The sequence below is a fragment of the Rhinopithecus roxellana genome, chromosome 5, assembly GCF_007565055.1.
Source record: "Rhinopithecus roxellana isolate Shanxi Qingling chromosome 5, ASM756505v1, whole genome shotgun sequence".
Taxonomy (NCBI): Eukaryota; Metazoa; Chordata; class Mammalia; order Primates; family Cercopithecidae; genus Rhinopithecus; species Rhinopithecus roxellana.
Window position 1 is genome coordinate 67,827,353 of NC_044553.1, and position 60,971 is coordinate 67,888,323.

The 60,971-nt window shown below is 50.0% G+C and overlaps 3 protein-coding genes and 1 pseudogene across 6 annotated transcripts; 1 reads left to right on the forward strand and 3 right to left on the reverse strand.

Annotated features, from left to right (window-relative positions):
- Nucleotides 1–5,281: 5,281 nt before the first annotated feature.
- Nucleotides 5,282–23,297, reverse strand: KNSTRN (kinetochore localized astrin (SPAG5) binding protein). 4 transcript variants are annotated; one of them, XM_030931782.1, is made up of 10 exons: nucleotides 23,028–23,297; nucleotides 22,752–22,846; nucleotides 19,592–19,724; nucleotides 18,871–18,918; nucleotides 16,343–16,448; nucleotides 16,022–16,115; nucleotides 14,399–14,454; nucleotides 13,607–13,681; nucleotides 11,241–11,249; nucleotides 5,282–5,629 (listed from the first exon to the last, which is right to left on the reverse strand). In XM_030931782.1, exons 1-10 carry the CDS (start codon nucleotides 23,234–23,236, stop codon nucleotides 5,603–5,605), a joined length of 852 nt encoding a protein of 283 aa, XP_030787642.1. In that variant the 5' UTR covers nucleotides 23,237–23,297; the 3' UTR covers nucleotides 5,282–5,602. The 4 variants fall into 4 exon arrangements, with proteins under 4 accessions (XP_030787642.1, XP_030787643.1, XP_030787641.1 ...); XM_030931781.1 differs by having other exon boundaries at nucleotides 5,284–5,629; nucleotides 11,125–11,249; XM_030931783.1 differs by lacking the exon at nucleotides 11,241–11,249.
- A 2,689-nt stretch (nucleotides 23,298–25,986) lies between these two features.
- LOC104659665 lies at nucleotides 25,987–26,372 on the forward strand (annotated as a pseudogene).
- Nucleotides 26,373–35,233: 8,861 nt separating this feature from the next.
- Nucleotides 35,234–47,994, reverse strand: DISP2 (dispatched RND transporter family member 2). Its single transcript, XM_030931613.1, has 8 exons — nucleotides 47,876–47,994; nucleotides 42,367–42,696; nucleotides 42,068–42,097; nucleotides 41,778–41,901; nucleotides 41,352–41,467; nucleotides 41,035–41,162; nucleotides 40,582–40,679; nucleotides 35,234–39,232 (listed from the first exon to the last, which is right to left on the reverse strand). The coding sequence occupies exons 1-8, from the start codon at nucleotides 47,992–47,994 to the stop codon at nucleotides 35,972–35,974; spliced, it is 4,206 nt and encodes a 1,401-aa protein (XP_030787473.1). The 3' UTR covers nucleotides 35,234–35,971.
- Nucleotides 47,995–49,868: 1,874 nt separating this feature from the next.
- PHGR1 (proline, histidine and glycine rich 1) lies at nucleotides 49,869–55,566 on the reverse strand. Its single transcript, XM_030931126.1, has 4 exons — nucleotides 55,542–55,566; nucleotides 52,995–53,042; nucleotides 51,928–51,935; nucleotides 49,869–50,226 (listed from the first exon to the last, which is right to left on the reverse strand). Exon 4 carries the CDS (start codon nucleotides 50,202–50,204, stop codon nucleotides 49,923–49,925), a length of 282 nt encoding a protein of 93 aa, XP_030786986.1. The 5' UTR covers nucleotides 50,205–50,226; nucleotides 51,928–51,935; nucleotides 52,995–53,042; nucleotides 55,542–55,566; the 3' UTR covers nucleotides 49,869–49,922.
- Between the last annotated feature and the right edge of the window lie 5,405 nt (nucleotides 55,567–60,971).

The window sequence follows — 60,971 nt, forward strand, 5'->3', positions numbered from 1 at the left end:
AATCCCAGCACTTTGGGAGGCTGAGGTAGGTGGGTCACCTGAGGTCAGGAGTTCGAATCCAGCCTAACATGGAGAAACCCCATCTCTACTAAAAATACAAAATTAGCCAGGTGTGGTGGCCGGTGTCTGTAATCCTAGCTACTCAGGAGGTTGAGGCAGGAGAATCGCTTGAACCCAGGAGGCGGAGGTTGTGGTGAGCCGAGATCACGCCATTGCACTCCAGCCTGGGCAACAAGAACAAAGCTCTGTCTCAAATTTTAAAAAAAGGAAAAATATTATTTTCCAAGTGTTGCTGCTAGTAATACCTATTACATAGTGTTTTTGTATCCAATTATCTTGCTAAATTCACTTATTCTAATAACTTATAACAGATTCTTTTAGATTTTTAAAAAGATTTCCTATGTATACAGTCACATCATTTGCAAATGAGTTATGCTTCTTCCTTTACATATCTATATACTGTATTTTTTTCTGTATGCTGTACATCTCTATTTTCTTTATTTTCTTGCCTAATTGGACTGTCTAAAATCTCCAGTACAATGTAAAGCCGACTGGTGAAAGCATACATCCTTGTCTTATTCCCACCCTCAAGGGGAAAGTGATTCAACACTGCATTACCAAGTATAGTATTAGCTGTAGTTTATTTATGGATATCCGTTATTAGATTAAGGCAGTTCTCTATCTCCTTTGCTGAGAGTTTTTATAATAAAAAGATGAATTGTATCAAATGCTTTTTCTGCATCTATTGATGTGTTCGTTTTTATCATTTATTCTGTTAATGTGTCTACTTACATTGATTGAATTTGAACTCTTCATTAAATAAAATTCACAGGAGCCCATTGGTTTGAACTGAACTCCTGCACTAGGCCCAGCACACCAAATCATAATGGAGCCACTCATGCTGAATGTCCATGCCACCAAGCTGAAACTAAGACCTTTAACTGACCTTCTAAAAAATGGGGAGATAACTTCAGATCAGTGGTGTGAAAAAATAAAAATAAAAAATCACGAGAAGTAATAGCCAAATCCTGAAACAGGCCAGGTTTAACGGCATGATATGGAAGTCGTCTCTGCTTTGCTCTTTACAAGAAAAGTAACTGGAATCTGAAATAGTCAATTAAGATCTTTAAATTTGTTGTAATTTTGGTTTTTGATGCTTTCATAACCAGGATATATCTCACTTGGTCATTAAATAAAAAAACTTTTTTCTCTCACACACTTAACACAGAATATTTCTGTGAGAAGATGTGGGGAAGTTTTTCCCCACACACCAAAGTATTCTCCAGCAGACACCAACTGGGTGTTCTGTAATTCATTTCAATTCTTGCCTGTAATCCCAGCACTTTGGGAGGCCAAGGTGGACAGATCACCTGAGGTCGTGAGTTCGATACCAGCCTGGCCAACATAGCGAAACCATGTCTCTATTAAAAATACAAAAATTAGCCGGGCATGGTGGCGCAGCCTGTAATCCCAGCTACTTGGGAGGCTAAGGTAAGAGAATCGCTTGAACATGGGAGGCAGAGATTGCAGTGAGCCAAAATGGTGTCATTGCACTCCAGCCTGGGAAACAGCAAACTCCATCTCAAAAAGAAAAAACCAAAACCAAAATAATTTCAATTCTTTATCTACTTGGAGTTAGACTCAAACCCTACAGGTTAAGGCTCAATCCCACAAGACTGGGCCCCACTTCAGATGCCAGTCACAGGTAGATTGTCACCTATATTCTGATTAACAAACCAGAAAACAAGATTCCCACGCCCCCTGCTTGGATTCGATTAATTGGCTATGGTGGCTCACAGAACTCAGGGAAACACTTAAGTTGACTGGCATACTATAAAGGATATTACAAAGGGTACACATGAACAGCCAGATGGAAGAAATGCACAGGGCAACGTATGGGGAAAGGAGTGCAGAGCGTCCATGCCCTCTGTGTTCCACCCAGAAGCTCATCAAATTGTGTTCAAGGGTATCTTTGTAAAAAAAAAAAAATTTAAATAGAACCTCACAGCCAGGCGTGGTGGCTCACACCTGTAAAGACCTAGAATAGCAAACAAAATTTTGAAGACGTTAGAGACTTACACTACCAGAAACAGATATTTTATAAAGATAAATATATGTGTATATATATTAATATACTGTGGTATTAGTGCTAGAAATCAATGGAACAGAATAGAGAGTACAGAAATAGACCCACACATAGAGTTGCTTGATTTATAATGAACTCTCCATTACAATTCAGTAGGGGAAGAATGGTCTTTTTTGGCTCATGCCTGTAATCCCAGCACTTTGGAAGGCAGAGGTGGACGGATCACGAGGTCAGGAGTTCGAGACCAGCCTGGCCAACATGGTGAAACCCTGTCTCTATTAAAGATACAAAACATTAGCCAGACATGGTGGTGCATGCCCGTAATCCCAGCTACTCGGGAGGCTGGGGCAGGAGAATTATTTGAACCTAGGAAGTGGAGGTTGCAGTTAGCCAAGACTGCGCCACTGCACTCCAGCCTGGGCGACAGGGCAAGACTCTGTCTCAAAAAAAAAAAAAAAAAAAAAGGTGGCCGGGCACGGTGGCTCATGCCTGTAATCCCAGCATTTTGGGAGGCAGAGGTGGGCGGATTCTGAGGTCAGGAGATAGAGAGGATCATCCTGGCTAACATGGTGAAACCCTGTCTCTACTAAAAGTACAAAAAGAAATTAGCGAGGCGTGGTGGTAGGCACCTGTAGTCCCAGCTACTCGGGAGGCTGAGGCAGGAGAATGGTGTTAATCCGGGAGGCGGAGCTTTCAGTGAGCCGAGATTGCGCAACTGCACTCCAGCCTGGGCGACAGAGTTAGACTCCGATTTCATATTATACAAAAGATTAGAGGTAGATAATAGACCTTAATATGCTGTTTCCCAGGTAATATGAAAAGCAAACAATATGCAAAGTAAACAGTAAAGCTTTGCGCAACAAAATAAGGTAAAATTGAACAAATCAAAGTATAAAGTAAAAACATAAAATACTGCATGTTCTCTCCTATAAGTGGGAGTTGAGTACATTGAGCACACACAGACACAAAGAAGGGAACAACAGACACTGGGGCCTAATTGAGGGTGGAGGGTGGGTGGAGGGTGAGGATCAGAAAACTACCTATCCGGCTCCACGCTCGTCACCTGGGTGACACACAATTTACCTATGTAACAAACCTGCGCATGTACCCCTGAACATAAAAGTTGAAAAAACAAAATAAAAACATGTTCATACAGGCCAGGTGTGGTATATAATTACTCACATCCATAATTCCAGCACTTCAGAAGGCCAAGGTGGGCGGATCACCTAAGGTCAGGAGTTTGAGACCAGCGTAGTCAACTTGACGAGAGCTCAGTTTTGCAAAAATACAAAAACTAGCCAGGCAAGATAGTGTGTACCTGTATTCCCAGCTACTCAGGAGGCTGAGGCAGAAGAATCGCTTGAACCTGGGAGGCAAAGTGACAGTGAACCAAGATTGCAACACTGCACTCTAGCCTGGGTCACAGAGCAAGACTGTCTTAAAAAACAAACAAAAAGAACCAAAAAAACAAACACGTTCATATGGTTTTTTTTTTTTTTTTTTTTTTTTTTTTTGAGACAGAGTCTCGCTCTGTCGCCCAGGCTGGAGTGAAGTGGCCAGATCTCAGCTCACTGCAAGCTCCGCCTCCCGGGTTCACGCCATTCTCCTGCCTCAGCCTCCTGAGTAGCTGGGACTACAGGCACCCGCCACCTCGCCCGGCTAGTTTTTTGTATTTTTTAGTAGAGACATGGTTTCACTGTGTTAGCCAGGATGGTCTCGATCTCCTGACCTCATGATCCGCCCGTCTGGGCCGCCCAAAGTGCTGGGATTACAGGCTTGAGCCACCGCGCCCAGCCCGCATTGTTATAAATAAATGGGAGGGAGAAGGAAGAAATCCTCCTTACAGAAGAATTCCAAACAATATGGACAGGTAGATAGTTCTCACACCCCTTGAGAGTGGGCTGCAATTAGTGATGACTTCTAAAGAGAGTATGGAAAGAGTAAAATAGTAACTTTACGGTGGAGAAACCGGGGTAACACTGCCTTAACCAAGCAATCAAGGTTAATATTACTAGCAACAAGTCAAGTTGATACTATCTACCTATAATATTGTGTCTGGAGTTGGTTGCTTCTGGTGGGTTCTTGTTCTCTCTGACTTTAAGAATGAAGCTGCAGACCTTCGCGGTGAGTATTATAGCTCTTAAAGCTGGCATGGACCCAAAGAGTGAGCAGCAGCAAGATTTATTGTGAAGAGCAAAAGAACAAAGCTTCCGCAACCGGGAAAGGTAACCCAGCGGGTTGACACTGCTGCCTGGGGAGGGTGTGGCGGGTCGCCAGCTTTTATTGCCTTATTTGCCCCCCGCCGAGGTCCTGCTGATTGGTCCATTTTACAGAGTGATGATTGGCCCATTTTAGAAGGTGCTGATTGGTGCATTTTACAAACCTCTACCTAGCCAGAGAGTGCTCACTGGTGCATTTTTACAGAGCACTGATTGGTGCATTTTACAAACCCCTAGCTAGCTACAGAGTGCTGATTGGTATTTTTTTTTTTGTTTTGTTTTTGTTTGTTTGTTTTGAGACGGTGTCTTGCTCTGTTGCCCAGGCTGGAATGCAGTGGCAGCAATCTCCACTCACTGCAAGCTCCACCTCCCAGGTTCCCGCCATTCTCCTGCCTCAGCCTCCTGAGTGGCTGGGACTACAGGCGCCCGCCACCACGCCTTGCTAATTTTTTGTATTTTTAGTAGAGACGGGGTTTCACCTTGTCAGCCAGGATGGTCTGGATCTCCTGACCTCGTGATCCGCCCACGTCAGCCTCCCAAAGTGCTAGGATTACAGGTGTGAGCCACCGTGCCCGGCCTGACTGGTGCGTTTTAAAATTCTCTTGTAAGACAGAAAAGTTCGCGGAGTCCCCACTTGACCCAGAAGTCCAGCTGGCTTCACCTCTCAATCTGATGTGCTGAGTACACTTTACTTATGTGGTATTCTTCCCTAAAAAACATAACCACAGTCTAATCATCAAAAAAAAACAAACAAATCCAAATTGAGGGATATTCTACAAAATATCTGACTGCTACTCCTTGAAACTGTCAAGGTCATGAAAAACAGAAAAAGACTGAGAAACTGTCATTGACCAGGGGAGACTAAGGAGACATAATAACTAATGACAAAATACAATATGGCATCCTGAATGTGATCCTAGAACACAAAAACTACATTAGTAGACAAACCAATGAAATCCAAATAAAGCCCAGAGTTTAGTTAATATTGATTTACTGATGCTGGTTTCTTAGTTTTGACAAATGTGCCATGGTATTGTAAGATGTTAACATTAGCGGAAGCTGGGGAAGGGGTATATGGGAACTCTCTGGACTATCTTTGCAACTTTTCCGTAAATCTAAAATTATTCCCAAATATATACATTATTATTATCTTTTGATACAGGGCCTCACTCTGTAGCCTAGGTTGGAGTGCAGTTGAGGTAGATCAGGTAGCATGGTCACAGCCTCACTTAAAGGGGAACAAGATACTTGCCAAACAGACAGATAGAGGGAACAGCTGGATGCTGCACAACCCGCATCAGGAACTCGTGGTCAGAACATCCTGCTGCAAGGAGGAAAAAGAGCAAAAGGGGATAAATCCTCCAGCTTGCACAGGCACAGAAACCCTTGGTCAGTGTCTTTAGGCTGACCTATACTCATTTTAACAGTAAAAACACTCCCTGGGGTGGAGAATTACTCTCAAATTCTTTTGTGCACCAACGTCAAGAACTTGAGTCAGCCCACCAACAACACCGTGGAGCTATCACAGCTCACTGCAGCCTCCTTCTCCCTGGCTCAAGCGATCCCCTCACCTAAGCCTCCAGAGTAGCTGGGACTACAGGTGTGCACCATCGCGTCTGGCTATTTAAAAAATTTTTTGGTAGAGAAGAGGTCTTGCTATGTTGCCCAGGCTGGTCTTGAACTCCTGAGCTCAAGTACTTCTCCAGCCCCAGTCTTCCAAAGTGCTGGGTTTACAGGTATGAGCCACTGGGTCTGGCTAAAATATGTATTTCGAAAAAGACTGACTAAACCTCCAACTCTCATACATTGTTGTGGTGGTATAAACGGTACAGGTATTTTGGAAAACTGAGTTGCTTACCCTATGACTCAGCAGTTCTATTCTTGGGTCTCTACCCCAGAGAAACCAGTGTAGTTTTATTAATAGCCTAAAACCAGAAACAAATGTCCACTAGCCAGAGAATACTGATACGTTCAACCACACAAATTATAGAGACAGGTTGAGCTAAAGAAACCAAACACAAGAGTACACACTTGGCTGCATGCGGTGGCTCAAACCTGTAATCCCAGCACTCTGGGAGGCCAGGAGTTCAAGATCAGCCTGGGCAACACAGTGAGAGCCCCCCATCTCTACAAAAATTTTAAAAATTAGCCAGGTGTGGTGGCATTCACCTGTAGTACTAGCTACTCAGTCGGCTGAGCCCAGAAATTCGAGGTTACAGTGAGCTATTATTGTGCCTCTGAACTCCAGCCTGGGCAACAGAGCAAGATGCTGTCTTTTTTTTTTTTTGAGTCAGGAGTATCACCGTGTCACCCAGGCTGGTCAAGAACTTCTGGTCTAAAGCTGTCTCTTTAAAAAAAAAGAAAAAGAAAAAGGGAGCTGGGCTTGGTGGCTCATGCCTGTAATCCCAGCACTTTGGGAGGCCGAGGCAGGCGGATCACATGAGCTGAGGTGTTTGAGACCAGCCTGGGTAACATGGCAAGACCTTATCTCTACAAAAAATATACAAAAATTAGCTGGGTTTGGTGGTGTGCCCCTGTAGTCCCAGCTACTTGGGGAGCTGAGGTAGGAGGATCACTTGAGCCCAGGAGGTCATGGCTGCAGTGAGCCAAGATGCCACCACTGCACTCCAGCCTGGATGACAGAGACCCTCTCTCTCTCAAAAAAAGTGTATACTGTGAGTCCATTTATATGAAATTCTTAGAAAGACAATACTAATGGATGGTGATTTTGTAGAGTAGTACTCACTTCCACAACAGCGACAGTAACTTATGGACCTGTACACTTAAGGTTAGTGAACTTTAAGCCTCAAATTAAAAAAAAATCTGGTAAAAGTTTGCCATTTCAACAATTTAATTAATTAATTAATTAATTTAGAGATGGAGTCTTGCTCTTGTCGCCCAGGCTGGAGTGTCGTGGTGCGATTTTGGCTCACTGACTGCAACCTCCGCCTCCTGGGTTCAGGCAATTCTCCTGCCTCAGCCTCCTGAGTAGCTGGGATTACAGGCGCCTACCACCACGCCCGGGTAATTTTTGTGTTTTTAGTAGAAAGGGGGTTTCACCATGTTGGCCAGACTGGCCTCGAACTCCTGACCTCAGGTGATCTGCCCGCCTCGGCGTCCCAAAGTGCTGGGAATACAGATGTCAGTCACCGCGCCTGGCCTCAATCAATTTTATTTTTTAATGGAGTCTCGCTCTATCACCCAGGCTGGAGTGCAGTGGTGCGATCTTGGCTCACTGCAACCTCCACCTCCCGGGTTCAAGCGATTCTCCTGCCTTAGCTGGCCAAGTAACTGGGACTATAGGCACATACCACCACGCCCAACTAATTTTTGTATTTTTAGTAGAGACAGGGTTTCCCCATGTTGGCCAGGCTGCTCGAACTCCTGACTCAGGTGATCCACCCGCCTTGGCTTCCCAAAGTGCTGGGATTACAGGCGTGAGGCACCGCGCCCGGCCTCAACCATTTTAAAGCGTACAGTTCAGTGGTATTAGGTATATGCAGAATGCCATGCAACCACCACCACTTTCCATTTCCAGAACTTTATCATCCCAAAGAGAAACTCCCTTCCCCTCTTGCTCAGTCCTTGGTAATCTATATTCTACTTTGGATGGATTTGCCTACTGTAGCTACATTAGTGTTCCTGTGTACCTTGAAGCCAGAATGGCAGAGAAAGAAAATGGTAAGGAAACAGCTTCTTGAGATATTTGGCTGTGAATATGGTGTATGTGGTAGGTGGAGGGGATGAGGGTAGGGTTTTGGCTTTATGTTTTAAGAAGGTTGTAATTTGAACTTAAGAGTCAAAGTTGGCCGGGCGCAGTGGCTCAAGCCTGTAATCCCAGCACTTTGGGAGGCCGAGACGGGTGGATCACGAGGTCAGAAGATCGAGACCATCCTGGCTAACACAGTGAAACCCCGTCTCTACTAAAAAATACAAAAAAAATTAGTCGGGCGTGGTGGTGGGAACCTGTAGTCCCAGCTACTTGGGAGGCTGAGGCAGGAGAATGGGGTAAACCTGGGAGGCAGAGTTTGCAGTGAGCTGAGATCCAGCCACTGCACTCCAGCCTGGGTGATAGAGTGAGACTCCGTCTCAAAAAAAAAAAAAAAGAGTCAAAGTTGGCCGGGCTGAGTTTTACTGGTATGAACTTAGTTTGAGAGAATTTGCCAAAGAACAGTTTTTAGTGGATAGGCTCAAAATATTTGAAACATAACCAACTTTGTGAACTCTGTATGAGAAGGCAAACAATTTTGGCCCTTTAAGCTCGGGTTGGAGTGTTATTGGCTTCACTGGGTGTCTCTGGGCAGCCTTAAAGATGCTGCTGGGTGGGGGTGGGAGGGTTTGGTGAAGAAATTAGGAGGTGCAGAAAGAACAGGAGATGGCCAAAGTCAGCCTAGTTTGGTTAAGAAAAAAATTTGGGCCGGGCGCGGTGGCTCAAGCCTGTAATCCCAGCACTTTGGGAGGCCGAGACGGGCGGATCACAAGGTCAGGAGATCGAGACCATCCTGGCGAACACGGTGAAACCCCGTCTCTACTAAAAATACAAAAAACTAGCCGGGCGAGGTGGCGGGCGCCTGTAATCCTAGCTACTCGGGAGGCTGAGGCAGGAGAATGGCGTAAACCCGGGAGGCGGAGCTTGCAGTGAGCTGAGATCCGACCACTGCACTCCAGCCTGGGTGACAGAGCGAGACTCCGTCTCAAAAAAAAAAAAAAAAAAAAAAATTTGGCCATGTCTTTGGTAAACCAGGGGGGAAGCCTGTCATGGACTTCAGGCCATGGACTAAAGGATCTATGGGACCAGGCCTAGGATTGGCTGTGCAAAGTAAACAGCAGACAGATAATCATGCTTGAGTGCAGGGAGGGCTGGGCGCAGTGGCTCGCACCTGTAATCCCAGCATTTTGGGAGGCTGAGGCGGGCAGGTTACTTGAGGTCAGGAGTTTGAGACCAGCGTGGCCAACTGGGCAAAACCCCACCTGAGTCTATTAAAAATACAAAAATGGCAGGGTATGGTGGCTCACGCCCGGCCTCAGCACTTTGGGAGTCTGAGGCAGGCGGATCACTTGAGGTCAGGAGTTGGCCAACATGGGGAAACCCCGCCTCTATTAAAAATACAAAAATTAGCTGGGCATGGTAAGGGGATGGGGCGCCTGTAATCCCAGCAACTCAGGAGGCTGAGGCAGGAAAATCGCTTGAACCCAGGCAGTGGAGGTTGTGGTGGGCAGAGATCACACTACTGTAATGGGCAATAGAGTAAGCGAGACTGTCTCAAAAAGAAAAAGGCCAGTTGCAGTGGCTCATACCTGTACCCCAGCACTTTGGGAGGTCAGGGTGGGCGGATCATGAGGTCAGGAGACGAGACCATCCTGGCTAACATGGTGAAACCCTGTCTGTTAAAAATTAGCCAGGCGTGATGGCACGTCCCTGTAGTCACAGCTACTCAGGAGGCTGAGGCAGGAGAACTGCTTGACCCGGGAGGAGGAGGTTGCAGTGAGCCGAGATCACGTCACTGCACTCCAGCCTAGGCGACAAGAGTGAGGCTCTGTCTCAAAAAAAAAAAAAAAAAAAAAAAAAAAAAAAAAAAAAAAAAAAAAGTGCAGGGAGAACAAAGGCAGCAAGTGGCCACAGTCCTGGTGAAACCACGGCTACAAATGGGCAACACCCTCAGGAGACTAGCCAATGCTCTCGGGAGACAGAGGGACTCGCCACAGGGCTCTTAAAGAGTAGCAGAAAAATATTCTAGATTAAGTCAGAATATCTTGGACTTGTTAACTAAATTAGTTCAATAATGATCAACTGACATATCTAGGTTAAAAGGTTATTTTCATTCCTCAGTGTTACAGTCAGAATATTTACAGAAGTATTTATTTTAAAAGTAGACTTTAAAAAAAAAAAAGTAATTTAAAGCTCCAAGGTGTATTGTTTCATGTAGGTGTTACTGCTACCTATACTTTCACCCCATTTATTTATTTATTTATTTATTTGTTTATTTATTTATTTTTTGAGGCAGAGTCTCACTCTGTCGCCGGGGCTGGAGTGCAGTGGCCGGATCTCAGCTCACTGCAAGCTCCGCCTCCCGGGTTTACGCCATTCTCCTGCCTCAGCCTCCCGAGTAGCTGGGACTACAGGCGCCCGCCACTTCGCCCGGCTAGTTTTTGTATTTTTAGTAGAGACGGGGTTTCACCGTGTTAGCCAGGATGGTCTCGATCTCCTGACCTCGTGATCCGCCCGTCTCGGCCTCCCAAAGTGCTGGGATTACAGGCTTGAGCCACCGCGCCCGGCCTCACCCCATTTATTAAGCCCAAAACACTTCAAGCAACTTTAGGTTCATAAATTAATAAGAAGGTACAGAAGCCCAACTAGGATGGGACAGAATGTGTTCCAGGTTGGAAGGGGACAGCATGGCTCCTCAGTGGTCTTGTACGGAACACTTGTGCTCTACTGTAATGAAGATTTTCTTCCTGAAAATCTGAATGTGACATTTTAGATCCTCTGGTTGTTGGTTTAGTCTCCGGATTATAATGGTGTGCCGGAATCAGGTGGTTGACTAGAAGGTCAATCCAAGCTCCTCGGCCCCCTCTCTTGTAGGCCTCAATTATCCACCTGTGAGGCTCAGGAGGGCTGACCAACCTGAAGGTTGGGAAAACTTGCTTAAATGAGGAATTGCCACTTCAGCATAAACTGTCCTCAATTCTACTGTAGAAATTGTTTTCATTCTGGAGGTGGTGAGTCCCAGAAGATCATGGCCAAGATGATATCCTAAGTGGCTTCCTCTGAGAGTTTATGCCCAAGAGGGAGCCATGTGGCCACTTGCTTCTTCTTACATTTCTAATAGCTGCTCCATTTCCTTAAGGGCTGTTGTTAAATCATTTACTTGATTGTTACATAAGGTTTGCTGTTCTAGGAATCGGGCTCTTTCTTCTTTCATCTCCAGCTTTACCTTTAAGGCCTGCATGGAAAGACATTCCAAAGGAAAACAACACATACACAAAACTCTTGACTAACAGGAAACACAATACCTACATTATGCTCCTGTTCCACTAAGGAAGACCACTGGAGTCACTATGCTCCTGTTCCACTAAGGAAGACCACTGGAGTCACTATGCTCCTGTTCCACTAAGGAAGACCACTGGAGTCACTATGCTCCTGTTCCACTAAGGAAGACCACTGGAGTCACTATGCTCCTGTTCCACTAAGGAAGACCACTGGAGTCACTATGCTCCTGTTCCACTAAGGAAGACCACTGGAGTCACTATGCTCCTGTTCCACTAAGGAAGACCACTGGAGTCACTATGCTCCTGTTCCACTAAGGAAGACCACTGGAGTCACTATGCTCCTGTTCCACTAAGGAAGACCACTGGAGTATCAACAGAGACTGTATCTTCTATTTTAGCTTTTGTTTCTACGTGCTGGTTTTAGGAATTGTCCCCCTAGTAGTAGAGAGGGACTAGACTCCTGTATCTCTAGGTTTGGGGCAATATCCCATGGTTCATCCAAGCAATCCGAAGCAGTCCAGACCAAAGAATCTGTGTTTACTACAGGTCTCCTCCTCAAGTTATCAGGTTTCCATAGAAAGGATTACATACAGTTCTCAATTCCCAACTCTGAGCAACCTACTGTGTTACACATTGCCTCATGCCTTGGCAATGTGAACATTTCTAAGAGGCCTCGCTAACAGAAAGAAAAAAAAATTGGTGGAAAAAACTGCTAAAAAATCCAAATGAAGACTTGGAATATAGTTAATAGTAATGTACTGATGTTGGTCTCTTTTTTAAAAAAATTTTTTCCTGCCAGGTGCAGTGGCTCACACCTGTAATCCCAGCACTTTGGGAGGCCAAGGCGGGTGGATCACCTGAGGTCAGCAGTTTGAGACCAGCCTGGCCAACACGGTGAAAACCCATCTCTACTAAAAATATAAAAATTAGCCGGGCGTGGTCGCAAATGCCTAAAATCCCAGCTACTCGGGAGGCTGAGGCAAGAGAATCTCTTGAACCCGGGAAGTGGAGGTTGCAGTGAGCCGATTATCATGCCACTGCACTCCAGCCTGGGGGTAAGAGCGAGACTTTATCTCAAAAAAAAATTTTTTTTTCTACTTTTAGAGACATAGTCTCACTGTCACCCAGGCTGGAGTGCAGTGGCATGATCACAGCTCATTGCAGCCTTGCCCTCCTGGGCCCAAGTGGTCTTCTTGCCTCAGCCTCCTGAGCAGCTGGGACTACAGGTATGCACCATCTCTCTCTCTCAGAAAAAGTATATACTGTGAGTACCTTTGCCAGGCACTGGGTTAGGTACTGGACATAATTCTCTTTTATAACCACCCAGCAAGACAGGTATTATTGGTATGAACTTAGTTTATTCATACTTTTTTTTTTTTGAGACGGAGTCTTGCTGTGTTGCCCAGGCTGGAGTGCAATGGCACCATCTCGACTCACCGCAACCTCTGCCTTCCACCACACCTGGCTATTTTCTATTTTTTTTTTTTTTTTTTTTTTTTTTTTTGAGACGGAGTCTCGCTCTGTCGCCCGGGCTGGAGTGCAGTGGCTGGATCTCAGCTCACTGCAAGCTCCGCCTCCCGGATTTACCGCCATTCTCCTGCCTCAGCCTCCGAGTAGCTGGGACTACAGGCGCCCGCCACCTCGCCCGGCTAGTTTTTTGTATTTTTTTAGTAGAGACGGGGTTTCACAGTGTTAGCCAGGATGGTCTCGATCTCCTGACCTCGTGATCCGCCAGTCTCGGCCTCCCAAAGTGCTGGGATTACAGGCTTGAGCCACCGCGCCCGGCACACCTGGCTATTTTCTAAATTTTATTTTGCAGAGATGGGATCTCGCTATGTTTCCCAGGCTGGTCTCAAACTCCTGGCTTCAAGTAATCCTTCCACCTCAGCCTCCCAAAGTGCTAGGATTACAGGCGTGAGCCACCATGCCTGGCTGGTTTCTTAGTTTTGACAAATGTACCAGGATAATGTAAGATGTTACTGTTGGGGGTTGGGGGAGGAAGTGCATCAAGAAGAATAGCTAATGGATGCTGGGCTCAACACCTAGGTGACGGGATGATCTGTGCAGTAAACCACCATGGCACATGTTTACCTGTGTAACAAACCTGCACACCCTGTCCATGTACCCCTGAACTTAAATGTTGGAAATTAAAAAAAAAAAAAAAAAAATGAGGGTAAATCTTCTGTATTATCTTTGTAACTTTCCTATAAATCTAAAATTATTTAGAAAGTTTATTAAAAAGAAAAAGAAAAACAGGAAAGAAATCTACCCATCGTGGTAGGAAATGGTCAGGGTGATGTCTGCCTCTCACCTGTAACTCCTCCATCTGCTTTTTGGCTGTTTCATTAAAAAGCTTCAGCTCCTCTTGCAAAGTTTCTAACAGCAACTAAGAGGAAAGTACAATGTAGTAAACAAATCTTCATATAAAACCAGACCTACATTAGACGATGGCTAACATCCCTTCCACACAGTTCTCAACAAAGGAGTCAGGAGAGAAATTTGATACAGTATAGAACAGAGGAACCAGAAAGCTCTCTCCACAGGTTTACCTATCACGTGTTTTAAATTTTCTTTTTTATTTTTTTTTTATGTTTTTGAGATGGAGTCTCGCTCTGTTGCCCAGGCTGGAGTGCAGTGGCCGGATCTCAGCTCACTGCAAGCTCCGCCTCCCGGGTTTACGCCATTCTCCTGCCTCAGCCTCCCGAGTAGCTGGGACTACAGGCACCCGCCACCTCGCCCGGCTAGTTTTTTGTGTTTTTTAGTAGAGACGGGGTTTCACGGTGTTAGCCAGGATGGTCTCAATCTCCTGACCTCGTGATCCACCCGCCTCGGCCTCCCAAAGTGCTGGGATTACAGGTGTGAGCCACCGCGCCTGGCCCCACGTGTTTTAAATTTTCAATTCAGACTTACCTATATTTGTAAGCACAAAGCTACCTTTCAAGTAAAATATGCTATTTTGAGTGCATGTCCCATTTCTGTTTTCTACCATCGCAGATAATCAAAGGTTGTTTCTTCGGTTTATGGAACACATAGCAGAGACCTTCTTAGATTTACAGAGCCCCAGTCACTCAGCCCTTGTGCCCTTTTGCACCCATTCCCTCACCATAGAGTCCATGTGATCGGTAGTAGATTCTTGTCGTGATGCCAGGGTCTCACTGCCTAAAGCGGACGGATACAACAAAGTCAACTTTACTTAGGGAACTACACACTTTAAACAAAAGAAAATAAAAACCCTCCATGAACAGGTACAGAAATATTCATGAGGGGAATTTCTCTTAAGTGTCTAATCCTGGACTTTCTCCCAAGTTTTCACCTTGGCAGGGTCACCCACATCTGCCCTGCAGAACTGCATTTTATCTCCTTTCAATCTAGGTTTGGATACGGCCAAAAATTCTGTATACTTTCTCCTTAGGTCAGTGGACAGTTTGTCTAGAGGAAATGTATAGGTGGGATTTTTTTGGTTTTGTTCACAATTTAAGAGCCTTTCAGGCTTTAAAAATTATTACCTTTGGTAATATCACATGCATGTAACAAATTAAAATCATACAAAATATTTATGGTGTCAGGTGTGGTGGGGCATACCTGTAGTCCCAGCTACTCAGGAGGATTGCTTGAGCCCAGGAGTTGGAGGCCACCCTAGGCAACATAGCGAGATCCCATCTCAAAAAAAAAAAAAAATTTTTTTTTTAATTTAAAAACATGTATTTTACAGTGACTATAAAGAATATCCCAGGTCGGGCATGGTGACTCATGTCTGTAATCCCAGTACTCTGGGAGGCCGAGGCAGGCAGATCACTTGAGGTCAGGAGTTTGAGACCAGCCTGGCCAACATGGCGAAACCTTGTCTCTACTAAAAATACAAAAATTAGCTGTGTGTGGTGGTACACGCCTGTAATCCCAGTTACTCATGAGGCTGAGGCAGGAGAATCGCTTGAACTGAGGAGGAGGAGGTTTCAGTGAGCTGAGATCACACCACTATACTCCAGCCTGGGCAACGGAGTGAGACTCCATCTCAAAAAAAAAAAAGAAAAAAAAGAAAAAAAAAAAGAATATCCTCACCTGTAACCTAAAGATTAACCAGTAACATTCAAAGTCAGTATTCCTTAATACAAAAAGGCCTGGGCCCCTTTCCTGGGCATTCTCTAGCTCTATGACTCAGTCTGAGGCCCTCTTACAGTCTTTGGACAATTCCTTCTTCTGCTCTCTTTGCTACAGATTCTGCTCTCTGGGGGACAGGGTCAGAACAGTAGTCATTTTTTAGTCACTGTAATTCTGCTGATTAGCCAGGTTTAAGAATGCTTGAAGTAGTATTTTCTGTCTCTTTCCATTTGGGAAAGTTACTAGTATGCTTGCAAGGAAGAACATGTTCAAACAAAATGTTCCTTTCAAGCACACTAGTAACTTTCCCAAATGAGAAGAGACAAAATATTCTCCCTTGAAAGGAACAAAATATTTCTCATCTACTTGCAAGGTCATACCTGTTGGCATAAAGTGTTCAGGTAAGAAAGTGATAACCTTCTCTCTATATAATCCTCTAAAATTCTATTGGCCAGGCAAAAATCAACATCACATGAAAACAAACAGAAGCCCTCCAAAATCTTTAGGGCTTTACTGAAGTAACCCCTGCACTTACTGGGCCAGCTGATGCTATGCTGGCAAGATCAACCCAGGAAGGGACCCATGCACCGATCCCTTCAAAGGCAGCTAGCTGTGTGCTATCTCTTACCTGGATCGAGGCCCTTGCTCTCCAAAATTGCCAAACAGTTGTCCCGAAACTTCTCCAGCAGCTCTACCTTTTGGGTCAGGTCCTTCAGCTCTCCCTGTTGGAGCACCGCACAGACAGATCAGGAACTGTCCCAATCCCTAGGAGTGGTCGCCCTTTCTTGCCCTTGCTCTTGGACAGCCATAGCAAAAGCCTGTTTTTTTTTTTTTTCTGCCCTTGGGCATTTGTGCATTAACAAGCTTGCTCACCCAAGGGGCCACCCATCAGGATTCCATGTGCATCGCCCAGTGACAGCTGGTAACAGAGCTCTGGTGGGTCTCTTACCTGAGTTTCAGTCAACTTCTGGTGCAACTGCTTGTTGACGGCTTCTAAGAGCTGGTTCTTGTCCTTGAGCTCTTCCTCTGATTTTTGCTTACTCAGTGGTTTGTAGCTGTAATAACAGTTGTACTTACATGAAAAGACAAAAGGGTTAAGAGCATGGCCTACACCAGGCGCGGTGGCTCACGCCTGTAATCCCACCACTTTGGGAGGCTGAGGTTGGCAGATCACCTGAGGTCGAGAGTTCAAGACCAGCCTGACCAACATGGAGAAACCCTGTCTCTACTACAAATACAAAAATTAGCTGGGCGTGGTGGCGCATGCCTGTAATCCCAGTTATTTGGGAGGTTGAGGCAAGAGAATTGCTTGAACCTAGGAGGTGGAGGCTGTGGTGAGCTGAGATTGCGCCATTGCACTCCAGCCTGGGCAACAAGAACAAAACTCCGTCTCAAAAAAAAAAAAAAAAAAAAGGGCCAGGCGCGGTGGCTCTAGCCTGTAATCCCAGCACTTTGGGAGGCCGAGACGGGTGGATCACGAGGTCAGGAGATGGAGACCATCCTGGCTAACACGGTGAAACCCCGTCTCTACTAAAAAATACAAAAAACTAGCCGGGCGAGGTGGCGGGCGCCTGTAGTCCCAGTACTTGGGAGGCTGAGGCAGGAGAATGGCGTGAACCCGGGAGGCGGAGCTTGCAGTGAGCTGAGATCCAGCCACTGCACTCCAGCCCGGGCGACAGAGCGAGACTCCGTCTCAAAAAAAAAAAAAAAAAAAAAAAAAAAAAGGCCTACAGAGTTACCCAAACGCATCCCGTTCCTATCCTGGCTATTTACATAGTGGTATATGACCTTCAGTGAGTTGCATAACCTCCCTGAGGTCCTGTTTCCCCATTTTGGCAATTAGGACAATACCCACATCTCATAGTATTATTATTAATAATAAGAGAGAAAACACATGTGCATTTCTTAGCCCAGTAGTTGGGCTAATATGTAATAAAATAATCTAATGTTTATCATCTAATAAACTCTAATATCACCAATATTAGAGTTTTTTCTTTTCTCTTTTTCTTTTTTTTTGAGACGGAGTCTCGCTCTGTCGCCCAGGCTGGAGTGCAGCGGCGCTATCTGGGCTCACGGCAAGCTCCGTCTCCCGCGTTGCCATTCTCCTACCTCAGCCTCACAAGTAGCTGGGACTACAGGCAGCCATCACCACACTCGGCTAATTTTTTGTATTTTTAGTAGAGACGGGGTTTCACTATGTTAGCCAGGATGGTCTCAATCTCTTGACCTTGTGATCCGCCTGCCTCAGCCTCCCAAAGTGCTGGGGTTACAGGCGTGAGCCACTGCGCCGGGCCTAGAGTTTTTTCTTAAAGTTCTCAGTCTTTTTTTTTTTTTTTTTTTTTTTTTGAGACGGAGTCTTGCTCTGCCACCCAGGCTGGAGTGCAGTGGCCGGATCTCAGCTCACTGCAAGCTCCGCCTCCCGGGTTTACGCCATTCTCCTGCCTCAGCCTCCCAAGTAGCTGGGACTACAGGCGCCCGCCTCGTCGCCCGGCTAGTTTTTTGTATTTTTAAGTAGAGACAGGGTTTCACCGTATTAGCCAGGATGGTCTCGATCTCCTGACCTCGTGATCCGCCCGTCTCGGCCTCCCAAAGTGCTGGGATTACAGGCTTGAGCCACCGCGCCCGGCTAGTTCTCAGTCTTTATTGCTAGTATTTTGTCTTCAAAACTTTCTCATTTTTTTAAGTCAGAGTCTCGCTCTGTCACCTAGGCTGGAGTGCAATGATGTGATCTTGTCTCACTGCAACCTCTGCCTCTGGGGATAAAGTGATTCTCCTGCCTCAGCCTCCTGAGTAGCTGGGATTATAGACATGCGCCACCACGCCCGGCTAATGTTTGTATTTTTAGTAGAGATGGGGTCTCATCATGTTTCCCAGGCTGGACTCGAACTCCTAACCTCAGGTTATCCACCAGCCTTGGCCTCCCAAAGTGTTGAGATTATAGGCATGAGCCACTGTGCCCTGCTATCTTCAAAACTCTTAAGCCCAAATAATAGATCAGGAACTAAAACCTATTTATACAGACTTTTCAGCGTATTATTTCTATTTCTGATAGTGCAAAACTTCGAAGCTAGCCTCAAAGATGAGAAATGAGTCTTCTCTCCAGGATTTCACCACCACTACCACCACCAGAATCTTCATCTCGAGATCACTAACTACAGGCAGCCCTTCCTCTCCTGAAGGCTTCACCCTCCTGTTGATGGGCCATAGCTAAGTGTGATTTCCAATCAGCAGTGGTCCTGGCGTGGAGTCCAAAAAGCTCTTGCTTGAGACTTAAGATAGTAGCACCACTGATTCTTGCGCTGACAATGGTTCTTACACCTAGTTGTGCCTCACCCCTGAAAATTCCACTCACGTTCCTGAGGTGGAACCCAGACCCTAACACAGTAAACAAGTCCCACGAGTGATTCTGATGCAGAACCAAGGATTGAGATCCACTACCCTAGAATAGTGGCCAAGTTGATTTACCCTGATGCTCACCCTTTTCTGACATTCCTTCTGGTGGTGGTATCAGTAGCTTTCATTTGCCTAGGAGGGCAGAAACAAAGAAATGAATCAGAAACTCATAGTACTGTTAAGTGTGCAGTGAACAGGCAGAACAAAGAACTTGAGTTGCTGAGGAAAGAACCAGAGATGACATACAAGGCAAATGGCACAAGCTTGAGAGCTCTGAGGGACTATGCATTATTGTTTCAGCACAGACTATTGAAAAGGCTTATTAGTAGCAAAGGAGCATGACCCCAACCACCCCAACATCCTGACAGAGCTGCTCCTCTCAAGATGGCGTAGATATCTCATGTCAATCTCACTCACCTGGGAACTGAATGCTGGCTGGGGAGACACACACACACCACGCTAGGGCTGGACTGTGGTCAGACCAGCAATCTAGGATAACAACTAGTCCCCACCCCACATGACTGCCCCTCAGGGTTGGTGTATGACTATAGTGCTGCCATTTGTATGCTCCGAGCAAGCGATGAAAGAGGAAAGAACACCTCTTATAGCCCTGGCTGTGTCTCTTCAGAAAGATCAACACAGAGGGTTCCGGCAAAGAGCTCAGCAATGCTGCACAGCTCTGGGCCACTGACTGAAGGCCAGTTGTTCAGGAGCCTTGTATTCCCCAAAACCCTGTTTTCTAATTCTATGTACTGATCAATTTCTAGGAAGATGTTCTAACTGGATACTAATGATCCGTTCTCACCCATTCTCTCGTCTCAGTTTGGTGATTTTTGTAACATCATTCTCTGGACCTCCTGAATGAAGCTGTTTGGAAACATCGACTTCTTTGGACCTAACAGGTAAGAGACTCTTAGAAGTGGCCCGAGTTTGTGTGTCTGCAAAGGAAAACGAGAGGTAAAACTTCTGGCATCATGAGCCGACAGCTGCAACCCTGTAACAAACAGAGCCCCATTCTAAGTTGTCATAAATCTTTTTTTTTTTTTTTTTTTTTTGAGACGGAGTCTCGCTCTGCCGCCCAGGCTGGAGTGCAGTGGCCGGATCTCAGCTCACTGCAAGCTCCGCCTCCTGGGTTCACGCCATTCTCCTGCCTCAGCCTCCCGAGTAGCTGGGACTACAGGCGCCCGCCACGTCGCCCGGCTAGTTTTTTGTATTTTTAGTAGAGACGGGGTTTCACCGTGTTAGCCAGGATGGTCTCGATCTCCTGACCTTGTGATCCGCCCATCTCGGCCTCCCAAAGTGCTGGGATTACAGGCTTGAGCCACCGCGCCCAGCCCAGTTGTCATAAATCTTTACTTTATTTTAAAAAATATTATTAATTTTTTGAGACAGAGTCTCGCTCTGTGGCCCAGGCTGGAGTACAGTGGTGTGATCTTGGCTCACTGCAACCGCTGCCTCTTGCGTTCAAGCGATTCTCCTACCTCAGCCTCCTGAATAGTTGGACTACAGGCACCTAAAATACGTTTTAAAATAAAATTAAAATAAAATTAAAAATAGAGACAGGGTCTCACTATGTTGCCCAGCCTGGCCTCGAGCTCCTGGGTTCAAGCAATCCTCCTGCCTTGGCCTCCCAGGCGTGAGCCACCATGCCTGGCCAAATCTTTATTTTCATTCTGGCAAATTTCAACATGTGATATTAATTCAAAAGAATAAAACTTCCAGGCTAATTGGCAATAAAAACCAAAATTCTTTAAATGTGACAGTACAGTGTGTTTGAGGGTAGCCAAAAGTTTCGTTGAACTGAAAGGTGGAGGCTGTAAAAGTGAACATGGAGATGGACACCAGCAGAGAGCAGGATGGAAGTTAGCAGGTAAAACATGGCTGAATCCTTGTACCATCTCGTTAAGCTCCTCCAAGCACGCTGCACACTTTCCTAAGGCATGACTGAGCTGCTCTGAGTTTTTTTAAATCACTACTTCATTCTTTTTCCCAGAATATCTTCCTAACCACTCTAAGACATCTTTGTGTCCCCATCACCTAGGAGAGTATTTGGCATATGAACAGGGGTTCAATAACTGCTTGTTGAATAAATCAAACACTTCACAGTTGCATGGGTTGTCTCACAGACCATCTCTAAACCACCTGTCTGGTTCCTTCCTCTTCCATGCTGACTGCCTCTACCACCAGCTCTTTTGTTTACCCTTCGTTAAGTTTAGGGTTTCCCTATTAGGCATACTAATCTGATCTTCTTGCCAGATAACCAGAGAAATGGCCCTGGCGTAACACTCTTCTTCCCCAAAGGAGAGAATTTTCCTTCATCCTTGTGCCAGCTCCCCAACCACACAGTCCATCATTCGTGTTCTACAGCAAATTCAAGTCACTTATCTGGAGTTAAGCAGCCCCCCTCCACACGCAGGCTTTTCTGGACTCATTCTCACTTTGTTCACTGTAAAATGGCCCCTTTAAGCTTGACCTAACTTAAGAGCCATTACAATCAAATCAGATTGAAGAAATGCGGTACAAATGAGGTATTCAAAGGGTTCTTTTTGAGGTGTCTGTCTGAAGTAAAAGGTAACCTTGGAGAAATATCATCTTCTCCTCTCTCAAGTATTAGCAAGTTATAAACAACAAATCTACTCCATGTAAAATGGAATTAACAGTCGATTGATCAAAATTGACTAGAATTGGTTCCAATAATTTGTATTTGCTAAAACCTAAGGATTGCAATGTAGGAAAAATTTAGTAGGATTTCACAAAGCTGTCTCCCAAAAATGGGAGACACTGGGAGGGGAACTGGATGGCTGGTGTCAAGGAAGGGAAGGAAACTTGTTTATCATTGTATATGGTTTTCCAACTTTTTTTTTACATGTGCATATATTACTTATCCAGCCCATGCTCAAAATCAAAACAAAAAACCTGGGAGGCAGCCTAAAAATTGGAAACTGTTCCAGTTACATATGATCATAAAGCTGGGACAGAGATGGAAATCAAAGAGATGAACACTTCCAGCTTGGCTGAGAGAGCTAGTCACTGCCCACTGACTGAGGGGCACTGCATCTAAGGGAAAGACACAGCAAGCAGCTGAGACCTGGCTCCAGTTCTTCTAGCAACTCCTAGTCCCTGCTGGTGCCAGGATTACCATTCAGGTGTTCTGTGGCAACACAAGACAACAAACAACCCAAAAGCCTATTTACTTCAGAGCTCAATCCTGCCAAGGTTTATGTACCAGCTGAGTGGAATCATCTGGGAAGGGATCATAAATAGCTACTCCACAATCTCCCACAACAGTTTTCTGATGTCTGAAGCTTATTCTGTACTATAATCTCTAGATTAGGCAGTTTCCTGACTGCAAACCCCATGAGATGACTTTGAACCACAAGCAAAGCAACACAAAGCAGATGGCAAAGCAATTAAAAACTCCATTTTTAATCATGTCTGTCTCTTCGCCCAAGTTTCTCAAATACTTTGCTTAGGTCTAACCCCTCTCTCCCACTTCACTCAACAAACGTATAATGAGAATGTGGTAATGAGAAACACGGCGCAGATATAAAGGTGAACAAAGAACCCTAAGCATTCCACTCCACTTCTCAAATGACTCTCCCCTTTCCTCCCTGAAAACAAACCCAATCCCTCAAGATGGCCCAAGTCTGGAAATAAGACGGATAACCGGTTAGAAGGGGATTCCTAGCTTAATGGGAATAACATTGTACAATAACCAACTTGAATCTAACTGATGAATACAGTACATACGCGGGCAGAAAAATGCAGAGCAGCTCTAAAATCCTACCACATGGCCCTTCCCCTAACTCCCATCATAAACCTACACACCCTGGTTATAGGGCGCTCGCAGGTTTTCAGGGCCGGCGGGACACCCTCCCAGTGCCCACGCCACCCACTGGATCTCCACACTCCCGGGACCATCCCCGGCCAGGCCGCAGTGCCCCGGGCGCGGCGTGGACACTCACCTGCGGGCTGGCCGCCGCTCAGCGCAGAGGCGGGCTGCAGGTTATACACTGTCTTAACCACACTGGTCATCGTAACGAGGCGGCACGGCTGAACTCTGGAAGGTACAGGATGAATGTTACCCAGCGCTGGACTACTGGGCCCGAGAGTGGTGGGCTTGGGGATAGAGCGACCCGACAGGCCCCGGCTCGGGGTTGGAAAAGAGAAAATCCTCCTTTCCCAGCTCTTTCCGTCCTTCCTCCCATCCAGCCCAGTCCCTCGCCCCGGGAGAGCCGAACCCAGGAGCCCGCCGGTCCTGCCCGCAGTCCTTGTCGCTCTCTTTCAAAAGATCCCCTGAACCAACTGTCGCGCCTCCTGCCAAGTCGGCCGCCTCGGTTTCAAATGGAAACTTCCGGTAGCTGGGCGGAAGTGGGTGGGAATCGCACTCTGTAGAAAGCCATGTTGTACGGAACATTCTGTCCCGGGGCGGGGGTTTGGGAGCCGCCATGCTGTACGGAAGGTTCTCTCGGAGGCCGGAGGCAGACCTAGCGAAAGGTGTTGGAGCCCCCAGGTCTGGGCGGAGGAGGAGGGTGATGCAATTTGTAGGCTTGAATGGAGCTAATGAGCTACCAGCGTCATATTCCGGGATGGAGACGCAAACGTGGCCACATTAAGGGTCCATGTCACAATCCTCTTTATTTAGTTTGGGATTGTTAGGGATATTGCCAGGAGCACAGGTTATTTGGAGGAAAACTACATGTTACAGGAGGAGAGTGGCAGTGAGGCTTGAAGAAAAGGACCTATGGGCTGAGATACCTGAGGCACCTACCTGAGGTCCTAATTTTAATAGCACTTACCCAGATTTTAAGTAGCGATTCAAAGCTATTCTTAATAAACAGGGTAGTTTGCATCATTAAATGCACTAGTTCATTCATTTCATCCAGCATTTATTGAGCACCTCCTGATTACCCAGCAATGTTCTCAGTGGGTGGGAGGGACTCAGGGAGAGCAAATATCAAGATTGACCTTGGCTCTGCCCTCCTGGAGTTTACAACTTAGGAAACAGACAGTGAACAAATAATCACATGAATAAATATATATTTACAGATTGTGGTGAAATTGTGAAGAAGGCTGGTCGCAGTGGCTCATAGCTGTAATTTCAGCACTTTGGGAGGTGGAGGCGGGTGGACTGCTTGAGTCCAGGAGTTCAAGAACAGCCTGGGCAACATAGTGAAACCCCATCTCTACAAAAAATACAAAAATTAGCCGGGCGTCGTGGCATGCTCCTGTAGTCCCAGCTACCCTGGAGGCTGAGGTGGGGGGATTATGTGACCTCCAGGGGGCAGAGGTTGCAGTGAGCCGAGATTGCACCACTGCACTCCACCCTGGGTGACAGAGCATGATCTTAAAAACCAAACCAAACCACACACACACACACACACACAATGAAGAAAAAGTACAAAATCCTATAAGATAGAAAAGCAGGGAAACTTAGATTATATTGGGGGCTCAGGGAAGACCTCTCTGAGATGATGTTTGATTAAGGAAGGAGGAGAGGGAGTTAATCTCATTGGGGAAAGGGGAAAATGCAAAGTCCCAAGGCAGAAACGGGTTCTTCCACAGGCACAGAAAGATAGGAATAGAGTGGTACAGATAAAACTGGAGAAATAAGAAGTCAAGAGACAAATTTTACGGGCTAAGGTATAGAGATTAGATTTTATCTAAAAGTAATGGAAAGTCACTGAAGCATTATAGCAGGAGAGTGTCATAAAATTTATATTTTATTTTATTTTATTTTTTTGAGACAGGGTCTCACTCTGTTGCCCAGGCTGGAGTGCAATCATAGTTCACTGCAACCTTGAACTCCTGGGTTCAGGAGATCCTCCCACCTCAGCCTCCTGAGCAGCTAACACTAAAGGTTAAAGGTGCATGCCACCAGGCCCAGCTAGTTTTGTACAGATGGGGTCCTGCTATGTTGCCCAGACTGGTCTTAAACTCCTGGCCTCAAATGATCTTCCCACCTCAGCCTCCCAACAGGCATGAGCCACTGTACCTGGCTCAATTTATATATATATATATATATATATTCTTTTCTTTCTTTCTTTTTCTTTTTTTTTTTTTTTTGGAGACGAAGTCTCATTCGGTTGCCCAGGCTGGAGTGCAGTGGTGTGATCTTGGCTCGGCTCACTGCAACCTCCGCCTCCTGAGTTCAAGAGATTCTCCTGCCTCAGTCTCCCAAGTAGCTGCTACCATGCTTGGCTAACTTTTTGTATTTTTAGTAGAGACAGGGTTTCACCATGTTGGCCAGGCTGGTCTCAAACTCCTGACCTCCAGTGATCTGCCCGCCTCAGCCTCCCAAAGTGCTGGGGCAGGTGTGAGCCACCGCGCCCAGCCCTTTTTCTTTTCGAATAATTGGGCTTGAATAATTGTGTGGACAGAGTCACTATTTTCTGCTGGGGAAATTGAGAGTTCAGTTTTGAACGTGGAAAACCAGACATATCTTTGAGGCATTCCAGTGGGGTGGTCATGTAGGCAATTGGAAGTACAGGCCTTGAGCCCGGAAGAGAGCCTGGATTGGAGATACACTCTTGGGAGTTATTGACATATGAATGTACTTAAAATCTTGATATTTAGGAGTTCGAGACCAGCCTGGCCAACACGACGAAACCCTGTCTCTGCTAAAAATACAAAACAATGGCCGGGCACAGTGACTCACGCTTGTAATCCCAGCACTTTGGGAGGCCGAGGTGGGATCACTTGAGGCCAGAAATTCGAAACCAGACTGGTCAACATGGTGAAATCCCGTCTCTACTAAAAATAGAAAAATTAGCCAGGCGTGGTGGTGCATGCCTGTAATCCCAGCTACTCGGGAGGCTGAGGCAGGAGAATGACTTGAACCTGGGAGGTGGAGGTTGCAGTGAGCCGAATGGTGCCACTGTACTCCAGCCTGGGTAACAGAGCGAGACTCTGTCTCAAACAAAATAAAATAAAAAATAAAATAAAACAAAACCTTGATATTCGATAAGATCAAGAGAAGAAGTGTGCAGAGAGCCTTTGGGCCAAGGACAGGACACTAGCATTTTGAAGTTGCAATGGTAATAAGGTGCTTGCCAAGAGACCTGATAAAGAGGTGCCAGAGAGGTGAGAAGAGAACAAAAGAAGGGTGGTGTTCCAAAATCTAAGGAGGAAGTGGCAAGCTGCTGAAGGAGGAAGTGGTGAACTATTGAAAATAGTTGACGTTCTAACTCTGCTGCCGCCATGGCTCCTGTGAAAAAGCTTGTGGCGAAGGGGGGCAAAAAAAGAAGCAGGTTCTGAAGTTCACTCTTGATTGCATCCACCCTGTAGAAGATGGAATCATGGATGCTGCCAATTTTGAGCAGTTTTTGCAAGAAAGGATCAAAGTGAACGAAAAAGCTGGGAACCTTGGTGGAGGGGTGGTAACCATCGAAAGGAGCAAGAGCAAGATCACCGTGACATCTGTGGTGCCTTTCTCCAAAAGGGATTTGAAATATCTCACCAAAAAATATTTGAAGAAGAATAATCTATGTGACTGGTAGCACGTAGTTGCCAACAGCAAAGAGAGTTATGAATTACGTTACTTCTAGATTAACCAGGACGAGGAAGACGAGGAAAATGAGGATTAAATTTCATTTATCAAGAATATTTTGTATGAGTTCTTGAATAAAACTTGGGAACCAAAAAAAAAAAAAAAAAAACACACACACACACACACACAAATAGCTGAAAGGGCAAGTAGAACGAGAACGAAAAGCATCCAGTGAATTTAGCAACAGAGAAGTCGTGATGAGTCTAGCAAGAGGAATGCTGGTGGAGCGTTTGGGGTGGCAGTCACATGGGCATGGGTTGAAGAGTACGTGGGAGATGAGGAAGCAGAGATGGCAGGTGTAACTCCAGGAGTCTGTTGCAAAAAAAGCAGAGCAACTGGGCAGTAACTGGAGATGGGTTATGGGGGTCAAAGAAAGCTTTCTCTAAAGCTGTGGACATGTGGGCCCGGCGGGATGGCTCAGCCTGTAATCCCAGTACTTTGGGAGGCTGAGGTGGGCGGATCACGAGGTCAGGAGACCGAGACCATCCTGGCTAACACGGTGAAACCCCGTCTCTACTAAAAATACAGAAAAACTAGCCGAGTGTGGTGACGGGTGCCTGCAGTCCCAGCTACTCGGGAGGCTGAGGCAGGAGAATGGCGTCAATCTGGGAGGTGGAGCTTGCAGTGAGCCGAGATCGCGCCACTGCACTCCAGCCTGGGTGACAGAGGCAGACTCCGTCTCAAAAAGAAAAAAAAAAAAAAAAAAAAAGCTGTGGATATGTGTGCCGATAGGAATGAGCCAGTAGAACGGAGGGAAAGGATGCTCAGGAGCAAGGAAGAAGGAAGATGGGATCCAGAGTAGCATCTTTAAATTCCCTTATTCATATGCCCCTACAAAAAAACAAAAAACAAACAAAACAAAACAAAAAAAAAAACCCAAAAAAACCCTCTTGCCTGTTTTTACATGATACTTAATATTTAAGTTTACTTTGATTTTTATTTTTTTAGAGGAAGGATCTTGCTATGTCATCCATGCTAGAGTGCAGTGGCTATTCATAGGTGTGATCATAGATAGCATACTGCAGCCTTGAACTTCTGGACTCAAGCCATCCTCCCACTTCAGCCTCCTGAGTAGCCAAGACTGTAGGCATGCACCATCTCACCTGGCTTAAATTTTTTTCATAACTTTAAATCATTGTGAGGGACATACTTTCTGCCTGTTGTATATTGTTTACTTTTTTTTTTTTTTTTTGAGATAAGGTTTCGCTTGGTTGCCCAGGCTGGAGTGCAGTTGTGCGATCATAGCTCATTGCAGCCTTCAACTCCTGGGCTCAAGCGATCCTCCTGCCTCAGCCTCCCAACTAGTTGGGGCTATAGGCACATGCCACCATGCCTGGCTAATTAAAAAAAATTTTTTTGTGCAAATGAGGTCTTGCTATATTGCCCAGGCTGGTCGGGAGCTCCTGGCCTCAACTGATTCTCCCACCTTGGCCTCCCAAAGTGCAGAGATTACAGGCATGAGCCACCCACCTGGTCATATTGTGTATACTTTGTATTCATTTCTTTTCTTTCTTTTTTTTTTTTTTTTGAGATGGAGTCTTTTTTTTTTTTTTTTTTTTTTTTTTTGAGACGGAGTCTCGCTCTGTCGCCCGGGCTGGAGTGCAGTGGCCGGATCTCAGCTCACTGCAAGCTCCGCCTCCCGGGTTTACGCCATTCTCCTGCCTCAGCCTCCCGAGTAGCTGGGACTACAGGCGCCCGCCAGGTCGCCCGGCTAGTTTTTTGTATTTTTTTTTTAGTAGAGATGGGGTTTCACCATGTTAGCCAGGATGGTCTCGATCTCCTGACCTCGTGATCCACCCGTCTCGGCCTCCCAAAGTGCTGGGATTACAGGCTTGAGCCACCGCGCCCGGCCTGAGATGGAGTCTTATTCTGTTGCCCAGGCTGGAGTGCAGTGGTGCCATCTCAGCTCATTGCAAACTGTGTCTCCCGTACTCAAGTGATTCTCCTGCCTCAGCCTCCCGAGTAGCTGGGATGACAGGTGTGCACCACCACGCCAGGTTAATTTTTGTATTTTTACCAGAGACAGGGTTTCACCATGTTAGCCAGGGAGGTCTTGAACTCCTGACCTCAGGTGATCCGCCTGCCTCAGCCTCCCAAAGTGTTGGGATTACAGGCATGAGCCACTGCGCCTAGCCCTTCGTATTCATTTCTAAAATTGTTTCTCATGGTGTTTTTTGGATAATTTATATTGTTATGTCTTCAAGTGCACTACTGTTTATTTTCCTGCAATGTCTAAACTGTTGTTATTCCATTCAGTGATTTTTCATCTCAGACTTTTTTTTTTAATTTTAAAAACACTTTTAAATTCTTTATTTTGGAATCGTTATAATTGACAGGAAGTTACAATGATAGTACAGGGAGGTCCTTTGGACTCTTTACCCAGTTTCCCCCAATGGTTTTGTTTCAGCACAATTTTAAGTTTTATTGAGATATACTTAAGATTCCATAAACCACACATTTTAAGTGTACAATTTGATAAGTTTAGAAATTACATATACCTGTGAAACCATCACCACAATTAAAATAATAAACACACCCGTCATACCCAAATCATTCCTCCTTCCCCTTGGTACTTCTTCCCATCCTCTTCTTTCTGCCTACCCCAACCACCCCATCATCTCAGACAATTTAGTTTTCGTCTCTAAAATTCAAAGTGGGTATTTAAAAATATCTTCCTAGTCTCTACTTAGTACGTATGGAATACAATTATAATTCTTTTAATGTCCTTGTCCAATTCTCACATAGGTGTCAGCTGTGGTGGTTTCAATTGATTTTTCTCCTTATGATGGTTCATAGTTTGCTTGACTGGTAATTTTTTATTTTTTGTGACAGAGTCTTGCTTTCTTGCCCAGGCTGGAGTGCAGTGGGACAATCTTGGCTCAGTGCAAGCTCCGCCTCCTGAGTTCACACCATTCTCCCGCCTCAGCCTCCCGAGTAGCTGGGACTACAGGCGCCCGCCACCATGCCCGGCTAATTTTTTGTATTTTTTAGTAGAGATGGGGTTTCACCGTGTTACCCAGGATGGTCTTGATCTCCTGACCTTGTGATCCACCCGCCTCGGCCTCCCAAAGTGCTGGGATTACAGGCGTGAGCCACCTCGCCCGACCACATGACTGGTAATTTTTTATTGGAGAATCAGGCACTGTGAATTTTACATTTTTGGGTGCTTGTTAATTTTGGATTTCTGTAAATGTTCTCGGGCTTTGTTCTGGGAGGCAGTTCAGTTACTTAGAAACAGCTTGATTCTTTCAGGTCTCACTTTTGAGATTTGTTAGGGAGGATCTAGCAATGTTTAAACTAGGGCTAATTAATCCCCACTACGAGGGCCCTTCTGAGAGCTCTGACCAATGCTCCATAAATTATGAGGTTTTCCGATCTGGCTGATGGGGACAGGCACTGTCCAGGCTCTGTGTGACTTCTGGCTACTGTTCCAGCCCATTGTTTCGGGTGGTTCTTTCCTTTGTCTCAAGTGGTTTCTTTACACTTATGTGATGAATCACGCTCTGTTGAACACTCAGTGGGGGCCCTTTGCAGATCCCCGGAATTCTCTATGTATCCACCTTTCTCCTCTCCAGTACCCTGTCCTGAGCCCTCTAGCCAGTTTGCTGCTCCAAACTCTCAGCTATCCCCTCACCTCAGAGTCACTTGCTTTGCCTAGGTTCTCCCTCCATGAAATATATCCTCTCAAGCAGTAAGCTGGGAAACCGAGGGGTTCACCTTGTTTGTTTCTTGCCTCTGAGAGATCACTGTCTTTTGTTACCTTATGTCCAGTGTCTTGAAACTCATTATTTCATGTGTTTTCTGTTTGGTTGGTTGTTTCAGGCAGGAGGGTAAACTTGGCCCCTGCTCCTCCATCTTGGCTGGAAAGGGAAGTTGTATCTGTACTTTCAGTCTGTTTCTGTTCAAACTGTGGAGCTGCAGATTAAAGTTATTCCATTCTAGGGAAAATGTCCACCATACATCCTACTTGCAAAGACTATCCTCTCTGTCAAACCTGTGAGCCAAATCTGACCTTCTAACAGGAAAAGTCTGATTTTATTTTTCCATTCAAATCAATGTGGTTAATACATATCCTGTGTCAACCATCTCACTTTCAGTTTGATTTCTTCTTTATTTCTTTAAGGTCTCGCTCTGTTGCCAGGCTGGAGTGCCATAATGTGATTATGGCTCACTGTAACCTTGAACTCCAGAGTTTGAGTGATACTCTTGCCTCAGCGTCTGGAGTAGCTGGGTCTACAGGCACATATTGCCATGCCCAGCTAATTTTTAAAATTATTTTTTGTAGATATGGGATCTTGCTATGTTGCCCAAGCTGATCTCAAACTCCTGGCCTCAAGCCATGCTCCCACTTCAGTCTTTCAAAAGCACTGGGATTAGAGGCATGACCCACTGTGTCTCACCTGAACTTGAATTATTTTAAAAATTTTTATTGTTTTTTCTTTTTTAATGTATATATATTTTACAATATAACATGTTCAATGAATTTGAATTCTTTTTTTTTTTTTTTTTTTTTTTGAGACGGAGTCTCGCTCCCTCACCCAGGCTGGAGTGCAGTGGCCGGATCTCGGCTCACTGCAAGCTCCGCCTCCCGGGTTTACGCCATTCTCCTGCCTCAGTCTCCCAAGTAGCTGGGACTACAGGCGCCCGCCACCTCGCCCGGCTAGTTTTTTGTATTTTTTAGTACAGACGGGGTTTCACCGTGTTAGCCAGGATAGTCTCGATCTCCTGACCTCGTGATTCGCCCGTCTTGGCCTCCCAAAGTGCTGGGATTACAGGCCTGAGCCACCGCGCCCAGCCGAAGGTGAAATTTCTATTTGAAGGCTCCAATTTTCTTCGTGAAGAATGTATTTTTTTTTTTTTTTTTTTTTTTTGTCCACTGAGGGGTGGGGGAAGTTGAGGGCATCAGATATTTGAGAAGGTGGAGAAAATATAAAAGAGTCAATACAAATAATCAAAACTAGTAACTAGAATGAATACTAGCTAGGCAGAGCTGAGGGGCCAGTTAAGATAGGTGGTCATGAATTCAAATCTACATCAATCTGCTCAGCTGTGTGATTTTCTTCAGCAGTATTAAAGCTCTTGTTTGTTTGATGGTTGTGGATTTGGTAAAATGCTGATCTTTCCCCTATATTGAGAGAAATGTGAGTAATCACAAAGAGGCCTGATAATAATTATGAGTAATTTATCAAGGCCCTTCCAGGGTTCCTCTGCAGAGTGTGGTTTTGGATGGCTAGACATTTACATAGCACATAGTGGCTTTCTTTTGTTTCCCATCTTCCTGGTGAATTGAGCTACAATTTCTTCTCCTAAGCATAAATACCCATAGACCTTAGGTACAGCCATCCCTGTGAACAAGGGTGAGGGTGGAAAGGGTGAGGAATGTCTGTTTTCTATCACCAGGTAAATGGGATCTTGATGCTTGGCATGGGGTCCCAAGAGCTTGCCAATACCCATGTGTATTATCAAAAAATGAGATAATGCCACCGTCAAAGAAAAGATCAGGGCCGGGTGTAGTGGCTCACACCTGTAATCCCAGCACTTTGGGAGGCTGAGGCGGGTGGATCACAAGGTCAGGAGATCAAGACCATCCTGGCTAAGATGGTGAAACCCTGCCTTTACTAAAGATACGAAAAATTAGCCGGGCGTGGTGGCGGGCGCCTGTAGTCCCAGCTACTCGGGAGGCTGGGACAGGAGAATGGTGTGAACCTGGGAGGCGGAGTTTGCAGTGAGCCGAGATTGTGCCACTGCACTTCAGCCTGGGCGACAGAGGGAGACACTGTCTCAAAAAAAAAAAAAAAAAAAAGAAAAGATCAGAAACTCTCTGGATAATAGGCAAAGGTTGTAAACCAATGTATCCTCTTTCTTAAAACCTGATTTAAAGCCTTTTTCCCTGTCCTGTCATGCATTGGGAGAAGGACGGAATGAGTTGGAGGGGGCTAGGAAAGTTTGGCTTATAACTCTCTTGAGAAATGCCTTTTTAAAAATTGTCTCAAGCTGTAATACTGCCCGAATATCATGGTATGGGATATCCTATATATCAGTAAAATCTAAGATTCAGCCAATAAAAATCAATCTGTCTAACACTGTCACTCTAAAAGTCCCCAGATCACCATAGCCATGGAAGCCAAGTTTTCCTATGGTAACAGACTATATCAACTATATATATATATATATATATATATATATATATATTTTTTTTTTTTTTTTTTTTTTTTTTTTTTTTGAGATGGAGTCTTGCTCTGTCATCCAGGCTGGAGTGCAGTGGCATGATCTCGGCTCACTTCAACCTCTGCATCCTGGGTTCAAACGATTTTCCTGCCTCAGCCTCCCGGGTAGCTAGGACTACAGGCATCTCCCACCACACCCAGCTAATTTTTGTAGTTTTAGTAGAAACGGGGTTTCACCATGTTGGCTAGGCTAGTCTCAAACTCCTAACCTCTAGTGATCCACCTGCCTCGGCCTCCCAAAGTACCGGGATTACAGGCATGAGCCACCACGTCCGGCCTCAGGTTATATTTTAATCACATACAGGATACATACTCGTACTCAGAGTATGAGTTCAAGGATCAGTGGCACAAATAGGGGAAATGACCTCAAGTTCCAAATGACTATTAATGTAGTTCTATTAAAGCGTCTGAGTGCGGAGAAATCATTTCTTGAATTTTGCAGGGCAAGCATGACTGCTTTGACTCCTTTTCGTGTGCCTCACAGCATGCTTATAAGCCATGTCTCCAGGGCCATGCATTCATTGTAAAGTGCCCCTAATGATAATAAAGTGAAGGATCTGCTGCAACTCAAAGGAAATTGAAAGTGCTTTAAGTTCCACATTCCAAAGTCAGAGCTAGAGAGGCAGGCTGGATTTTCTGCTGATGTGGATTGCCTGCTGTTGGTTTGGGCCACTCTAGGTATGAGGTAATGTTTTAGATTACTGCTGGGTTCTTCTGGGCCTGGCAACATAAAGAACAAATCTAATCAATGCATCAGCTGCTATGGCTCATTCACCTTCCTGCAGTGTTGTGTGGCCACAGCCTGTAAGAATGTGACCCGGAAATCCCCAAGTAGGGCCCTCGGGTGTGCCCGAATCCCTCATGCCCATCCATCCACCCCTCTGCATTCTAACATTTCAGTGGTTGTGTTCAGGCAAAGTGTCTTCTGCTCATGCTCGGGAGGAAGAGTTCACTTGACCTCCCTGTGGCTCATTGCCCCTGAGGATATCACGGCTGTCTCACCCTGGCTGCGTGACAACAGAGGGACACCATTATCAGAGAAACCAGGGCTGATGAGCAGCTCTAGGCCACAGAGGCCAAATGCTACCTGGACATGAAGAGAGAGGTCCCAGCAGACCCCCAGGGGACAGATTTAAATTAGGTTCCAGCCTCCCCGTCCTGGTGTCAGGAGTTACTCATCTTGATTTACTTATCTTGCAAAGGAGCCAAGGTATCCTGCTGTAGCTACCTACTGTCTTCTGTCTCTGCCACAACTCCCATGTCTCTTTTGGGTTTCTGCTCCACTTCTCATGGGTTACTTGGAGTAGGAAGTAGGTTTCAATAATAAAAAAACTAAATAAAAAAAAACATCATCTAATTTGCCTCCAGCTCTGCCACAGACTATTTGACCCTGGAAAAATCCCTTCCCTTTTCTGACACTCCTCTGTAAAAATAGCCTGGATCAGTAGCTTTCATATTGCATTCTGTGAAGCTGCCAGGAGCCTGAGGGGTTCCCCAGGTCCCCGGAGAGGCTGCAGTGGAAAGAGAGGCTGAGCTGACTCCACCCCCAACACCCAGCACCCACCAGAGTAGCTGCTTTGTACCTGTTTTATATATTGTTTTTCCACACAGAGCTTCTTTGAAGAAAGAGTCCTGAGGCTACAAAGTTTGAAAACTGCTGGAATAAGTGATCACCAAGGCCCCTTCCAGTCTGAGATGCTTGCTCTTCTGAAGCCCAGCTCAAATTTTTCCTCCTCCAGAAAGCCTTTCTTGTTACCCAGTCCTGGGTACTTGAGCTCCAACAATGATGATGATGGCAGGCATATGATGCCGTTGGTGAGCCATCCGATGCCTGCGTGTGCATATAAGCTGTCTCCCCAGCTAGAAGGTGAGCTCTTTGAGGGTGGTATTCAATTTTTCTTCCACACATCTGTCCCCTTGGAGTTATCATGTGCAAAGTAGGTGTTCAATAAACATGTCGATGCCACCTGGTGTCATGAGCTCTCACATGGGATAAAATTTCCCCACCAGACTGCTTTGAGAAGGAGGAGCCAGCCTTTGGTCTGCTTAACGCTCCACAGAGAGACTTGTCCTTAAAAAACTGGGGACCCTGACCTGGGAAGCAACTCACACACTCCCCAAAGGGCAGGTCTGAGTTCGTGCCTCGACTGGATTTGGTTTCACCTCTTCTGCTCCTCAGTATCTCTTCTGGTGGGGCCTCTTATACACGGTGGCCGTAGAAGAGGCATGGTCCTGAAGCCTGGGAATCAGGTCAGCCAGGACGCCCCAGGGCCAGCAGACATCTCAGCCAGATTCCAGAGGGAGGCATAGGGGAGATGGAGAGGAACTCCTGGGTTTGTCTGGAATACAGCTCTCTCAGGAAGTGGAGGCCCAAAGAGGGTGGCTGGGTTCAGTCAGAGACACCAGAGAAAGCAGATTGGAAGAGGGTGTTAGAGGTGAAAGACCAAGACAGCCATATGCCAATGTCCACCAGGCAGGTAGCCAAGGGGAGACTGGAGGTTGCAGTGGCGGAATGAAACCGCTCTGCCATGTAGTGGCTAAGTGACTTTGAGGTCAGTTCATCTTACTTAGCCTCAATGTCTTTACCTATAAATTGGGGGCAAAAGAACCTGACCCATGTCAGGCTACCCTGTAGTGAAGTAGTGAGATAGATTCCAAGGAGACTAAAATGTGCAGAGATGGAAAGGATTATTATCGTTTATTAACACAGGAGAGCACACGAGCCTGCTTCCAAAGAGGGACTGTCCCATAATTTAGAGATGCTCCGAGGCTGACCATCCTCCTTCTCCTGCTGCATTCCCAGCAGCCATCTATGGCTGGATTTCGAGAATTTCTGGTCAAACCGGTGAGTATGAGGAGAGCAGGGCAGTTGGGGAGAGAGGCCCCAGCCCAATTCTGCCCAGAGAAGCTCCGAAAAGAGAGGGAAGTATCCTGATGAAGAGCGTATGAAAGGGGTGAGACTCAGGAGGCTGCGAAGATTCCTGCCGGCTCCTCTGGTCAGTAAGGAACCCTGACAAGATCCCTAGGATGGGGGTCCCTTAATCTCACTGAAGTTCTTGTAACTTGGGATGGAGGCCAGGTCAGCCTCCTCTGACACCCGAAGCTACACATCCAGCCTTCCCCACTTCTAGAGGAGGGGTTTTAGATGGTGCTGTGGGGGCAGACAAGCCCTCAGCAGGTCACAAGCAGGTCCCCTCCAAAACCCCTCCTGCTGGAATCCTCCAGATGTGAGGAGTAAGAGCAGACAGATCAAGCCTGGGACATCTGGCAGGGTTTAACATCCACAGCTGGAGGGTGAGACCTCTCCCTGTGAATCTGGAGAAATACCTTCAGGCTCCAGCCTATTGCTGCCCTTGCCTTGTCATCCCTGACAGGGTTCCGTGCCCTGTCTGGCCTCCCCGGGTCCCCCTCAGCTGCTATAGCCTGATGTGTGGGTGCTGGGCCTGCGCAGCCAAACATCTGGCAGGTCTGGCTGGCTGTTGGGCAGCACCACAGGGCTGCCATCCCCTGGACCCCCCCGGCCCTTCCAGGACAAGCTGCTCTGGTGGGAGGCGGGCAATGATGGGTCATACACTGTCTCCCTCAGCGCCAGCCACAGGGTGTCCCGCTTCCCATTGAGCTGGCCCCGCTCAAGGACTGGCTGCCCAGTGTCATCCAGGTCATCTGGGGACACACCCACGGAATCTGGTACCCGAGCACTGGGCTCAGAAGTGCTTAGGCAGGTCTCATCAGAGACGCTGAGCCCCTCCAGGGTGCTGGCTGAGGAACAGAAGCCATCAGGAGGCTCTGCAGCCTTGGCCTTAGGGGAGTGGGCTGGGGCTTCTGGCGAGGCCGGCAGGGGCTCAGCCTCCTCCCCTTGGGAGTCCTGCCTGGCCCGGGGTTTGGGGCTGGAGCCAGCCTGCTTATAGGGGGAGGAGGTCTGCAGGGCAGGGCACTGGCTGAAGACTGCCTGGTGGTCCAGCAGCAGCTCCCTTGGGGAGGCAGGGGCTGGTGGGGGCCGGGAACAGCAGGGACCATCATGGAGCTGCAGATCCTCAGAGAGTACTGAGGGCCGGTGGGACAGCTTGCTGGTGGCTGTGCTGGTGTCAAAGCTGGGGCTCCGACGCCGTGCCAGGGGCTGTAGCTCATATTGCTCTGAGCAGGTCCCGGGCATCCCTCCAACTGATCCTGGTCGTGGGCGGCCTGCCTTCTCCCCACCAGGGTCCCCAGTACCAGCATCCCATGGCAGGTGAGCACAGGGCCAGAGGATCTGCCCACAGTTCTTCTCTGGCCCGAAGAAACAGCAGAGAGATTGGAAGAAGAAGCTGGCAAAGCCACAACTGACGCATTTGACCATCATGAGGATGATGCCCAGCTTGCGATAAAGCAGCACTGTGGCAGGCAGCATGAGCACGCCTGCCGCAAACAGGGCTGCAGCCCCCACTGCTGTGGCGCAGCTGGTCTGGCGCAGAGAGAAGGCCACACGGCTCAGGCGGTCAGGGTGTGGGCACAGGTGATAGGAGATGCAGTAGTTGACAGTGAAGTCCACTGAGAGGCCCACTGAGGCAGAGAGAAACAGGGCCTCGGCAGTGTTGAGCTGCCACTCGAGGAGAACCAGGAGCCCTACAGTGAGCAGCACGGTGCCTGCCACAGCTGCCACGGAGAATAGGCTGAGGGGAACATTCCAGGTGCCCAGCAGCAGTGTGGCAAAGGCCAGTGCCAAAGCCAGGCCCAGCACCACAGCAGGTTCAGTGCTCAGGCTGTGCTGCAGGCTGTACAGCTCTAGACGGCTAGTGAACCAACCACGGCGCAGGCCTGGAGGTGCCATGCCCAGCTCCGCTGCCAGCCAGTGGCTGACCTCATTGTAGAAGAGTTGGGTCTGGTTGTAGTCCGGACTATTCCGGAAGTTGGTCTGGAATTGCAGGACCAGGGCGGCCAGGCTGCCATGGGCATCAAAGCGGAGTCCCAGGTCCTGGGTGCCATCGGGGCCTTGCTCCAGAGCCATCATTTTCAGGCAGTGCAGGAAAAACTGGGGGGCCCAGGGGAAGTCCGAGTGGCCGCAGCAGAGGTCAGGTCCCAGGCGGGCGCAGCCGGGGCTCTCCATCCAGCGCTGGAGGTTCTCCATGAAACACAGCGTGGGCCAGCCTTCCTGCAGGGTGTCGAAGAAGCTCTGATTCCGGGCCCGGTGGCAGAGAGCCAGCAGCCAGCGCTGGGCCTCAGGGCCACTGGCCGAGAAGGCAGGGTCCCTCACCAGGCTGCTGTTGCTACGAGGGTCCAGAGGGTCGCCAGTGTCCACAGGCAGGACGCCCCACACCAAAACCACGGGCATGTGGCCACCCTCGCCCTGCGGCAGCTGTTCGAACAGGAACAGTTGGCGATACTCTGCGTCGAAGCGCTCGAAAGGGTGGCTGGGCCGGAAGACCTGGCCGCCGGGCGGCGGCAGCGTGGGCAGCCGCAGGCGGGGGCTGACGCCGGCGATGTAGGCGCCCCCTGCCGCCAGTGCCGCGAACCAGCAGATCCAGATGTAGCGGAACTTGATGACGCCGCAGGGCAGCAGGCGCTGGAAGAGCAGACGCGAGGTGCCGGCCGCCGCCCTCCGCAGGCCGCGGAGCCGCCGGTGCAGCGCCAGCAGCAGCCGCCGAGGCGCGCTGCCCTCCCACCGGCCCCGCGCCCGGCGCACACAGCCGCGCGCCAGGTAGCGCTCGTGGAGCACGGCGGAGGCGGGCAGCCAGACCAGCGTAAGCGCCAGGTGCACCAGCACAGCCGTGCCCATGAAGAGGGCGAGGCAGCGCACGGCCGGCAGGCGGCTCAGATAGCTGGCGTAGAAGGCCGCGCTCGTGGTGAGGCCGGAGACCAGCAGCAGGTAGCCGAAGTGGTGCATGGTGCGGCCCACGCGCTGCGCCAGCCCCCCCGACGGCAGCTGGCTCTTGCTGAGGCGCCACAGGTCGAAGAAGATGAGCGTGTGGTTGGCGCAGACGCTGCTCAGCAGGAGAAGGGCTGCCAGATTGACGAAGGGAAAGTAGGCCATGCGGAAGGCCACCTGGTAAAGGAAAAAGGCCACCAGCAGTGAGCCCAGCACCCCCAGCAGCACCATGAGCGTGAGGAATAGTGAGCGCAGGTACAGGGCGATGCCGAAGAAGATGGCAGCCAGAGCCAGCAAGGGGTACACTGTGTCCTGGACCAGGAAGTACCTCAGCAGCTCCTGCTTGAGGCCCAGGTCCATGCCAGTGACGGAGGTGTAGTTGTCAGCGAGCCCCCAGGGGGTGGCCAGCCGGTCCAGGTAGATGTCCATCAGGGAAGCACCCTTTGGGGTGGGCAGGAAGAGCAGGCTGTACTTGAGGGAGGGCACCTGGTAGTCAGTGGTCTGGGGACTCAGAAAGTCCCTGTCGAGCAGAAAGTGCAGGAGTTGGTAGATGGCACTACTCTGGGAGCACTTGGTGGGAACCTGGGCACAGCGTGGGGACTTGTTCTTCCCGGGTCCCAGACAAGAGGGCACCAGGGCACCACTGTGGTAGTAGAGGGCACAGGTCCGAAGCAGGGCCAGTGTGCGGGCTGCGTCAGCTTGGGTAGTGTCCAGGCAGGAGGAGCGGTTGGAGAGCACAGCCAGATAGTTGCCCAGGGACCAGCTGGGGCAGCACTGGTTGGCTGCTGTCCGCTGGCACAGAGCCCCGAAGCTGGTATGGGAGCGGATCTGTAGGGCACACGCAGGAGGAGAGAGCTCAGGGGCAGCCCAAGAGCCCAGGTTTTCCCAGTCCTATACAAGGCTCTCTCACCTCCTTTCACACTGCAGGGCAGGTGCAGAGGGATCTGGACAGCCTGGTGAGACTGGCTTGTCTCCCAGCTGCCTTTGGCTCCTGGCCCAGGTGCCAGCAGCTACATCTTGACTTCATCAAAGAGGAGCCTCAGGGATGCTGCCCGAGGCTTCAGCCTAAGAGACCCTCCTCTAAGGGTCCCTGTAGGTCATACACCCCAACTCCACGAGGCCTGAGCTAGGAGTAAAAGTGGAGGTAGCAGCCACAGACAGAACAGGGCCAAAGGTCCAAGGAGCTGAAGCAAGCAATGGGAAAAGTGGAGACCAAAACATTCCAGGTTCAGGGTCACTGCCAAACCCCAGCTCCTGTCTGTCCACTGTACCGCTTAACCCCTCTTAGGGCCAAGGCTGTTTCTTTTTCAAATCTCATGCCTCTTTTTTTCTCCTTTCCTGTTGTTGACATCACAACAGCTGATGTAGTACAGAGAGCACTGGCCTGGGAGTCAGAGGCCCTTGCTCTGCTACTAACTGGCTGCGTAACCTTGGGCCTAAGATCATGTTGACAACACAGTAACACTTATTGAGAGATTACTATTGCCAGTCGTTATGCTGCATTTTTTCAAATTCTATCTCATTTAACTGTCACAACATCCCTGTGAGGAAAGTATATTTATTATCCCCATTTAACGCTGATGTAGCCTGAGGGTCTGAGACGTTAAGAAACATGCCTGAAGTCACACAGCAAGACAACCTTAGAGCTGGCCTTGAATTCAGGCATCTGACTCTAGAACACATGTTCTTAACCAGTCTTTTGGTACTTAGAATATCCTCTTGTGAAGTGGGGGGCTGGGCTACTGCGTGGTTTTCACACCGTTTTTAGCAGCAAACCTTTCTTCAGATGTTATTGTGTATGTTTCTCCAGTTAGCATAATTGGATTGGCACTGCTCAGGTTGATGGGGGCTGAGGCCTTGAAGCCCACAGTCTCAGCTCCCTGGGCCAGGGCCGCCTCACCCGCTCTGGAGGGCCCTTTCAGGACCTTTTGGAAACTCCCAGTCCCTGCATGGGCTTGCTTCCAGCACTTCTATCTTGGCTCTTCTAAAAACAGCCGACTCTTCTTTTCCCACCCCAACCTGGAGCCTCTCAGCAGGGTTGGAATAATTTTCGAAGCAGGGAATGCTCTTCCCCAGTCCACCCCCTGGCAGTCCTGGCTCAGCTGTATTTCCTTGGGATCAGTTCCCTCATGTCCTTAGTTCCCCCCAAACCCCTGGCACCTCCCCAGCCAGCTCACCTGGTCCTGTTCCATGCGACACATGGAATGGATGGCATGCAGGTTCCATAGGCTGCCCGAGGAGGTGGACATGAACACCAGCTTTGCATAGCTCTTCTCTGCAACACACCCCCCCACCCAGAGCTCAGTCCTTTGGCCCCAGGTCCTGGGTCCTCCAAAGGGAAGGTGCTTACTCAGGGCCACATGAAGTTCAGATTCTCAGGCATCTCAAGCCTGTGCATGAACTGCTTGATCCTGTCCCTGTGCCTCACCCCAACCCAGCTTGACCCTGTCTGGTTGGAGCATCTGAGAACTCCCTCATCCTCCCAGCTGTAACCCGGCTTCCTTGGCTTGACTGTGGCCAGCTGGCCACCTTCCCTTTCTGTCTGCCCAGATTTGTTCTGGGCCTGCCTGTCCTACTTGGTGGGGTGGGGACCACTATTAAAACCAGGAACTGGCCAGGCTGCAGCTTACCAGGGGGGCCACAGAAGAAGTTCTCTTGCCTTCTGTCCTCCAGGGGCTCCACCATTCTGCGAGGTCGGACAATGCTCTCCTGGGCACTGCCTCTGGGTGCAGGCCTCAGAGTGTTGTGGGAGCTCGAGCTGAAGTGGAGAGAATATCTATGCCAGGCACCGTTAGGGTTGGAAGACTCAGAGGAGGCCAGAGACCACTCCCCAGGAAGTCCTGGCAAGCCCCTCTGACCTGCCTTGGGGTGAGTCACCCAATGTCCCCTTCCTGGAGATCTCATTCTTCCCTCTCCTACCCACAGTGAAAAGATGAGAGCCTGTTACCTGTTCAGCTCAAGGTCTGGGGAAAGGAAAAGCAGCTTCCTGGGGCCTGTGAGGGCTTGTAGTGCTCTCCAGACCACTAACTTGCTCCCAATGTCCGTGTCCCGTGGCTCAAATCCCTGCAGGGAGGAGGGTGGAGAAGAACAGGTGGGCAGGGTAGGAGTTGTCCATCTGGGTGCTTCTCAGCTCTGCCCCTTTGACTCCTTAGAGCAGGGCAGGCCAGCCTACCTGCCTGAATTGTGGATGTGAGTCTGAACTTTATAGCATCTCCCCAGGAGATGTTCCCCAGGAACTCTCTCTGGAGGTCAAGAGCCTACCGTGGCTACCCTATCCCCAGGCCACCATGGCTACCCTACCTCCAACTTTCTGCCCCAGGCTGGGCTGAGGTGGCCAGGCCTGGGGACCCCGTCCCACCCCTTGGCTCCTCACCAGCAAAGGCTTGGAGAAGTCAGGCAGCCGGGCCCCCAGCAGTCCAGCCAGGGTGCAGAGGAAGATGGCAGCCAGACACAGCATCAGCACGGCCACTGGCCACTCAGCAATCAGCTGGGAATAGCTGGGAAAGAGGGAGGAGCCCACATGAGTTGGGTGTGGCAGCAACGGGTGCTGAGCTCAGGCTCCACCCTGAAGGGGTGCTAGATAGAGCAGAGAGCACGTGGAACAGGGCTAAACTGGGCACCAGCCTGGTCACCCCTAGAGGTCCAGGGAAGGCCCAGGCCTACCTCTTTGGCATCTGGAAGGCTCGTTCCTGCCTGTGGAAGAGAAGAAAAGATGCTTGCTTGCCAGAGTCTTCTTGCAGGGCGTGTTTCGGGGGTGGAGGTGGGGTGGGAGTGGGTGGGTGGGGGAAAACCGATGGTATTAACCCTTTTAGCGCTTTGCCACTCCCAAGTTCCAACCCTTACTTCCTACTGCATTGGGTTGCCTCCTAAGAAAGGAGTCTAGAGCCCCGGGGGTCTGCCCCACTCTTAAGCCCCACCCCATTTTCCAGTGGCAGCTGGCAGGCTGCTGGACCCCTCCTTACCTGACACTGACCACATGGTGCTGCACAGCGGGTGGCTTCCAGGTCCCATCACGCTGTGAGGGGGCTGGGGAAGGGCTGAGGCTGGAGCCGTGGGAGCAGAGAGCTGCCCGATCCCCAAGTCCTGGCAGGGAACTGCCCCCCTGGTATTCCTGCAGTGCCCGGGGATAGGTGACGTGGGCAGGGGACAAGGGGCTGGATGGACCCACAGGCTGGAGGGTGGAAGTTGTTGGTGGGGGTCCCGAAGAACTGGAAGGTTCCTCCAGGGGGCAGCTGTGGAGGGAGCAGCTTCTCTCTGGGCTTGCTTCAGGGGCCACAGCCTTGGTCTGGGTGCTAGGAAGAGAGGAGGCAGGGAAGATTGGGGTGGGGGATGGTGATGGGCCACCCCATGCCCCAGCATTATTCAGTTCAGTAAGACAAGGGGACAGGGACTCAGGGTTGATTTATTAGTAGTCCTGGGGGAGAAGTGAGAGGTGAGGAGGCTGGGGGCTCGAAGTCTGTGCCCTCAGCCTACCTCATGGAGACCATTCTCTCATTCACTCATTTTCCACACTGTCAAAAAACAATGGGCAGGCCGCTACATGCTAGGCCCTGTGCTAGACACTGAATGTGCTTTCACATATATGATTTTTTTTTTTTTTGAGACGGAGTCTTGCTCTGTCGCCTAGGCTGGAGTGCAGTGCCGTGATCTTGGCTCACTGCAACCTCCGCCTCCTGGGTTCAAGCCATTCTCCTGCCTCAGCCTCCTGAGTAGCTGGGACTACAGGCACCCACCACCATGACTGGCTATTTTATTTTTGTTTTTATTTTTAGTAGAGACGAGGTTTCACCATGTTAGCCAGGATGGTCTCGATCTCCTGACTTCATGATCCGCCCGCCTCGGCCTCCCAAAGTGCTGGGATTACAGACGTAAGCCACTGCGCCCGGCCGATCTTACTCACTCCTTACAAAAACCTCACAAAGGAGGTATTTTCTTCAACTGATAGATTTGAAATCAGGTTCAGTGACAGATGAGCTGATGCTCGAACCCAATTCTTCCGACTTACAGTCCTGTGCTCTTTGTGTGGCAGTCGTCTGCTCTTTCTCTTGCCAGACAGATTATTGAGCACATGCTGCTGCACTCCTATTCCCATCTTAGAGCCTTGGAACTTTCTCTTCCCTCTGCCTGGGTTGCTCATCCCCCAGATAATTGCATGGCCCTCTTTTTTATTCTGGTCTTGTTTCAACTAGTACTTCCTCAGAGAAGCCTTTCCTGACTACTCTCTCTGAAATAATCACCCACCAGCTCTCAATCTCCCTACCTTGCTTTATGTTTTTTTCATAGCATTTGTTGCAATGGAATATTATATTATAGCGTCATCATGTTTATTACCTGTCTTTCATGTGGAATGTGAGTGCTGGGAGAACAGAGGCCTGTTGCATTTGTTCATCTCCATATCGCCAGTGCTCTGAATAGTGCCTTGCACACAGAAGGCGTCCTGGAAATGTTTGTTGAATGAGTGCTAGGCTGGCTGCTAATAGTGCTGCTAGGATGATGAAGACCCGGTCCTTGCCCTCTAGGCACTCACAGTAGTTGGGAGATGTGAACAGACCAACATGTTGAATGCTGTGAGTGGGGAAGTCACAGAGGGCTGAGGGAGCTCAGAGAGGGCCCAACTTTGACAGGGGGTGGGGTGGTCGGGGAAAGTTTGTGGAAGCAACTGCTATCCTTCCACCTACCCTGTCATGGGCCATGCACGGAGCAGAAGATTTGCTTTGTAAGGATGTGCATGGTTGGGAGAGGGAGCTGGGACACCCCCTCACCCCAAGGAACTTGCCAGAAAACAGTTAGCCGTAGCGTCTTCTACCAAAATTACTCATCAGGGCAATACTCTGTGCGTGTGCGCAACCCCACTCCTTGGGTATAGGGAGAGGTGGAGTCTCAACCCCAGTGGCAGGATTGCAGACCCAGATTAGGAAAAGATGGCCATAGAACAGAGTGCCTAGGGCCATGGGGGGTTCCCAGAGGGATTCTGGGCTGGTTAGCCTTGCAGAGCCCTGTCTCCTTCTCCCCTGCCTCTGCCTGGCTCACCCAGCCTGCTCGCCAGAGTTTGCGTAGCTCCCAAGGAGAGCCAGATCTATGCGGGGCCAACCCTGGCTTCCAGTCCTGGCTGCTGCACTGCTGAAGGGGCTATGAGCTGTAGTCCCAGCCTCAGGGCAGATGGGCGTTGCCCACAGGGGCTGAGTTCAGCCCAGAGACCGAGAAGAGGAACTAGGAAGGAAAAACATGCTCTTTCTTTCTTTCCCAGAAGGATGGCAGGCTGGCCCAGCAGTCCAGGAGAGAATGACCCTCATGCTGAGGGTGAAATGGGGGAGCAGTGGAGGTGGGCTCCTGATTCGATCACCTTTTGGCTCTGGGGACTTGGGAAAGACACACAATTCTTGGAGCATTGGCATCCTTGTCTGTTGAAGATATGAGATAATGCCCACCTCTTGGGTTTGGTGTGGGAATTAACTGATGTAACATGTGAGGTTCTTGGCACAGAGTCTGTCATGTAGAAGACACGTTTGCTTTCCTGCCCCTTCCCAAGGTCAGTGCAGCAGGGAGCATATACTTTTAGAAGTGTGTTTGTATTTACAATGAGTCCTCTTTTGGCACCTCAGATAATATATCTCCATTTTAGAACTTCCCACACCTTGAGAATCTTACTACATATATAAATACTTTCCTTTTTGTTATCCAAAAGCTGTATCAAAATTTGATCTCATGATTTTAATCACTGATACTTATTTTTTACAAACTCAACATCTAGGAAAATAGGAATTTGACCAAAGTTGTTCTAAAGCAAGACCTCAGATGACTCCATAAAGTTAATAATGTAAGCAGCCAGTGTCCTGGCAGATCCCTGTGGGCCAGTGAGAAGGTGGATAAATGGCCTAGGTTGTGTGTGTAAGTGTGGACATTGACTTCTTTAAGATGTTAAATTCTGCAGGTTTTTCTTGAGCGCCTGTCCTGTGCTTTAGCATTGTCCTTGCTCTGGGTTGGGTCCTAGAGACCTAAAGATGACCCATCAGCCTTGGTCTCCCTCTTCAGAGCAGAGCTTGCCTTCTAGGGGTCAGGAGAGTGGGGGCAGCCTGGGTGAAAGTGGGGGGCCTGTTCCAGCTTCCCATGGCCTTAGATAACTGATCACTGGGCTTGTCTTAGGAGTCAGGGCCCCACTTGGAGTGTCGGTTTCTTTTGCATTAGGGGAAGCCAGCATTCCAGAGGATACTGGAGAAGAGTGGGTGCACTCTTGGTTACCCAGTTTGCTAAAACCTCCTAAGTCCACCCTTTTCCTTAGCTGGCTCTTGTTCAAGGGGAATCTTAGCCTCCACCACTGGTTTGCTTCTGCTGGAGTCTCCCTGGCCCCAGCTCCTTCTCTTTAACTCCTACTATTCCTCTTTAGGGACCTAGGATCAGCTGCCCCCAGTCTCACCCTTCCTGACTGTGCCCACCATTATCAATGTGGCAGAATTTGAAACCTTCCATATTCTGACTGCTGTAGAGCCAGGCCTTTTCTTCAAACCTCCCAATGAGAAAAGCCGACCTCCACTCTTCTCAGAATCAAAGCTTTCTCCTGTCACCTCCTGCTGCCCTCTGCCCTTAGGAGGCTCAGTAGTAATAGGCATTAAACACCCCAGGGCTACACAGGGTTTTTTTATTCTCACTCCCTCAGTTCCATGACCCTCACTGGGATAAGTAACTTTCTAGGCTGCCTGCCTGGGCCTGCAGGCCTGTATGTCAAGTGAGTAGGGCAGGCAGGGGCATGGAAAGTGGGGATGCAGGCCTCACTTAAGAGGCCAACATCCCAGCAATCAGGGCCTGGCTGACAGGGTCCCAGACACAGAGACCCAACCTGGAAGCCCCATAAGGGGCAAATGTATATTGTATTAACTATGCCTCCAACCCCACAGACACACAGCCATCTCAACCTCAATGTGATCCCACAGAGTGGCCAGGACAGATGGGGGAACAGCTCATATCACTAGGAAAATAAAAAGGTAATTTTAAAAAAACAGTGTAAACTGTTTCAAATTCCTCTCTAGCCAGTGTGTTGGTAAGGATGTGTGCGCATGTGCATGTTGTGTGCGTGAGTTATTTGCTGTGTATCTATCCCCAGAGTGCTACTCAGCGGGAGCATTTTTGTGTTTCTTGAATGACATAAGCAAGTCCCTATGCCCGATTAGTGTCCATGGTCTCTGGAGAAGTCCAGAGAGGGGCCAGAGGCCCTAGGGAGTTTCTGAAAGAGCAAGTGGATCCTATGCCCAGGGGAAATGAGACTGGACACAGCTGATCCTTGGCAAGATATCCAAGACAGCAAATGACTCTCCTGCCCCTTCTAAGGATGCTTCTGGCCCCAGGCCCCCGCTCTGTCCTGTCACTGCTCCATCCCTGGTCTCTTTGATCAGGCCATAGTCCCAGGCAGGTCCCTGGTCTGGTGAATACACCTATCCTGTGTCTCACCCTCTTGAAGTCTTTGTGACTTTCAGACTGAAGAGTGGCTAAATCTATCCAGGCTAATGTGTTAACAATAAAGGGAAGAAAACATTTCTCTCTACTTGTGGGGCTTTCTCTTCCTCTGGGGTACAGAATGTACATTTTAGCTGGGGTAGTCTGGAGACGATGTGTCCACCTCTGCTATTGCTATCAAGGAATTCCTTTTATTTCAGTCCAGGCAGGAAAGAGGCAGTGTCATGTCAGAGGAGGGATTCTGGGGGCGGCAGAGCCAGGCAGGGCACAGAAATTGCGCCATATTGCTACCTAGCTGGGCTGTTCCCTCACACATATGGTGGAGGAAGGGAGAGGAGAGGTACTGAGATCTGGGTCCTCAGCAGGAAGGTGTCCCTCCTGTCCCACCAGTCTGGGGCTCCTCCAGGGGTAGTACAGGCCAGCGGCCTGAGCACCAAAGCCTTCACATCTTAGTGACTCCAGCCAGTGTGGCTGCCACAAGCAGGGACTGGAACCCACACGTGCACAGCTGGGGGCCATGCAGGGCAGGCAAGCGACTGATGGTGACAAAGACAGTCCCTAACGTGCCTGCCGAATGTCTGCCTTCCCCAAGACACCCGCCTTGGCGAGCCTCCCATCCACAATTCACGCACACCTTCATGCACACTGGCACGCTGAAACCCGGACTGAGGTTACTGCGGGCTTGGGGCTTCCGGAGAAGATGCAGGGGCAGGGCCTAGAAGGAGAGGCCGGAGGAGCCAGGGAGTCTTGGCCTTAGAGGAGGGGTAGGAGCCGTGGGTGGGGCAGGTTCCTTAAGCGGGGAGGGCAGTGGAGACTGACACTAGGGGGTGTCAGGGAACGAGGAAATTGACCCGGCAGGATGAGGGCGTGGCGAGGGGGGCCTGGAGCTTGGCGACCCCGGGAAGGGGCTCCGGGAGGGTCTGGGGAATTAATGGGGCAACATATGGCGGCTACTGGGGATACCTGGGGCGGGGAGGCTCTGGGAGGGTCTGTGATCTGGGTCTGCGGAGCGGTCCGCCCTACCTGTCCGGGGAGCCGCCGTCTGGGGCCAAGGGCTCCCCCTCGGGCCGTTGCTCCCCTTCCGGACCCGAGCCGGGAGCCGGACCGCTGCCGCCGCCGCTGCTGCTGCTGTCACCGTCCATGCCCGTGGGCGGCACCGCTGTCCGGGCGCTGGTGCTGAAGCCGCGGCGGCGGCGGCGGCGGCTGCGGCGGCGGGCTCGTGCGCATGCGTCGGCTCCGAGCGGGCCGGTCGCTGGGCGGGGCGAGGAGGAGCCCAGCCAATGGGCGCGGCGCCGCGGCGGGAGCGGAGCGCGCTGTGTCTAAGATCGCGGGGCTGCGGGTGTGAGCGCCCCTCTGCTCCCGCCAGGCCTGAGAGCCGCTGTTAGGAGTCCGGCAGTCCAACGCTTCCTAGCGGCCTCGGCCTTCCTGTAAGGAACCAGGGAGCGCGACTCATGCAGAGATCCTCACAAATCGAATCGCAGACCCTTCCAGCCGGATAGAGGGCGAGCTCTACGCCCGCACTTCACGCTGGACGCCCCGGGTCGAGAGGCGGGCGGCTTCAGGCCTGCGAGGTTCCCGGCTCGCTCAGCGCTCTACTCCCCTCCCCAGTGGGGCGAGGCATCCGCTTGGGTCTTTCTTTCCATTCTTCTGGACCTCGACTTGGACCTGGGTGTGCACCCCTCAGATGTGGAGCCCTGACTCCGTTATTCAAGTGCGGAGTCTGGTGGGGCGGGAGTGGGGGGAAGAAGAGAGGCGCTCAGATCATCCCCAGCTCCTTCTCTTTCTTTTTTAAGATTTAAAAGGTTTATAAAGCAAACAAATCACAGTAAGCTAAGGTTAATTTTTGATTCAGGGGGTACATGTGCAGGTTTGTTATAAGGGTATATTGAGTGATCCCGGATCCTTTTTTATAGTCACCCCTGTCCCCCCACTTCAGCCTGGCAGGTGCCAATAGCCACCAACTCCAGGGCACTGGGAGGTGCCCAATAGCCACTGACTCCAGTGCCACCTCCCCCACCAGGGAGTAGCTGTGAGTAGAGCACATTTGGGTATGATGGACTGTGGACAGGCCTGGCTAAGGGGTCTAGAACTAGAATAGACATTGGCAGTGTGAGAAGCCTGGGGGGGGGCGGGGAGTGGAGAGGATCCTGGATGTGGGATTTGACTAGGCAGAAAGGGTTTTATGGCAAGCAGGCTGTTTAGGGTCTGGTTACTTGTGCAGGGAGAGGCCTTGGTTGAAGACATGGAGCTGAGCGGAGTCAGGAACACTTGGACTATAGGTATCCCTAAAATGTGTACCAATGCCAATCTGTGTAAGACACAGGTCATAAGGAATGGGGTGGAAGAATCTAGAGGTGTAGAAGTGTTGGGTCTGCCCTGAATAGCTTATACTTGGTTGGAGAGATAAAGGGCCAGGCCATAAATTGGTGCCAATAGGCAAGATATGATCAAGCCCATGAAGTGACTGATACCATCTCTTTTCTGCAGCTTGCTGCAGAGAAGGGGACAGTATGCAAAGAGGAAGGACCTCTTGCTTCCTAATAGGCCTTAGAGAAGGCTTGTTGGAGATGGTGGACTTCAGCTGGCTTGGAAGAAAGGCTAGGCTTTGAAATGTGGAGGTAGGAGAGAGTGAAGGCATTCCTGACCTGGGGTGGGGGCATTCTTCCTTACCTGTGCAAACAAAGGTAAGGAGGCTGGAAAGTTCAGTGTATTTTCAGGGAATGGTGAGAAACCCATCTGGATTGAAGGGAGGCCTCTGGTCTGTAGAGTGAGGCATGCAAGTTGCAACCTTGGAAGGCCCACCAGATCTGGATGTACAGGATGGCAGAGGGGTAATGAGGCCACACTTGAGGTCCCTCGATGGGAGGGGACAGGAGTGAAAAGGAAAGGAGAGGTGACCTTACACAGCCATTTATAGTGAGCAACATGGCGTTGAGCTTCTGAGAAAGCCAGGATGGTTGCCCCATCCTGGGTCGTCTGACAGCCAGGTTGGATATGAAGGAAGACAGGCTCTTTGAATAATAGAACATGACCTCTAGGAGGCTGTTTATTAGGAAAAGAAGATTGTGGTTCAGGCCTCATTCCAGGTCAGCTGGGCAGTTCTCTCAGGCTTGCCATCTTGTGTCCTGTTTTCTTCTGCTTCCTCAGTGATGTGGACCAGGGTGTGGGTGCCCTGGGCCATGGCCGGGGGGAGGCCCGCAGGGCCCTGGGCCATGGCCGGGGGGAGGCCCGCAGGGCCCTGGGCCATGGCCGGGGGGAGGCCCGCAGGGCCCTGGGCCATGGCCGGGGGGTGGCCCGCAGGGCCCTGGGCCATGGCCGGGGGGTGGCCCGCAGTGACCTGGAGGATGGCCATGCCCCCCACAGTGGCAGTGCCCCTGTGGAAAGTCAAATGAACAGTGTCAGAGTCTGAGGTCAGGGCTAAGCTTACCTGAGATAAACTCTACCTCACTCCACTTCCCTGGGGGACTCAGGACTCCTAGGCACCCAAGGAGTTGCGGTGGAGGGCTGGGGACATGGGTAGCATGTCCCATGCCTTTTGTCTTGGTGAGGCCAGAACACTGAGCAGATAAAAGGGAGCAACGTAGATTTATTGGTTTCTATTCTTTGAGCCGAGATATGACTGCCACTCCCTGGACCTCGATTTACTTTATTTGCAACTAAGAAGCAGAATTATTTCATCTCCTTTCTCTCACCCAGGAACCCTGGCAGAGTGATTAGAGGTTTTGCCATGCTAGGAACTGCAGGCTCATTGTACTTAGGAGCAAGGGTGAGGCTGGAGGAGGCTACGGGAGAGCTCTTTGAAGGCCAGGGGCAGGGGGAGACAGGAGGCTGGGTCAGGGAAGATGAAAGAGCTGAGGAGGAGAAGGAGGACGGTTGGAGGATGAGAGGACACGGAGGGTAGGAGGTGGCAAGGTGAGGATGTATGTATTATTTTTATGGGTTGTGTGTGTGTGTGTACAGGGTGTGTGCCAGATTTATATAAAATAGCTATGTTTGTGTACGTGTGTGGGTGGGTTCATATTCAGGCTTGCTATGTACACAGATATGTGCATGGAGTGCATGGTTCTGTGTACATGAGTATGTGTGAGCTCATACCTGTTCCTGAGCGGATGCCACACCCAAGAAATCAGGAAGCATAGAAAGTAAAGTAAAAGCTTTTCTGCCTCAGCCAGAAGAGGCCTGGAAAAAGTGTGGTTTAATCTTCCATCTTGGCTGGAATCACTCCTGAAGCCCCAAGGCCAGAGGAGTTTTTGTTTTTTTTTTTTTTTTTCCTCTTGCCACAAGCCCAGGGGGCAGGCAAGAGACACCACCTCGCTTCTGTGGTAAGGGACTGGGGGTCTGGGGCCCTGTGGAGCAGAGTGAGGCTATGCTCCCACTGTCCAGGCTGGATACCTCCCCAGTCGCCTTCTGCCTCCTAGGGCTTGATTAGGGTTTGGTACCAGTGGGGAAGAGGCAGGCTCCAGGGCTGGGCGCTTTCCTGTGACCATGGTAAAGCAGCCCCTGCCCCATCCAGGCTCAGTGGTGCCTGGAAACAGCCACTTCCAACCCCACCTGCCTCTCCGCTTATGGCTCTTTTGTTTGGGGGTTGGCACACAGTCCCAGGCCGAAGAACTGAGTCTGCTGGTGGTAGCCAGTGGGAGAGAAGAGGTGGAGGAGAGGCAGTCTCCTTTCTCTGGCAGGAGTAGGTCCTAGGGGCCCTGTAGTGTGGTTGGGGTTTGGGAGCAAGCCAGCCATCCAGTGAGGCTGTAGGGGTAGCCAGGAAAGCAGAAAAGCATAGAACAGGCGGGGAAGCAGCAGGAGAGAGGATGGGCTGCTAGGGCAGGGAGGGGACGTGAGGAAAGGAGAGAGACAGATGGGAAAACAGAGGAGAGAACGCCAAGAAGGCTGCAGCCAGCAGAGGGTGGAGGAGTGCAGCGCTGCCCCCTCCCCCACAGGGCTGATGCCTGAGCCTGCTCCCTTCTTTTCATTTGGGAGAAGTGGTGGCTGCTCCCTGAGGGTCTAGGAAGGAGGTTGGGGGTCTGGAGGACATTACAGTGGGGAGGAAAAAGGGGAGAACGTTGGGGAAACTTTTGTACCTTCGGACCTGTGGGAAAGAAAGGGAAAAAAAGAAGCAGCTTTGGTCATTTGGTTCTGCAGTAAAAAAAAAAAACCTATCTTCTCCCTGGCGCTAAGGATCTTGTGCCCACACCCCTACCCCAAGAGGGCCTCTCAGATGTGGTCACTTGCCCGTCACTTGTCTGACAATCATTCATTCATTCTCTCAGCAAAGATACATATTGGAAGTCAATGTAAGATTCAGCGGTGTGTCCCTGTGTGCTCAAGGGCTGGCGGAGTCCTCCTGGGTGGAACGCGCCTGGCAGGAGGTATGGGTCCCAACTTTGTCAGCCTGGAGCTGCTCCATAGTGGCCAACTCTGTCATTCACCTGATTCTTGCTTCTACCTCCATGCCAGCCGCCCTGCCAACCTCCCCATCTGTCCTCTGCCCCTGTCACGCCCCACGTATCTCGGGCCAATCTCTGCTCAGTCTCCCAGAGCTGTTTTTTGTCTCCTGTTTATGAACTTCTGTTCTCAGCTCTTGGCCTTTGCTCATGCCTCCTGCACTTGGAAATCTCCCTGGTGCAGCTGTGTGTTGCCCTTCTGCAGGAAATCCACATGCGGGCCATCCAGGCTGCCCAGCTGTGGGTCCGGTGGGCTCCTTCTGCAGCACCCACCTGAGTGGTCCTGCGTGTTCTGAAGTGCCCCATTGGTGGGGATCACCTGCTACTTCTTAAAGGCTAGGACAGTCTTTTGTTCATTTCGAGGGAAGCCAATGGCACAGCTCCCAAGAGCTGGATTCTGGATTCCGACCCAGCCGCACCTCCATGGCCTTGCCCTGAGCATAACCCCTAGCTCCCTTGGGCCTCGAGTGTGCAGTGGGAGAAGCTCCTGCCCTGTTAAGAAACATGAGTAAGCATGCTTCTTAAACTGGAACATGTTCTACAGAATATAAGGGCTTGTCTTCATTGTGGATCCCTACTACCGCCTTCATACAAACACACACACATACATTTTTGGCATGCACTAGTTATGGCTGACTGGTAGTCCCTGCCTTTACTGCTGTCCCCCTTCTTCCAATTCCCAGCCTCCCAGCCACAGTGCTTACCTGGGTGCATCTTTTTGGAGTAAGAGCAGGGAATGACACAAGGAATACCTGTGTTCAAAAGGTAACTTTTAGTTTCCTGTCATCTAAATTGTAGTCGGTCCTTCCTCCCAGGGATGCATGCACACACACACACACACACACACACACACACACACACACACCCTTCAAAGGATGAAAGGGAAAAAACTGCTCCCTCCGGCTTAGCTTGGCACCAATATAGAGCTGGCACTGTAGGTTCCAGGCATGGGGGTTAAATGGACACAGCAGGTTCACCTACATGGTGGGTAGATGGAGACACAACAGCACCATGTACCAGCCCCTACACCCCATGCTCTTACACTTGCCCCACCTAGACTCACAATTATGTGTTAATCCGATTCCACTTGGGAAGATTTCAATATCCATTCATTTGCTAATTATTCATGTTGTGTGCCTGCCCTGTGCCATGTCATGGTACCCCTGTCCCTACAGACTCTTGTCTTGTGTAAACACCTGGCATGGTGTGGGAGCAGGAAGCTTGGAGCGATCAGTGTGCCCAGAGCAGGGAAGGGGAGGAGGGATTGCTAGGACAGGAATGGGGTTGGTGGCCCCTGAGGGCACAAGTGAATGGATTTTTGCCCTGGGGCACAAGAGAATGTAAAGCCTTCCATGGGGTCCTAGCTGCTTATACCTGTCTCCTCACACCAGGATTGGAACGGGGTGGGAGCTTGGAGTCTGAGCCAATTTGTCATTCACCAATAAGCCGTGCTGTCATGAGATGGAGCTGCTGAGGCACCCTGGTGCCAAGGCTGGCGATGTCTTGCTTGGGGCTGGCAAGTCACAATGGCCAACCCCAGAATGGACCCAGTGAACATACAGTACATTCATTTTTTTTTTCAGCCATTAAATGGGAGTGTAGTATGTGATGCCAGGAGCAAATACCTGACATCAGGGCTTTCTGGTACTTACAAGGTTGCTGAGCATACAAAAATAAACAGTGCCCCCAGTACAACAACCCTAGCCTCTTGCAACACACGGCCCCCTAAACCTCTTTTTTTTCTAGGGAACCTTAGTGCTTCTTTAAAATTTTTTTTTTGGGGACAGAGTCTTGCTTTGTCATTGAGGCTGGAGTGCAGTGGCGTGATCACAACTCACTGCAGCCTCGACCTCCAGGGTTCAAGCAATCCTCCCACCTTAGCCTCCCAAGCAGCTGGGACTATAGGTATGTGCCACCACACCCAGCTAATTTAAAAAAATTTGTTGGCTGGGCATGGCGGCTCACGCCTGTAATCCTAGCACTTTGGGAGGCCTAGGTGGGTGGATCATTTGAGGTCAGGAGTTCGAGACCAGCCTGTCCAATATGGTGAAACTCCATCTCTACTAAAAATACAAAAATTAGCTGGGCGTGGTGGCGGGTACCTGTAGTCCCAGCTACTCAGGAGGCTGAGGCAGGAGAATCGCTTGAACCCGGGAGGCAGAGGCTGCAGTGAGCCGAGATCACAGCACTGCACTCCAGCCTGGGTGACAGAGCAAGACTCTGTCTCAAAAACAAAAATTGTTTTGTAGAGACAAGGTCTCACTATGTTGCCTAGGCTCAAGTGATTCTCTCACCTTAGCCTCCCAAAGTGCTGGATTACAGGCATGAGCCACTGCACCCAGCCTCCTGCACCTCTTGAGCTACCCATTTTCCCGTTTTCATTGACTTCTACTTGTACTGAAATGTTTAGCCGAGGTCAGCCTGTGTTCTATACCCATGGTCCTTCCTGCTCCCTTATCCTTTCCCTTAGTGAGTGATTAGACTGGAAGAGACCATGGGGCTGGGCTTTGCGGGGAGGAAAGGTAAAGAAAACCTTAGGGCTGGGAGCGGTGGCTCATGCCTGTAATCCCAGCACTTTGGGAGGCCGAGACGGGCGGATCACGAGGTCAGGAGATCGAGACCATCCTGGCCAACACGGTGAAACCCCATCTCTACTAAAAATACAAAAAATTAGCCGGGTGTGGTGGCAGGCGCCTGTAGTCCCAGCTACTTGGGAGGCTGAGGCAGGAGAATGGTGTGAACCCAGGAGGCGGAGCTTGCAGTGAGCTGAGATCCGGCCACTGCACTCCAGCCTGGGCCACACAGCCAGACTCCGTCTCAAAAAAAAAAAAAAAAAAAAAAAAAAAAAGAAAACCTTAGGGCCAGTCAGGATCTGGGTAAGATGAAAGAGAAAAGACAATCCTCAGAATGTATCTCCCCAATTCAGGCCCAGGTGTTTGAGGGACAGGAGTTGGCAGCTCTGGAAGGGACCTCATGCAGTTTCTTCCACTCTCAGCCAAGCCCTGCTGCCTGGCATGGCAAAGGTTGTAAATCAATCATAACTGAAGAAGAAAGTGGAAGTGCAGGGGCCCAGACCGGGAGTGGGGACAGGGCAAATGCACAGACAGACACTCCCACGCAGAGACACCGAAGCACAGATACCAATTCAATGCACATACACACCCAGAGAGACCCTGACCATATGGACACACCACATACCCCACAGACACCCTCCTGTCCCCAGCCAACAGCAAGCAGAGCCAGGTCCCTACCTGAGAGTTCAGAGCAGGGGCAGGAAGTCTGGGGCACTGTCTGTTCTCAGGTGTATTTGTACAGGTCAGGGAGGGGCTGGGATTGACCAGGTGCACTGGGAGGGCCAGGTGCAGAAGGCTAGAGGGAATGAAGAAGGATGGGCTAATCCTTATCTGGGCAAAGGACAGTTGAAAGCAGGATGTGTGTGTGTGTGTGTGATGGGGAGGCTGCGGAACAAGCCGTTACCAGACTGGTGTGGTAATGAGATGCCACAGAATCCAGGCAGAAGTCCCCAATGCTGGCAAGACTGTTTTCACCAGGGACTGGCTCTGAACATTTGTAGAGCTCCTACTGAATGCCAGGCCAGGCCTGTGGTGCTTCACGTGCATTAGTAACCCAATGACTCCTACAAGATAGATAGGATGATTACCTCCTTTCAGCAGGTGGAGGAAGAAATAGTGACCCTAGTGGAGGACCTGGTGGAATCTTTGCCTTGGGCGCCAAGCCCCAGGCATGAATTGTCAGATGTGCTGCCCAGCCCAGGGAGCTAGCCTGAGAATGGAAATTAGACACAGAACGGAACTTTTGGGATGGATCTAGGTAGGCGGAGAGGGAGCCCAGGCTGCCAGCTTGCTCTGCACTCCGAAAGCCCCTTGTAGTCTGGTCCCCACTGACCCCTGTGGCCTCTGATGCCTGCCATAACCTCTTGCTTGGCGTGCTCTAGCCATGGTGGCCTTCCTTAGTCTCCTGCAGGCAGACCCGGTGCCCTTGCTCAGCTTTTCCTGTCTCCCTGGATCCTTGCTTTTAATGTCTCTTGCTCCCAGTGGGGATTCGGCTCCTCAGAGGCAGGGGCTGTGGTGACTTCCTTCCTTCCCTCCTTCCCTCCTCCTCCTCTACTACCTCCTCCTCCTCCGCCACCTCCTCCTCCCTCTTTCTTTCTTTCTTTTCTTTCTGAGACGGAGTCTGGCTGTGTCACCCAGGCTGGAGTGCAGTTGTACAATCTCAGCTCACTGTGTCCTGGGTTCAGGCGATTCTCCTGCCTCAGCCATCTGAGGAGCTGGAATTACAGGCGCCCACCACCACTTCCGGCTAACTTTTGTATTTTTAGTAGAGACGACGTTTCACCATGTTAGCCCAGGTAGTCTCAAACTCCTGACCTCAGGTGATGCACCCACCTCGACCTCCCAAAGTGTTGGGATTACAGGTGTGAGCCACCACACCCAGCCTGTGGTGGCTTTCTTAGTCATTGTTTTATCTCCTCAATTAGAGCAGTAACAGAACCACCATTAGGATACAATTTGGAAAATGGAGAGGAGGAAAAGAGTGATCCTCCTTTATCTCCATGGTGGGCAGGAAAGTGTTTGTGTGCCAGGTTCTCTTACAGTATCAGTTATCTCAGCTCCTGGAGGTAACAGTTATGATCTTCCCCTCTTTTATAGATTAAAGCATGCCAGGGTTCAGAGACATTAAGAAATCTGTTTGAGGTCGCCCACCAAGTGTGTAGTTAGTCCCAACTGCGGACTATTTGAGTCTAGAGCCCAGGCCCTTTCTTCACCTTAGGTAATCTCTCCTTTTAGGAATGCTCTTCTGAAAAATTCCAGCCTGCTTTGCTAACATTGTTGGTCAAAGGACTTTGGTTTATGACTAGGTGGAAGGTTATTAGTCCCTTTTGCACACATTTGCTGTGGGTCTATGGGCAACCAGGACAGGGTGGGCTACTGGGGAGGGGCAGAAGTCCCAGGGGAGGTTTACAAAGGTGTGGTCCCTGCCAGGCTCCGACCCACACTGTGTGAATGTTACCAACTGCATCCACTACTCACCGCGCTCTCTGCCCGCACCAGCCCTCTAAGCCCTACTCTGCCTCCTTTTCCCCTTCAGGGACCTTGACACCGCAACCTCTCCACCTCTGCCCTCAGCCTTTGGCAGGAAGCTGAGAGACCTGTGTCTTCACAAACCCCCAGGAGGAAAGCAGGGGCTGAGAGGAATGCATGGGGGCCCAGGGCTGTGGGTTCCAGGCTTGAGGCCTAAGTTCTCCATCTCAGGGATCAGGATCTGAGCTCCAGTGGGTGCTAATCACAGAACCCACTACAGCAGCAGGCGGGCAGGGTAGTGAGGCCTTGGGTGGTGGCAGTAGGCCCTGCCTTGATGGGGTGGACCGAGAAGACAGGGCAGCCCCAGAAGCCCGAGTGGGCCCGGAGGCCTTTGGGAAGTGAGGAGGGCACCCACAGCAGTGGTGGCCTTTGGGAGATGATCTGTAGCAGGGTGAATGTGTTCATGAACTCTTCTCCTACCCAGTCCTAAGATTTTGAGGGCAAGCAGGGCCTCCTCCGTGTGTGTGGCCCCGCTGCCCCTCAGCAGGCACTGTGCCTTACAGATAGTCACCGCTCACCAAGTGCTCGGGCTTATCGTCTGGCTGACAGTGGTGGCACTTCCCGACTAGAAAGTCACAGGGTGGAGAAGGGAGCTCTGTGGAGCCAGAGGAGATACTTCTGGGGTGAGGGGCTGGGATCTGGAAGAGGAGATGGGAGATCAGGGTGAAGGGCATCTCCTGGGGCAGTGGAGGCCATGAGGGGGCTCTGGGAGGGTGAGGACACACAGTGAAGGCCCTCTCTGGAACCCCCAATGCCTGTCAGCAGAACCAGGAAGGCCCCTCTGCCTCCTGGGCTGCCCTGCAGGGTGGGGAGGGAGGCAGGACAGCCAGGCACCACTTCTTGGGTGGACAGGTTTTCCACGGTATGAGGTCAAAGGTATGTGCTGGAGGGAGTGCTGCAGGGATGGGCCAGCAGCCACAGTGATTCAGAGGCGGTTTGGGAGGGCCCCGCCCTAGAGACTCCTGGGCGGGTCTCTGACCTTCATCTTCAAAGAGAAGCTAATAGCACCTGCCCTGGCTAATTCACAGGTTGCAGAGCCTGAAGAGATCTAATGGCATCACCTGTGTGAGGCTCTGGCCGTGTTAGACGTTGGAGTGCAGGTTGTTACTGTTATCAGTGGTGACATCTATGCCTCATCAGAGGCTCCCTTGCCCAGCCCTGGGGACCTGCCTGCAGAACACTTCCCTTGCACCCTTGGCCTTTGGTCCCTCAGAGCATTTCACTGACAGGCCCCCAAGAGGCCCCCTCCCTGCCCCAGCCTCCTGCAGCCCCTCTTACCCCCGGGCGCCGAGCGTCCAGGTGTTCTTAGGACCGAGGCATGTTCCAGACTCAGAACTTTCAGTGCTAAAACTGAGAGTGTTCCAGGCAAATGGGGACAATTGGTCACCGTGCTGCCCACCCGCAGGTGTCCAGGTCTGGCCTTTCAGCGTGCTCTCTCACCCTGGTTGCCCTTTCCTGCCTAGCCACCTCTGGGCTGGGTGAAGGCCCCTGAGTCACACCGCCTAAGGCCACTCCAGAGGCTCATGCCCTCTCCTCAGTGGCCTGGGCTCTCACCCTTCCCTCAGCCTCCTAGTTACCCTTCTCTCCATGCCTCAAAGCCACACTGGACCTTTTCCCTGCCCCAGAGATGCCGCCTCAGACCCATGTGACAAGCCTAGAGAAGGGGTAGAGACCGTCCCACCCAGAACTTCCAGCCTCTGCTGCCCAGCGGACACCCTTCCTGGAGACATCAGGCCAGGCTGTTCCGTGCCTGACTCTGTGAGGGCCCCCAGGCCTGAGCGTTTAATGCTGCCTAGGCCGTTTCTCTCTCCACTGTGTCACACCAGCCATGCCAAGACTCTGAGTCCTCCTGAAGGCTCTCCCGCTCACCTTTTCCCTGGACACCCCTTGCCCTGCCGGGTCCAGATGCCTCCCTCCAGTATCTGGACACAGCCTCCTAACTGCCCCCAACCCTACCCCTGCCCTGTGCGACCCATCTAGACCACTCTGGCTTCAGCTTCCTAAACCACGAGGTGGCCTCAGCAGCAGCTGCTGTAAAACTTTCAGCCCCTCTGGATGACTCCAGCTCCTAAGTCTGCCTTCCAGTACCTCCCTCGTCTGGTCTCTACCTTCCTAACCTCATGTCCTCTTGCAGGTAAAAGCCACTGCCACTCCCCTGCCTCCTGCGATCCTGCTATCTCCCGTGCATTCATGGAATGCCCTCTCCTCCCATCCCCCTGCCTGAATCTTGCTCATCCCCTTGAAGCTCATCTCCTTCTGGAAAACGCCCTGGTGGGCCTGAGCCCTGTGCTGGCTGGGCCTCAGGCCAATGCAGCCTGGTGTTGGCAGGTGCCTCTGAGGTCTTTCCCTGCTGGTTCCTACATCGCCTTGGCCAGGTGAAGCACGCAGCAGGTACTCTGTTCATGGCATGGTATGGGCAAGCCCCAACAGGGCAGCACTCAGCCTCTGCTCGTGGACAGCTCTGGGCTGGGGGTCAAGGTGGGGCTTCTGGGAAAACACAATGAGTCCCCTTTGCACCATGAACAGATCCAATGTTGGTGCATGGGAACAGAGCACCAACAAACAAGGGAGACCTCAGGGGCTCAGGTCCACGCCAGCGTTCACCTCCTATTGCTGGGTCTGACGCTGGAAGGTTCGGGATGCCCCAGCGCTGGTTATGTCCTGGAGAGCAGAATGGAGGAATGTGTCCTTGGTCCAGCTTTCCTTCTGCTTCTAATGCCTCAAAGGACTTCAGCCTGGGCTTCGCCCTGCTCTAGTATATGTGTTCCTTCGAAAGGTGTGGCCCAGACTTTGTCCCTGGCAGTTGAGCCTGCCCAAGGCTGGTCCCTCCAGCCCCGCCTCATGCAGTCTTGAGTTTTCCCCACCCAGGACCAGCCCTGGCCTGACCATACCTCAAGTCCTAGGAGCCAGGACAGCAGTTTCTTGAGACAAGAATCGCCATGGTGGGGCAGGGAGGGAGGATGGGTTTGCAGGAAAGTAATGCTGTGGTTTAAACCACTCTCTGACCCCTTTCTATCTGGAGGTTCCCCCTGCCTTCTAGTTGGGCTCTCATGCAGTCCAGCCTGGCTCACTGTCTTCCTCAATACTCACCCACACCCCCAGGGCTGGCTAGTGGCACCAGTGACCTCTTAGGGCTTGGCCCTCCACCAAGAAGAATGGTTCCTGAACACTGGGGTATGATCCTAGAACTGGGCCTAGGGGGATCCAGAGGCAGGTAAAGTGCAGGGACTGCTTCCAGAAGCACCAGTGCTGGTTGGGGACAGATGGCAACCAGGGCCTGGGACTTCACAGGGGACAAAGAGGGACAGGGAGGACTCCCTGGAGAGGGTGTGCTGGGCAGGAGACCTGAAGGGAGGTGGCTGAGGGAGTGCCTCAGGGTCTGCCCCACCAGATCACAGATGGTCTCCATAACCCAGAAGTCTTAATGTATTCAGGCACAAGCAGGCTAGTAGCAGGCAGCCTTTGGGCCCCTCAAAGGCTGCTGGAGAGGTAGCATCCAGAAGGTGGCCATCAATAAGTTACCTGAGGCAAGAAAGCTGTTTTGAGCCTTACTCTGGGCACACTTTGTTCCAGATACGG

What these genes read in the sequence shown, in the direction of transcription:
- DISP2 (XM_030931613.1), bottom strand. Translation starts at nt 47,994, where the DNA reads ATGGACGGTGACAGCAGCAGCAGCGGCGGCGGCAGCGGTCCGGCTCCC. An exon ending in GCCTTCCAGATGCCAAAGAG is followed by an intron (nt 41,902 to 42,067) that starts GTAGGCCTGGGC and finishes CCTCTTTCCCAG; the next exon opens with CTATTCCCAGCTGATTGCTG. An exon ending in CTTCTTCTGTGGCCCCCCTG is followed by an intron (nt 40,680 to 41,034) that starts GTAAGCTGCAGC and finishes GGTGTGTTGCAG; the next exon opens with AGAAGAGCTATGCAAAGCTG.
- PHGR1 (XM_030931126.1), bottom strand. Translation starts at nt 50,204, where the DNA reads ATGGCCATCCTCCAGGTCACTGCGGGCCACCCCCCGGCCATGGCCCAG.
- KNSTRN (XM_030931781.1), bottom strand. Translation starts at nt 23,236, where the DNA reads ATGGCGGCTCCCAAACCCCCGCCCCGGGACAGAATGTTCCGTACAACA. An exon ending in GAGCAAGGGCCTCGATCCAG is followed by an intron (nt 14,455 to 16,021) that starts GTAAGAGATAGC and finishes CGTCCGCTTTAG; the next exon opens with GCAGTGAGACCCTGGCATCA. An exon ending in AGCAGATGGAGGAGTTACAG is followed by an intron (nt 11,250 to 13,606) that starts GTGAGAGGCAGA and finishes CTTTCCATGCAG; the next exon opens with GCCTTAAAGGTAAAGCTGGA.